Below are 72,089 nucleotides of genomic sequence, written 5' to 3' on the forward strand. Positions count from 1 at the left end.
CTTATTTTTTATTATTTTGAGGTGAGACCAAATGCATTGGAAATATTAAGATGTCTAACTTAAATGTTATGTTGTACAAAATTTCATAATCCTAAAAGAAATACATGTGATAATGCAAAAGATTATAGGTCATCTTGGACCTAATTCATTCAATTTGAAAAAGTACCCAACTTCAAATGCCCATAACTTTGTCATAGAAAATCCAAATGATGCAAAATTTGAGTCTGAATTGACCATATTGAAAGGATCTACAACTTTTATGTTGGAGGGTTTTTCATTTGAATCTTTTATCATGAGGACATAGGGGTTTGATTAAGCTTGTTTTGGTGAACTTTTTCAAAATGATTTGAACATGTTTTGTACTTGGATTTTCCCAGCCATTTTTCATCAATTTGCACATGTCAAATGATTTTTTTCCCAACATGACTTTTTTTCCTTCAAGGGATTTCCAACCATTACTCACATTAGTGTTTTGGATTCACCATTTGGGAGATTCTAAATTATTTTCATTTATGTGCATTTTTATGTTATAACTTGGTATGCAAGCTATTTCAGTCCAATGCACACGACCAATTGCCCTTCACTTGATCTCAACAAGCTTCTGCATTCATCATTGGGCCTTCCACACGCTTACACAGGCCCATGCAATTCAAATTCCATTTACCATGCACATGAACAAAGCATGATCAGTTGATGCATTCAGTTATAAATAGAGGTTTCCTCTCATTCATTTGCTAACCTTTTGGAGATCCCAAGTGCTGCAGAAGTAAAACCATAGCCATTACTAAAGGAATTAATCACTTTACTTTAAGTTTTCGAGCTTGAAATTCAGCATAATTAGCTGAGTTTTAAAGCCAAATTCCTTAGCCTATCACTTCCATTACATTCATAGATCAAAGAGGAGAAAGGATCTTGGAGGATTCGTGGCCAGAAGTTCATCAATTCAAAGGTTTATTCTCAAACTTTTTGGATCTAAATCTCTTAATTCAATGTAGTTTGCTTGTGTTTCTGTGGTTTTTTGAAGTCCTCATACTTGAGGCAAGCCATTGGTGCTTTCAATTCTTCATTTCATGAGCAATCAGTATGAACACCATGATTTTCTCCTTCACATTTTTCTCAATATAGGAAGAGTGAGGGAGATCCATTGGTACAGTGGTGATCTCCATCACACTAGCTTCATTTCCATGGCCTTGTTTTTAATTTTCATTAAGATTTTATTTTCTACAACTGGTGGCCAAAATTTGTTTCTTCGCCGGAGAAGATGGTGGTTTCCACCACCACTACCACGTGTGTCACTTCCTGGCCATTGGATCTCCTTGCCACGATCTAATCTCACACGTCCGTTTCAATTACTTCATTTAACGCATGTTGTTGCGCGTTTGACTCAAGCCCAACGTGTGTCCTCGGATATGGACCATCCATAAGCGCCACGTCAATTAATGAAACGCATCGTGTGGCTCTGGCTTTTTCGCTTATTTTTATTTTCTTTTATCTTTTGTTAATTCATTTCATTTTTAAAAATTCATTAAAAATTCATTTGAAGTCAGAAAAATATGAGACCAATTCCAAAAAATTTCTTGAAAAATATAGTTTCATATTATGATTTTTAATTATTTTTGTGACTTCATTTGATATTTTTCATGGATTATTTGATTTTTAATGGTTTTAATTCATTTAAAAATTCTTTCTGACTTTTAAAAAATCCAAAAATATTTTCATAGCATCTATGGATCATGAAAAGTCAATGAAAAATAGTCTCAACAATTTCTTATTTGTTTTGAGATGATTTGAGATTTTAATTCATATTATGCTATTTTTGATTGTTTTTTAATTGATTTTAATTACTTTCTGATTTCAAAAATTTGTGAGAAAATTAGTCAAAGCTTGTTTGACCATGTTGAACCTATGAGAATTTAATTGGACTTTTTGAAGTTGCTTTGAATTGAATTTGAGGTTCAACCTTATTTGTTTATTTTTATTTGTATTTTATTTTAATTCAAAAAATACCAAAAAAATATCATTGACTCTTTGACTTGTTACCTTCATTTCTCTTCTATATGGTGTTGATTAAGGTTGATTTGAATCGACTTTGATCAATTGAGATTGGTTGTTGTTTTCTTATCCCCCCCCCCTTCATCTTCATCCCTTTCTTTCCATCAATGACCAATGAGTTAAAGTCTTGTGGTTGGTCTTGACAAGTGAGAAGCTTAACCTTCTTTGATCCAAACCAAACTCAACTTGATCAATGATCAAGTGAGTTATTTTGTGTCCAAGATAGGTTGCTTCTTGGTCAAGCAAATAAGCTAAAGTCAATACAAGGTCCTTCCCCTTTTGTTTGGCATGGCAAGTTTATGGAGCTTGGCTTACTAGTCATGATCTCTAACTTATGTTCTTTGCCTATATTTTTATTGACCGGTCTCAGATAGGTGTGACTACTATATTAGTCCACTTACGATTGCTCAACATAGTGCTACATTGTCTTATGAGAAGCTAACATAACCTTACTAACTACTAACTTTAATTTGAGCTTTTAATTTCTTGCCATTTACTTTTAATGTCATTTATTTCTTGCTCATTATTCATATTGATTTTCATCTTTGCTCACTTGAGCACATACTTTATGTTTATGTCATTTTTATTTTGCTCATTTGAGCCCATTATTATATATAAATATATTGCTATTTTGTGTTGTTTATGTTTGTTTTGATGTGAACGAAATGCAAAAGGAGAAAGGACTTAGAATTAGGATTTACCTATGCTTAAAGGAGTTCAAGAGCAACTAGGCCTCATGCCTTTAGAATGCAAAATTTGTTGAAGAGCAACTAGGCCTCATGCCTTTAGAATGCAAAAATTCAAAGTTGACCTCAAAGGACTTCTCCTCAAACTTATTCTTTGTCCATTCCCTTTTTGTGTTGTGAACTTTTTGATGTTTGCTTTTGTGTGATAGGGATCCCATCTTAAGATTGTGAAAAGAGGACCATTGTCATGAGTAGCCAAGTTAAGAGCCAAACCAAATGGAGATCCTAGGAGCTTGAATTCTATATATTGATTGCTTGTTTGTGTTCTAAATCCAAAGGAAAGGAGCATCTTGAGTCATCTCTATGATTCCAAGAAAAGGAACTCCAAGGGTTTTCAATCCCCTCTTATCTTTGTATGCTTTAGGAATAGCCCCTCTCTTCTTCTCCCCACTCTAACCAAGCTAAAAATCATTTTCAAAACTTTGACTTTGTTTCAAATTAGAAACCTAGGCCTTAAGCCTTTGACTTTTCAAAACCATTTTCATAAATACTCATTGTGAATAAACTTTAATCCCACTTTGACTTCATTTTTGTAAATAGCTTTAACTTGTAAATATAACCCATTTCAAGTTTTTTTGTGGTTCCAATGGCCACTTGTTAAAACCTTTTCAAAACATTAGTCGTAGGTTTGAGTTATCATAGTGGTTGATGTAAATCTCACCTCATCCTTAGTGTTGGATTATAAGCCTTTCATGCTTATTATAGGGTTAACCCCTCACTAGCATGTTGAAGCCTTCCTCACATGGTGGATTGTTGGTTTAGGTTGAGCTTTCTCCCTTTGATAACAAAAGACCTTAAGGCTTTTGATTAAAATCAATTCACCAATCTTTTGAGATTTTTACCCCGAACTACGAGGTTTTGATCCTCCTTTGTGATGGTACGTAGGCAATGGGTTCATCCATTCAAACAACAAAATTTGTAAATATAATTATTTTCTCATCCCTCCAATCTTTTGCACAAATCTTTTCATAAATACCAACCTACAACACATATTTGCAAAAAGGGTTCCCTTAGAGTACTAAGGATGTTTTGGATGCATAAAACCTTCCCATTCCATAACCAACCCCCTTACCCAGATCTCTGACATTTTATTAGTTTTTTATTTGAAAAACTTCTTACTTGGCTTTTGCTCGCTTTTTAGCCTTTCCTTTGGACAAATAAAAGTGCGGTGGCGACTCGAATTGTATGTTGACTTTTGGTTTAGTCAATAAACCTAAAGGTAACGAAAACCCCACTACAGAAAGATTGTTCCTCAAAATTACACGAAGCCCTGTGGGCATATAGGACACCTTACAGGACCCCAATAGGAACCACACCTTTTAAGATAGTTTATGGAAAATCATGTCATTTGCTGATAGAATTAGAACATAAATCATAGTAGGCCATTAAGACCCTTAATCTCAATTATACTGTCGTAGGTGAAAAAAGAATATTAGATGTCCATGAACTAGAAGAACTTAGACTAGATGCATATGAGAATGCCCGGGTCTATAAAGAAAGAACTAAGAAATGGCACGACAATCGCATATCAAGGAAAGAGTTTAAGGAAGGTGACAAAGTACTTTTGTTTAACTCCCTCCTCAGACTCTTTCCCGGAAAACTTCATTCTAGGTTGTCCGGTCCCTTCGAAATTACCAACGTCTTTCCAAATGGAGCGATAGAGATAAAAGGAAAAAACGAGCGAACCATTTACAGTAAAAGGCCAGCGTTTGAAACATTACCACAACATTGACAACAATGATTTCATCGCGAATCTAAAGCTTGCAGAGTTGCCTGCTCATTCACAAGAATAACATCTATTTTATTTCTGTCGAGCTTACGACAATAAACAAAGCGCTTGGTGGGAGACAACCTACACTCTATTTTTAACTTTTAATTCAATTATCTAAATTTCTGATTATTACTACTGCTTATTTTTCATTCTTTCTTTCTTTCTTATTTTTCATAAAGTCAATCGGTATCTTTCTTTATTATTGACCATTACTAACTTAATGTTGTTATCTACTTGATTTTATGTTGCTACTGACCATCATAATGCAACAAGTAGATTACATGGATATAGTCTTCAGAGGCAGAGCTCAAAGAGACGTTTTGAGGCTCTAGCTCAAAGAGAAATGACACTAACCTTATACCCAGATGGATGCACTATGACCAAATTAGGTATAAGAGACAGTGTTATGTTCCTAATTAACCAACTAGGTTGGGACACCTTTGCTATCAAAAGAAAATTTAGTTCCTATAGTAGGTTGACTTTAGAATTCCTAAGCTCCCTAGTTTACCTGCAAAACCATGGTATGGGATTTAACTAAGGCCTTATCACCTTTAGGTTTTTCGATAATGACTACCGCTACACCCATAGAGAAATAGCTGAACTCCTAGGATGCCCTAATGGTCCTGATACATTTACCATTACCCAGGAAGACAGACTTATAGACCTTGAATTAGATCACTTTTGGGGTAGCATCACAGGAAACGACCATCCCGAGCCGGATCTTATGCATTCTTAGGACATCCATAACCCTACCATTTGTTACTTTCATAAGATCCTAGCTCATACCTTCTTTAGAAAGGAGCAGAACATAACCTTCATGTCCAAAGACAAACTCTTTATAATGTATTGTGCATCACAGACCCGACCTGTTAACGCCGCTACACTCATGATAGTTAATTTGGACCGTATAGCATAGGATAACCATGGACCAGTCTTAGTGGGAGGCTTAGTGACAATGATAGCAAATGCCATCGGACTTAGACAAACACTTATCAGGCTCAACCCTTTAGGTGGGATACGACCAATGAATATCGGATTTTGTTTCAACACCGGTATCATTAGGAACCTAGGTCTGGATGTGTTTGAATTTCTAATTAACCGCCAAGTAGTACACCTGTTTACCCTGCCAGACCATAGGACGAGTGTACATGATAGGAACAACTGGCTCTATGATTTAGATGGACCACCAGATGCACCACCTTCTCCTCCAGAGACACCCCAAATCTACAACCATTTTGACACTTTTCTCTCTGACACTGAATCACACGCCTCAGTTATACCTGTTGCATCTCTCACCGATCATGTTGCTGCCATCGTAGTTGTTTAGACAGACATCGCCAAACTGAGAGGCGAGCTGAGCACCCTGTGCGTGGAATTCCAAGGCTTTATGGATGTAGTGACAGAGAACCTGAATCACATTTACCAGCACTTCTACTCATTTGCCCCTCTTACCAGCAGCCGACGTAATGACTAATTTATTTGAATATTACCGATTTACTGACATTTATTTTATTTTCTTGTTTGGAATTTTATTGTTGTTTTAACACATTGGGAATTTATTTATCTACTTCATTTCTTTTTATTCCAGTATATGAATTATATCATCTTTTTCTGTTTACCTCATTCTTTTATTTTTCAATTTTGCGTTTTAATGTCATTTTACCATATCTTGTTTCTCATTCCTACCTATGTATTATGTTGGTTTTATTCTACCTAACTATACAACCACTATTTAATATCGGTCAATTAAAATTAAAATGGAAATTTGTGGTAAAAATCATAAAAAGGTCCACACATGGGAACAAACCACACTGCATGTGGCGCCTGCAACACACAGGTTGTGGTGCTCATGTGAAGACTGTGGAACCCCCCACAAGTCCCTAGTGGCGCCCACCACAAGCATAAAAAGTGGCTCCAGCCACTACATTACCGTTCACACACATTATGTTGTACTAATGTCACATGATCACTTTTCAATGCCATGTCCCTTGCATGCTGGACACTCCATAAAAGCTCTTCAACCACTCTCACATCCTTTGACCACGACATTGAAGACCTTAAATAAAATTTATTTCATTCATCAATTCCCAACCACAACCATCTCTATATAAACCACTGTTAATACCTTAGGATTGGCATTAATTTTGTAAAACAAATAATGTAATCATCTCTGTTGTTTTAATATGTTGGGTTGAAGAAGTTCAACATCTGGACCAACATGTCATGTACGATGTCACGACATCATGCCTGTGACATCGCACATGTGTAGAAAACTGAATTAATTAATTCAGTATATATTCTGGGATTAGTGAGGATATTTGGTGAATATCCCAACTCCCATGTGGAGGTCTTAAAGACTCAATCAGAAGATATATAGGCTCAAAATAAGGAGATATATATGGAGAGATTTTAGGATTGAAGACCTTGTTTGTAGCAGAAATTTTCTGCTGTATTTGTAACAGCAAAGAACAAGTTTGCTGCGATTTCTGAAGGCCCAAATCCAGTTGGGTGATTAGGTTATAAATAGCATATTGTAACCTAGTTTTTGTAAGCCTCTTAGAATGAATTTTTAGGGGTGTGTGTGAGGTAAACCTCCCAATCTGTGGGAAGGTTACCATGTGTTTCTCAATGGTCAAAGCTGAGAGTATTTGTAACTCAAAGCCTGTAGGCAAGAGTGATTTTGTTCTTGAATGAAGCTGTGAAGCAAGTTCAAGGTGTGTTAACATTACATTGTATTTGTAGTGATAGGAATGGAAACTGGAGGTTTCTATCTAGGTGTTCCTAGGTATAGATTGCATTGGGTAGGGATTAAGTGAACAGTTGTAAACGGGGGAGTTTAACTCTGAATTAATACTGCTGATAGTGGATCTTCTTCCTGGCTTGGTAGCCCCCAGATGTAGGTCATGTTGGACCGAACTGGGTAAACAATTCTCTTTGTTTGTTTTCCTTCTGCATGTTATAGTCCTGTCTGCCATAACTTAGGTTGTATTGCAGTCTGCTAACCAAGATGATAACATACCTGGTACATGTCCTTCTGTGTGAATGTCAATCAGAATGTTTTAACATTCATCACTGACCGCAGATACTGAACTTTAGGCATGGTGATCTCAGTTCAGTATTTAAGTAAGTCTGATCCTCAAAAGGATAACAGACCTGGCCAAAGGATCATAGTGAAACTGTCAAACTGGATGTCTTGACAGTTGTTCATGTAGGCTGATACTGGAGTAGAGACTGGTTAGTCTTGTACAGTATAGCAAAGTCAGCACAGTCAGGTTTCAAGAACATAACAGAATCAGCATGAGGAATATGTTCTAGATGTCAACCTGAATGTTGTAACATTCACACTTGACTGCTTGGGCTAAATTGTAGGATAATTAGTTTTTCTGTTTCAGTATTTTTCTCAGGCTAATTTAAGGAATCCAACAGCTGAGCTAAAATTCAGGAAAATAACAACTAACCTACAATTAATGAAACTAACGACTAGCACATTTGTCAGCTCCCTAATGTGTGGAAATTAGGTTACCTTGTTTGACTTGTAGGTTAGGATACACCAGTACTAAGCCAACAAATTGAAATACAGTAACAGGTGATGTGCAATTCAATATTGATATATCATGCTGATAACTGTCCAAACACAACAGGAGTAAGTATGGTGTTTGATCTCTGTTGTGTCTCTGTACTAGAAGGACAGAACTAAATGTTCTTTCATTCTAAGGTAATACAATAGCAGAAGTTGTGACTACTGTGAAAGCGTGCTTGAGTACAGGGTTTTAATTTGTATAACTGTCTTGCTGTATTAGTTACAATGTTGGATCAGATGTCATGACTTTGAGTAGAACATCTGAATTCTGACTACACCAGAATTTCAATTGGTATCAGAGCAGGCATCCTGTCTGTTTCTGGATGAGATCCATGGGTGATACTTTCTGGTATCTTGCAAGGAGTTATGTTAGTACTGATGCTGGAACCTGTGAAAGGGTCTGTATTTTCCCTGAATGGTCCCTTGAAGTAGGTGGATGGATTGTTCATGACGGGAATGGTGTGTACCTGTCTCTGGAGGTTGGCAATTGGCCTTTGTGTGGGACAGCTGTGCCAGTATTGAATCACATTCAAACTTGGTATGGTCTTGGAGGCTGATCTGGTGAAGTGCGTGTTCATAGGTTGAGTTGTATTATGATTTCCGCTGCATAATACCTGGCAAAACTCAAACTCTGATGTAGTTTCCCCCCCCCCCCCCCCATGTGGATGAAAGGCTGCTGTATTCAAGATTTCATCATATTCTACTGAAGATGTCAAAGATACTTGAGTCTCATCAAGTCCACTCTTCTTGGTAAGAATCACCTGATCACTGATTCTTGTACTCTCCTGGGTAGTGTATATGAAGACCTTGAACACTTTCAAGGAGGGTTTGCTTCAAGGAGGTTAAACTAATGTTCTATGTGATGTTAGAACATGTTGGCAGCTACTGGTTGAAGAGCAGATGTGTTTAGGTGTCAAACAAAGGGATACTTTGGTTTGAAACCTACTCCTGACCTGGAAGAGGAGACATCTGTGTGTGCTAAGTTGACAAGGGTAGGGTCAACTGTGTGTGTGCTCAAGAAGGTCACTTTTAGAAGTATGATCTCTAGAAGTGGAGCTGGTTGAGATGTGACATTGTGCAATCCCCGCTGTGTGCCTTATTCTTGTAGATTGATCAGGGTTGGATAGTTGTTTCCTGAAGTACTATGGTGTACTGGAAGACAAGTCCCCTGGATGATAGAAGTCAATAATGGGGTAACCTGACTGCTATTCCATTTAAGGGGATTGGGACCATGAATCTTGTTATTCAAACACCACGATCAGAAGTGGCAGTTCTTTGAAGGAGTGAGAATATGAAGATTCAGCGGTTAGTTGAGGTAGTATGCTCTGGCAATGCATATCTACTATGGACTGGTGTTGTTGTATTTCACTAGTACTTATGGTCAGCTGAAGTCTGATTGGTGTGATTGGAGTATGTATAGGTATAACTCATAGAGTTAGGTGCCACTGGTAGGGATGGTGTATGTCATGTTGAGACATGTCTGTACAATGCATGGATATTGGTGTGAAGTTTCCATGATTGTTAATTTGAGGGGGAGTTTTGGTTAACCTCCTCACATTTGATCAGCCTAGGGTATGGTTGACTGTTGACCTGTGTCACATGGGGTCTGGTGGTTGTGTGACACATTTGCAAGGAAGAATTCATCTCTCTCATTCCTAAGGGTGAATTTAATCTGGGAAGACTTTCAAAATTGTCAAGGTGCTTGCAAGCAGAAGATGTTGACACAAGAAGAGTACTTTCAAAGTATTCTTATGGTGGAAGTATCTGAAAGGATAATTGGGAAAGGATTTAAGATCAATGTCTACTTGTGCCAAGTACAAGTGTTTAATTGATTATCCTTGGAGCTCAAGATAACTGATGTTCTTAAAGATGTTGGAACATCACTTCTTCAAGACCCTGTGCAGAATCACAGGAAGGATAGTTCATTGGCTTATGATCTATCTCTTTGGTGGCAGCAAAAGCATATGATCTCTGAAAAGGTTTCCTGGCAAGAAACATGTTCAGCCTTGGTATGTACAAGAAGAAGAAGACATCATAGTCTTGATGGTGGTTACTTGGATCAGTTTATTTCTGATCTAGGTAAGGAAGTGCATTAGCTTATGCACACTATGAAGTTAAGAACAAGTGACAGCTTTCTTAACATCATGGAAACAGTCTTGCTTTAGGAAGAAGAATCCTTGGTATAGCTGAAGGGTTAGTTGCTAATTGGTCCTTCTGAAGACTCTTGCACCAGAGTGTCTGATGTCTTTGGAGAAGAAGCAGGAATTCATCAAGGTGTGAGCTTGGATGACTTAACTGCAAACCTGCAGGATGGAGGTTGTTTACTCAAACTTGGTTCCACAATCAAGTCTATGAGAACATTGAACTCTTGTTTTGTGAAGGGAGGAAGTTCTTTCAAGTGGCAGAAGAAGGAGCCGAATTCAACAGCTAGATGTCAAAACACAATGTTGTGACATTTGGTTCAACATCAGATTCTTAGTTGGTAAAGTGACACATCAACTTGAGATAGAAGGGTCTACAGGGTTGTAGATTGGATACTTCAAAAAGGTCGTTCTCGTTGCAGTTCTTGGAGTTGCTGGACATAAATGATGTTACATGTTCATGTCTTAGAAAATCTAAGTTTTGTTCAACATGTAGCTTGAAGTTCAAGTCTCACTTGGAAGGTCAGAATATCTTTGGGAGAGGTCTGATAAACGTGGAAAGGTCAAAGAATGGCATTTGACTTTTTCATATGAGGATTCATGAAGGAGGTAATCAACCAGTGGCATTTGGTCTATCTCAGAAGTGAGTTCGAAGAATCAAGATAATCCACATATGGCAGCTGATTATTCTTGAGAAAAGTCTGAGACAAATTACTTTTGAGCAGAAAAGTAGTAAGTTGAAGACAAAAGGAGGTGTTTTCTATTCATCTCTTGGAGCTTGTGGTAGGAGTTCTGAGCTATCTATGGAAGATTATCTCTTGTAATGGGATGAAAATGTATATGTCCCAATTTATGTCTGGGTTCTTCTTGATCAAGCTGGTGACTCAGTGATATCTGAAGACTATCAGATGGTGTTCCTTGTTATGTTGTGAAGGATGTCCCAGCTGATGTTAGAACATCTTGAGAAGGGGCCTTCTGTTCTGGTTAGAAGAGAGAGTGACACAGAGTGTGGATGTGGTCAGCCAAGAGGGTTGAACAGAGGGGGTACTCTTGAAGACATGAAGATGCGTCTTATGTTTTCCATTCATCAAGTGGTCTGGATTCTCTTTGAATCAGGTAGTATGTGAAGGTCCAACTTTGGGGTGTTGGATATGCTCATGTGTGACCTCCAAGTTTCAAGAGGAGAGCAGGTTGTCCATGACAGGGGGAGTTTTGTCATCAAGCTTGTGGTCTACGTATTCTCAGATAACTAGGTATGGCACCTTGTCAGTTATCAGGATGTTGTGATGTATGTCAAGGCTGAGTGAGCAGAAGAATGTCTGACCGGATGTCATGACATTGCCCTGGACAATGCTGCCAATTCCTTCTGAATCTTAAATTCATTAGGAATTATAAGGGTGATGTGTCCAATTCTGATAAATCAGAATAAGCCTGATGGCTACAGCTGTGTGGTACAGGGGGAGTAACCATCTGCTGAAGTGTGGGAATTTGGCTGTAGCAGTGCCAGATGTCAAGTCTCTACTGGAGGTATGACAGGGGTCTTGGGAAATGTTGAATACTGGCAGAATGCAGGAAAAAGCCGCGTGGAATGTTAAGACATCGCGTGCAACGTGTCTGACTGCATATATGGAATAGTGTCCATGCACTGGAACTGCTGTTTTGGAAAAGAAACAGTCAAGAGCTATAAAAGGTATTCAAAGATAGTCTGAGATTTTGTTGGTGATTCTCTGACTGTTTCTCAGCAAAAATTAATGAATCTTGACCAAGCATTTATTCCTACCGTTAATTCCTAAGCACGGGCTGGACTATTTAAAGGATGTAATAACCCTCTTCTTCTCACAAGAGAAACACTCCATTCCCTCAGAATCATGGGGTATGTTAAGGTTTGGGCAAGCTGCGCCTGGATCTGGTTTTGTGAGGGGTGCCTTTACAAATGTTTAGCTAAAAAGGGGGAGAGAAATACAGTCCTGGGGTTGAGAATGTACAGAAGCAAGCTAACTGTGGTAGCAAACAGAAGTTGGTGTCAGGCACAAAATCCACCAACTGGGTATATCACTTGTGTCTTGTGATCTGAGTTAAGAGGACAGTTGTGTCTTGTGATCTGAGTTACATTATCTATGTACTCAGCATTACATATTCTTCCGGAAGCTCTCCTGTGGAGGGGAAGGGTTCTGGTACAACTGATATGTGTACCTCTACTTCCTCATGTACACCAACTTTGGTGTTTGTGGTGGTGGAGTCAATGACAGAGATGAAGAGCATACCCATATTGGGATGTTTTGTCCAGTGTAATGGTTATTTGTTTTAGCTAAAATTTGCCAAAGGGGGAGATTGTTAATACCTTAGGATTGACATTAATTTTGTAAAACAAATAATGTAATCATCTCTGTTGTTTTAATATGTTGGGTTGAAGAAGTTCAACATCTGGACCAGCATGTCATGTACGATGTCACGACATCATGCCTGTGACATCGCACATGTGTAGAAAACTGAATTAATTAATTCAGTATATATTCTGGGATTAGTGAGGATATTTGGTGAATATCCCAACTCCCATGTGGAGGTCTTAAAGACTCAATCAGAAGATATATAGGCTCAAAATAAGGAGATATATATGGAGAGATTTTAGGATTGAAGACCTTGTTTGTAGCAGAAATTTTCTGCTGTATTTGTAACAGCAAAGAACAAGTTTGCTGCGATTTCTGAAGGCCCAAATCCAGTTGGGTGATTAGGTTATAAATAGCATATTGTAACCTAGTTTTTGTAAGCCTCTTAGAATGAATTTTTAGGGGTGTGTGTGAGGTAAACCTCCCAATCTGTGGGAAGGTTACCATGTGTTTCTCAATGGTCAAAGCTGAGAGTATTTGTAACTCAAAGCCTGTAGGCAAGAGTGATTTTGTTCTTGAATGAAGCTGTGAAGAAAGTTCAAGGTGTGTTAACATTACATTGTATTTGTAGTGATAGGAATGGAAACTGGAGGTTTCTATCTAGGAGTTCCTAGGTATAGATTGCATTGGGTAGGGATTAAGTGAAGAGTTGTAAACGGGGGAGTTTAACTCTGAATTAATACTGCTGATAGTGGATCTTCTTCCTGGCTTGGTAGCCCCCAGATGTAAGTCATGTTGGACCGAACTGGGTAAACAATTCTCTGTGTTTGTTTTCCTTCTGCATGTTATAATCCTATCTTCCATAACTCAGGTTGTATTGCAGTCTGCTAACCAAGATGATAACAGACCTGGTACATGTCCTTCTGTGTGAATGTCAATCAGAATGTTTTAACATTCATCACTGACCGTAGATACTGAACTTTAGGCATGGTGATCTCAGTTCAGTATTTAAGTAAGTCTGATCCTCAAAAGGATAACAGACCTGGCCAAAGGATCATAGTGAAACTGTCAAACTGGATGTCTTGACAGTTGTTCATGTAGGCTGATACTGGAGTAGAGACTGGTTAGTCTTGTACAGTATAGCAAAGTCAGCACAGTCAGGTTTCAAGAACATAATAGAATCAGCATGAGGAATATGTTCTGGATGTCAACCTGAATGTTGTAACATTCACACTTGACTGCTTGGGCTAAATTGTAGGATAATTAGTTTTTCTGTTTCAGTATTTTTCTCAGGCTAATTTAAGGAATCCAACAGCTGAGCTAAAATTCAGGAAAATAACAACTAACCTACAATTAATGAAACTAACAACTAGCACATTTGTCAGCTCCCTAATGTGTGGAAATTAGGTTACATTGTTTGACTTGTAGGTTAGGATACACCAGTACTAAGCCAACAAATTGAAATACAGTAACAGGTGATGTGCAATTCAATATTGATATATCATGCTGATAACTGTCCAAACACAACAGGAGTAAGTATGGTGTTTGATCTTTGTTGTGTCTCTGTACTAGAAGGACAGAACTAAATGTTCTTTCATTCTAAGGTAATACGGTAGCAGAAGTTGTGACTACTGTGAAAGCGTGCTTGAGTACAGGGTTTTAATTTGTATAACTGTCTTGCTGTATTAGTTACAATGTTGGATCAGATGTCATGACTTTGAGTAGAACATCTGAATTCTGACTACACCAGAATTTCAACCACCAACATAATCTCATAAAGCATAATTCTCCCCTCTCTTGCTATATTCTCACTACATTACACAAGAAGTGTGAAATTCATCATGGCACAAATGAGAGAATACGAAATAGTGTTCAGAAACGGCGAGCCAGGTGAATTACAGGAAGAGACTTACACGACTCTAAGCGTAAGAAAAATCGAATCAACAAGGTATGCCGATGAACCCTGCTTATTTGCCTTAGGAATTTTAGATAGTGTTAACTATATGCTAGACACTTTAAATTTAAACTATTTCCTATCTCTTAAGGACCCTGTCTATGCTCAATTAACACTAGAATTTCTAAGTTCGTAAATTTTTAGTCCCACACCCAACACAAACTGTTCCAGTGGGACTGTCCAGTTTCGTTTGTTCAACATCGAATATGCCTTCATATTTTCCCAAATAGCGGACCTGCTACAATTTCCCCATGGGGACGGCGTACTAAGTGAGGTCCCAGATACTGAGGGTCGGAAACGCGCCTTTCAACCATTTTGGAGGGTAATAACGGGTATAGTAACCCATAGTTTTGAGGGAAATATAGCCACTCTAATTCACAACCCGACTATTGGATATTTCCGCCAAATATTGGCGTCCACCATTTTCGGCCGAGCAAACTCTACCAAGGTGAACGAAAAAGAACTCTTTTATTTGTTCACCACTTTTCTGGCATAAAAGGTGAATATCGTCCCTTTTATGTTCACTCACATGCAGGTCATTGTCAATGCGAAGAGAGGGCTGATTATTTTTAGAGGTTTAATAACCTCCATAGCCAGAGTCCTAGGACTTGAAGAAAAATTCTCCAGGCTAACCCCGCTCCCGCATCATGACATTGACATGACGAGGAGCATCAAATTGGTAAAACGAATGAGAGACGGTAAGTTTAATCTTATAATTGCAAATAATGTGTTACACAATTTCATCCTTCCAAATCCAACTCGCACAGATGTGCGTAACCAGGATATTTTTTGTTATATTAATGATCCGGTCCCCGCGCACATTCCTGAGAATGTAGCTACTGGCGGGGACACCGACGAGGATTATATTCCAGAGCAAGCTACTCCCGCTACTGACCCACACACCACACACATGCCATCTGAAAATGTTGCAGGTACATCCTTCAGCCAAAGACCCATAAGAAGAAATGTGGCCCCAGCCACTCTTGATGAGATCTATGTTGAATTGTTGCGGCGTAGCGAATTAGACGCTCAGTGCGACCTACAAATCTAAAACATGGAAGCTCAACAAACAGAAATGATGCAAATCCTTCGCCAGATAGAGCATGATCAGCACGACTACACTTTCAGAATCGAACAGAACATGTCTGGCTTGATCGATGAAATGGCAACATTGACAATGCGTGTGGAAGATCTACAAGACTATACGCCACCTCACCAACTAGGAAACAGTGGACGTGCATGTACACGTGGCAGTAGGCGCCAGTAGCAGGCTACCCAGGTTCTACTTTTCCTTCCTATCTTATGTCGTTGCATTGGGGAAAATGCAAGGTTTAAGTATGGGGGAGGAAGCTTTACTGCTTTTATCTATCGCTTTCTAGGTAGATTTAAATTATCGTTATTTCCTTTTGCTATTTTATTTTTGTTAAGTGTCAGTCGACTCATATGCATTGCTTTTTACTTGATTAACGCTTATTATTATGCAATATTTTATGTTTATTGTAGGTATTTATCGAATGAAAGGTGTACAAGCAAGACAAGTGGAAAATAGCAAAAGGAAAGAAAAATAGAAGAAAATGGAGAAAAATAGAGAGTATGGGGCCCACCACACCAAATGGGCATGTGGAGTCCATCACTTGGATGTGTGGCGCCCACCACATGACCTAAAGGGAGTGGTGGCGCCCACCACAAAGCAAGGAAGTGGTGGCGCCCATCCCTCAAAAGGTGGAGCTTGCTACAAAGATTAAACTAGGGTTGTGGCAACCGCCACAACCCGGTCTTCCCTACTTTCTCTCCATAATTTTTGCCACGATTCCACTCACCTTTTCGCTACAATCTAGGGAAGTGGAAAATATATAAAGGAGGGTCGTTTCTCCATTGAAGGGATGTTTTTTTAGTCATATTCTTTTTGGTTATTTTTCTTAGGCAGTTTTCTTACTTTGTAAAAGCAATAGATTTTCCACATCGGGGACTATTGCAACTTATTGTTTACACATTTGAATTCGATTGTAATGTTGTACGCGATTGCCAAAGCTTGTCGATATTATTTAATTTGAAGAATCAGGATTCCGTTCAAGTTCTCAATTTATATTCCAGGTTTTTTTAGTTGCCATTTTATTTATTTATGCCTTATTGTATGTTTGATTTTCTGAATACCATGTCTGTTACCGGATCCATGTCCAGCTAAACCCCTAGGTATCGGTATGTAAAGACCGTCGAAACGACGAGATTCGTAAAGAATTGGTGTTGGCTTTTATAAAAATTATTTTTTCGGTTTTAGTTTCTTATTTCAGTCAAAAACTGTTTTTCGTACGAGAGTACAAAACAAACAAAGGTTACGGTCAACAAGAACGAGAGTTTGAGATTTTAACCATATAGCTAAAACTAGGCATTAATCCTAAGCACATCGAAAGCGCTTTATGATTAATTAGACTTTATTCTTATTCAAAAATTACTTTTAAATTCAAAATGAGACCGCGAGAGCCAAGCATTCTGGTTTAAGAGTATGGTCAGAGTCAATAAAACGAGAGTGTGAGACTAAGTCCTTTTTATAAATAATTTCTACTGAAGAATATTTTGACCAATAAGATTACACCAACTATCTATCAAATCCCCAAAGTTTGATATGTTACATACCGATATCCCTTTATCAAATATCTTTATTAACCTTCTATTTACGTTATAGTTTTTTCTCTTCATCCCTCCAATCTTAAAACGATCATCAGCCTTATATTTACATAGTAACATTAGATAACGATACATTAGATTATTTGTCCTTGTGGGTTCGATAATCTTTAAAACCACGTGATACGACGGTGCACTTGCAGTCACAATTCCCATAGATTTACTAAGTCGCGATCAATATCATGAATTATGGGTTGTATTATATGAATTTTGGGTATTGATTTACCATGGAAATTATGGTTCTTGTTAGGGAAGATGGTATGAGTTGGTTTTTACATGTGTGTTGTTATTTTGATGAACAAATAATATAGAAACCATGATTAATCGAAGAAAATGCATATTAATTGATATATATATATATATATATATATATATATATATATATATATATATATTAATTGATATATTAATGTTAGATATTGTTTTCCCTGATGTTGTTGATCGATTTGAGGGCTTGGAAGGGAAAATCGAAGTTCTGAATTGAACTCTATGGCAAAAAAGCAGTATTTGTCTTCTAGTTAAAGGTGACGGTCGTCACCCGCATGATGATAAGGTCATCATTGCCTTTGAAGGCGCTGATGGGCGTCAGCTGCTTGACGGGAAGATTGTCATGGTCCCCAGGCCTTGTTTTGTGGTACGTTTTGTGGGAAGAGCGTCATAGGAATTATGGTTGAGTTAGTATGGGCGGATAACGAACGTCACTCTGGTGACAAGCAGTCTGTCATGCTGCCAGAATGAGCATCGTTTGCTCAGTTGCATGGAATCGAGTTGTCAGATTCGATTTTAAGGTGTGTTATGATTATATTATTATTTGGCCATTATTTTGAGGTATTTTGGTGTTGTTTATTATTTATTGTATAATTAATCAATTATTATGTATTGAGGGTGATGTTGTGAGTAATCGTGGTAAATATATGGTGAAAATTTTGGTGATATTGCATGTTATTGAAAATCATGCATCATGGTGTATGAACTTCGGTCCTGTTTTGGTGTGCTCCGGTCCAATGGTCTGGATTCATGAGCGAGTAACTGGTTCCAAATGAGAAATGGTGAAGAATTATTAAAGGTGCTAGTAGCGAATTGGTGTGCTATGGTCCCAATGAAGGAATTCAGGAGCGAAACAGACTTGTGTTGTCCATAACAGTACCACATGTATGTAGAGTCATAGTGTTGAGTACATTATGTCATACCATACTCGTAGGTGGAGCCCAATTCCTATGACATACAGTCAACTTCTGCCAGATCTGATTCAAATCTCGCTAGTGGATCCCAAATCTCTCAAGTCGTTGCCACAACCATACCCACCTGGGTATGATCCCGATGTGCAATGTGGTATCATGTTGGATCGATAGGGAACTCGACTGAAGACTGCAAAGCTTTCAAAGACAAAGTATAACAATTGATCGACAAAAAATATTCCAGAAGGAAACCTTGTAGTGCACGTCAACCTCTCGCCTGTATGAGTTTAAAGAATTAAGGGAGTGCCTCATGAAGCTAGTGGTTAAGATAGCAAGACATCCTCAACGCTAGAAATCATAGGGCATTGTTTTATCATTCGTGTATTACTTATTTTTCTGTTAAATGGTACTTGTTTTTAAACATTGTTGTTTTTAATGATAATATTAATGAAGTGACCATGCATTTTCTGAATCAATCATTTTGTATTCACTAATTTTGCTTCTCTTATATCAAAAACAAAAATACATCCATATTTATCTCATTCACCTTTCTTTATCAAGATGTTGCTTTAGCAAAGATCAGAGGGAAGATGACAAAAACAAAATACCCATAGTTGACCATGGTATGCATTTAGATAAAATCCTACTGGTGATGTACAAGCATTGTTTCAATATCCCTAAACACTGGAGAGATAAGGAGTTAATCCCTATTTAATCACTTTGAGCCTAGTAGTAGGTGTTTCTTTTGGATCTAAAAACCCTTACGCTGAACCCGGGGAAAGGTAGTCTCTAGTTAACCTGACTATGCATTTGAATTGCAAGAGGAAAATATCCCATCTAGGGATCAACCACATGTTATTCTTTACATGTCAAAGGAATCAGGAAAAGTCCCAAAGTTATATCGGTTGTTCTTCAATAACCAATAAAATGGCAGTCACAAGCCTTTCCTAGCCAAAAAGGAAAAATCAAAAGAAAAGAAATCCCGCTAAGTTGAACACCTAAAGAGGCGACTTAGGCAAAAATTAGGGAAATCTTGGTGGACCGAAAGATTAAAAGAAGCGGTCCAGGCAAAAACTAGGGATTAAAAATAAAATAAAAAAATCAAAAGCAAAATAGGTCGCTAAATCCTCAAACAAAGCAAAACAAGATTCAGTAACCACCATATCTAAATCAAAGGGTCACCGAAATCCATGACAAAAGAAAAACAAGGTGATTGTTGTAATGGTAAATTCATGACCATCAAGCTATGGATAAGCTTAACATCAATAAAACCAGAGTCGCCACCGCACTTTTATTGTTTCCAAAGGAAAAGGGAAAAGTACGAACAAAACCCAAAGATAAGAAGTTTTCAAATCAAAACTAATAAAATGCCAGAGATTACAGGTAAGGGGGTTGGTTATACAGAGGGAAGGTGTTAGCATCCAAAGTGTCCTAGGTACTCCTAGGGAGCCCTTTTTTTTATGTGTGTATGTGTTTTTGGTATAAAAGATGTTTGAAACAAATAGAGTGTGAGGATGAGAAAAGAATTCATTGATTATATTTTTGTGTTTGACAAGACCTTCAGACTTGTGCCTACGTACCAACATAAAAATGAGGGATCAAAACCTCGTAGTTCGTGGTATCAATTTCAAAATGTGTGGATTGCTTTTAATCCAAAATTTTAAGTTAAAAGAGGCACAAAGGGCCCAAAATTTTGTATGGGTGTTAGTTCTTTTTGTCTTTTGAAACTTTAAGTCAATATTGTTAAGTTTATTTACACGTTTTGATTAAGAAAAGAGTTTAAAAATTCAATGGCATAAGGCCAGAGTTTCTAATTTGCATTAAAGTCTAAGTTTTGAAATCACAAGCAAAGAAAGTTTTTGAAAAGGGGAGAGATTTTGAAATTTAAGAAGCGGGAGGAGATGAAGAGACTATCCTAAGTATAAAATTAAAAGTTAAGAGTTGAAAAGATCTGACTAATGGGATGCAATCCAACAGACAAGAATGTCATATAGAAAACCCATTTTCCCTTTGGACTTTTAATCAAGCAATAATCAACAAGCAATTAGCATTATGAAGAGCAAGACATCAAATAAGATGGCCACATCCAAGCAAGCAAATCCATAGCTAACAGTCTTCTTTGTCTTCTCATGTATCAGATGAAATACTCCTTAATTTTTGCTCAGAATAAGGTATTAGGTATGAGATCAAAATAACAGTTGCATTAAGACCATGTAGCAGATGAACTCAAGTGGATCCAAATACTTGCATCAAATGAAAACCCAAATCACAATAACCTGGTCTAAGAAATGTAGGCATTAGCCAAATCCCTTTTACATATGAAATGTTGCCTAATTCTAAGTCCAAAAGCTCGGATTAAACCCAACAGTCCACCAAACATTTTTTAGGGTTCTTGTTGTTTATTTGGTATTTTTAGGGTCCTAAGACCACAAGCACAAGCAAAATATACAAACAAATATATACAAACACAATATAAGGCTCAAATGAGCAAAGTGAAAATGACATAAACATAAACAAGTCAAATGATATGTAAATGGCAATGAATGGTAAATGGCTTGTAATTAAATTTCATAAAGATAAATGACTTGAAAGTAAAGCAGTATTAATATAAGTTAGTCAAATGTTAGTTGATTAGATGTTAGTGATGTTTTGCTTTTCAATTGATAGAGTCATTCTTTGGAGAACACTCAACCATCTACTCACAAACATGGATCCTTGAACCAAGACATCTTCCAAAGGAAGGAAAAAAGCCAAGTTTCCACACAATACCATGAAAGATGGGAGACTTACAATCTCACTTACTAGAATGTTATGCCTTTAGGGTCAAATTTAGCTCTATGTTAAGCAATCGTAATTGGACTTATGTAGAAGTCACAACTATCTGAGGCCGGGCAATAAAAATTTAGGTGCTAATCTATGTTAGAGATTTGGTATAATAAACCAAACTCCTAAAACATACCACATACTGAAAAAAAGATCAAAGGACGAACCTATCTCATCCATACTTGTATTGGTTCATCTAACATAAGGTTATTGATGAACCAATTAGCCTTAGGATATTGAGATTTCATTGGTCAATGAAAGGGATGGGAAAGAATTGGATTAAAGATGAAGAGGGAAGGGAGATGAGAGAAACACAAATTGGTCATGGGAGGAATTTTATCAAATTAAAATCATTCATTCATTTTGGGAGATGAAATGCACATTTCATCAATCCCCTAAATCCAATGATTTTAACTCAACAAAAGTCAAATCAACCTTGACCAAAACCCAAACACATAATCAAACATCACAAGTCAATAAAAATGGCTCAACATATTTTCTATACAATTAATCAATTAAAAATCAAATTAAAAATGTATTTAAATTCAATTTAGTTTGGTCAAAACCTAAAATCTCTTCAAAACACCAAATAAATGGCTAAGAGATTTATTCTAGGTCAAACAAGGTCAAAAGACCTTAGACAAAAAATTTCATGATTTTTGAAAAGTCAAAAGTATTTTTGAACAATTAAAAATATGCATAAAAACAATTAATTCATGAAAAACATCAAAATTAATCCAAAAAATATTTTAATTCAGAAAATGAAAGAGGAAAATATTTAAAGATTTTTGGTGAAAGTCTCATTTTTTTGGATTAAAAATAAAATTAATATGAATTAAACAAAATAAATGGATTAAACATAAAAATAGAAAAAACAAGAGCCATCAGATCTCCCTCATTAATTGAGGTCGCAGATCTGATGGTTACGGGCGTGTCTTCCATGGTACACCCTAGTCAATGCGCTGCAACAATGGTATTTGAAACTTAAGGCTAAGATTAAAACAATTTGAATAGATCGGATGGCTGAGAGGTGTGACAACACACCACCGGAGCTCGAACTCCGGTCTTCTTCTCCGGTGGACCTCACCGGACAGGTCTACCACCAATCATCACCAAAATGAAAAACAAAGACATAGATTTAAAGAAAAAATGCTCAGGAGCTCGAATCTGGCCTCAATTTTCTCCAATTCCAAGTATATAAAAAGATATAGGGATATGAATTTTGAGGATCATGAACTGAGTTTCTTCGATTTGACCTCAAAGCAACTCAATCTTCTTGCCTATATTGGTAGGACTTCAGCCAACCGCAAATCACAAAGAATAGTGAATAATTGAGGGAGAATCGAAGAGATGAAAATTCTGGAAAATTACCTTTGAGGGAGCTTCAACCTTGCTTGATATTGATTCCAATTGTGCTTGGCTTTGTTTCAAAAGCTTGTAGGAAGTGATTAAGATCATAAAAATGGCTTGGACTCTTGGAGTTTCAATCTCTAAACAGAATAATATTTGAAGCTCGATTTTCAAATGGAAACCTTCAAGATTATCCTTTAATGGTGAGGGTTTGGATTGCAGGTTCAAAGCTTGGGCATAGGTCCAAATTCTGAGCAATGAGGGTCTTATTTATAGGCCATGAGATTCATTTCTACACACTTCCAAAAATTGCCAATTTTAGCAATTCACCTTGCATGCTTGCATGGGCATGTGATAGGCTCATCAAGTGATGTATTCAGGTCCAAAAATGAGTGAGAATCATGCTGAAATCATGTCATGTGACCATGCACTTGTGTTTGAAATGTGGAAGTGAAAATCATCCAAATGGTACCTCACATTGCACCTATGCTCAAGTCTTTCATTATTTGGCCAAATGATGTGATATTGGACTTTTTGGAAAGGTGAGATCAAGGGGAACAACTTTTATGTTGAACATATTTTGATTTGAAGCTTGAATCATGGTGAATTTTGAGGTGGAAGTTTGGAAAATCAAGCATGCTTGAAGAGTTTCTAAGTACCAAGTCAAATGTTCACTTCTTCCACCTTGAATAACTTTTTCTATGGACTTCAAATGGAAAATGTTCCTTCATTAAAGTTGTATCTCTTTCAAACCTCTTAAAGTTTGTCACCAATTTGACCTCATTTGGTTTTGTCATGAAGGAGTTATGCATTTTAGAAATTGAGGAAAATCACTTATTCAATGGTAATGGTCCAAAGTGACCTATATGTTTCCTCTTGGAACATGCATTTTCAAGTTGAATTTGAACTTCCTACAAACATCAAAGTTGAAGTAGACATATTGAATATGATCATGGGATTTGAGTGGCTTTCATATCATAAAAATTGAGCAAGTTATGGGCTTGGTAAGTTAACCTCCTAACTAGGGTTCAGACAAAATGACCTATAATCTTTCACCATAAAAAATGACTTTCCAAGCAAAACTAGCTCTTAACTTAAACATGAAAGTTGTTTGAATGTCATTTTGAGTAACCTTTCTCTTGGAATCATTTTCATATGACAAAAATTATAGGAGATCGGGTCTAGGGAACCCTAGTTTTGACTAGTTGACTTTCTCTACTCATGGAGGATCATATATGTGTAAGATGATGTAATATGAAGCATCCCTTGAATTATTTGATAAAATGTTGAAGAAAATTATTGAGGAATTCATGCAAGATACCCAAATGAATTAGGGTTTCCAAGGCTAACAAACTTCAAACTCTTGATGAATTCTTGATCAAAATGAAATGTGAAGATCATGGGGATCCATATATGATGCCTAGAGCCAATGTGAACCATTTCTTGATTGAAATCCTTGCATTGAGGGTCTTAAAACCTAGATGCGAGCTTGATATAGCATGGGTGAGCACACACACTACGTACAAAATTAACAAACCATGCATTGACATATTTTTGGATTTTGGTTAGCAAATAATGAAAAAAAAACAAAGTATGATATAATCAAAAGTGCTTGGTGATCTCTCCCAATGCAAACCCTATGAATGGGGGGGTAAGGAAAATTCCAAGGTGTGATCCCAATGCTAATGCATATGATGAGATAGCATGAGGGATCTTAGGGTCAAAATTGGGGTCTTACCATTGTCATTTCAAGAAAACCTTGAATCTTCATCTTCTTCTCTTAAAGGTTTTATCAATATCTTCCCTTTCCTCTTTTGGAATAAATAAAGTTTTATGGTGACTCTGTTTGAACTAATTTTTCCATGACCTCGCGAAGGATTGTATTTTCCAAGATGCGACAACTGTCGGCTCTGCTGTAGAATTTTCCCATGCAAGAGAGAGAGAGTCAAGCCTAATTTAGATCGATTTGCGATGAACATTAGCTTTGTTTATTTGTTTTCTTCTATCTTTTTTATATAATTGTTTTATTGATATCTGTTATCTGTTATTTGTTCTCATGATACTATTGAGGGCTCTCTGATTATTGGCACTTTGTAAGATAGACTCCCTACCCGAGTCTGAGAAAAACCATAAGATTAAGATGGTGGTTTTGTAGTATTTATGGCTCTCTGATTATTGGCACTTTATTATGATGATACGAAGACCCCACCTAGAGTAGATTCTATTGGATATATTATCGTCCGATGAGCCTTCGTCACGATGATAATGTTTTAAAGTAGGATAGATGACTCTAGGGACCTCTTTAGAATCTCGGAGTCGATGGTTGTGTATTATTGGCCTGTGAGGTATCTTCTTTGTTGGGACGATATGAAGACCTCACCTATAAGAGATCATCTTGAGGGTATTACTGTCCGATGAGACTTTGTCACACCAATGACGTTCTCAAGAAGGACCCGTGACTCTAGGAACCTTTCTACCGCAGAGCCTACCCATGGGGTTCCGTTAATCAGAGATAGGTATTGTTATAACTGACTTGAGAACACGATGAACTTGTGATCCTGAGAATTGCATCGCACTCCTTTCATATCATAAGAATGATAAAAATTCCACGCATTCACATTTCATTTGCATTGCATATCATTTCCTAGAACAAAAAACTTATCCCACCTTTCGCCCATTACCAACTGGATGACATCACAAACCTGTATCTAAATCCTTGATAGTTTCTAAAGAACAATGGAACGCTTGGAATAAAACTAAGTTGAGTTGAGAAAAGATATGAACGACATGAAAGGAAAGATGGACCAGATGTTGGAAGCTATGCTAGCTCAGTCAAAGAATAATCTCAAGCACACGATTACAGAGAATTTCGGTTCCACATCATGATTTTCCATGATGACTAACCTAATATACGGTCTTCTGCTTGACTATGCTCCTCCACAAGTGAACATTCCTACTCAGCCTCAATCTGTGCATCTCACGGTATCTAATGAAGTCCCCACTATGCAAGAAAATCCCATTATTCATATTGCTGAGGAAGACCCTTGGTATGAATTCTCCATGCCAAATTATTAGGGTGTGCCCCAGATGATGCCACTGACTGCTAGTGAAAGGCTTCATGCCCTTGAGGATAAATTCAGAGCTATATAGGTGCATGACACTCCTGGGCTCGATGCCATTGATATGTACTAAGTTTCGGGCCTAGTGATCCCGCCAAAATTCAAATTACCCAACTTCAAGAAGTACATAGGTCTTAGTTGCCCAAAGCATTATTTAGTGATTTTATGTCAAAAAGTGGCCTCCTATACCTACAACGATAAGTTGATGATTCACTATTTTCAGGACAGTTTGAGTTGGGCATCATTGAGTTGATACATGGATTTAGAAAGAAGTTGTATCCAATCATGGAAGGACCTAGCCAATGCCTTTTTGAAATAGTACTAATACAATTTGGACATGGCACCCAGTCACACGCAGTTGTAAGATTTATCTCAAAAGAGCGGCGAATCCTTCAAGGAGTATGCACATTGATGGAGAGAATTAGCAGTGTGAGGGCAACTACCAGTCTTAGACAAAGAATTGATTAACATGTTCATAGATACTCTGCATGTCTTTTATCTTAAAAGAATGGTAGGCAGTGTGTTATTGATCTTCTCTGACCTTATGATAGCGAGAGAACACATCAAAGCTACCTCTAAAGTAAAAAAATTCAAGATGCCTCGAGAAGCCAAGCTAGCAAGAATGAATCCCTCAACAGTTCCCAAAAGGAAGAAGATGATGAAATTAATGCAACCATTATAGGTGTTGGGTATTCTCATGGTGCTCCAGCAAGACCATATGGTCCTCTATATTTTCAGCAGTCACCATTTCCAGTGCCACGCTATCCTTATGGCAACCAGCAACGCTTAGAGCGCCATACCAACAACCATGGACCGCTCGTGATTCAAATCAGCAAACCCATGGACGGGGATATCAAAATTAACATCAGAACCATTATAGGCCTTACAATAATTTTTAAAGAAGTAACGCTCCCCTTGATCGAATTCCTATAGCATATAGTTAACTTCTGCCATATCTGATTTAAAGCTCGCTGGTGGAGCCCAAATCTCTCAAGTTGTTGCCACAACCATACCCATATGGGTATGATATCGATGTGCAATGTGGATATCATGCTAGATCGATAGGGCATTCGACTGAAGACTATAAAGCTTTCAAAGCCAAAGTATAATAATTGATCGACAAAAGTACATATCCTTTCCAGAATGAAACCTAGTGGTGCACTTCAACCTCACACCTGAATAAGTTCGAAGACTTTAGGGAGAGCCTCATAAATCCAATGGTTCACACAAGAATACACCCTCAATGCTGGAAATCGTGGGGCATTATTTTATCATTCACATTTGTATTTCTTTCTCTATTAAACGCTACATGTTTTTAAAATTATTGTTTTTAATGGGAATATTAATGAAGTGACCATGCATTTTCTGAATCAGTCATTTCGTATTTACTCATTTCGCTTCTCTTATATTAAAAACAAAAATAAATCCATATTTCTCCCATTCACCTTTCTTTATCAAGCTGGTGTTTTAGCAAAGATCGAAGAGAGGATGATGAAAATGATATACCCTTAATTTCTAGCGGTGTGCTTTCGAATAAAATCATGTTGATGATGTATATGCATTGTTTCAAAATCCCCAAACACTGGGGAGATAAGGAGTTAATCCCTAGTTAACTACTTCAAGCATATAAGTAAGTGTTTCTTTCGGATCTAAGAACCCTTACGCTTAACCTAAGATAGGGTAGTGTTCAGTTAACCTAACTACGCATTCAAATTGCAAGAGAATAACATCCCATATGGGGATCAACCACGTGTTATTTTTTGCATGTCGAAGGAATCAGGAAAAAACCTGAAATTATATCGGTTGTTCTTCAATAACCAATAAAATGGAAGTCACAAGCCTTTCCAAGCCAAAAAGAAAAAATAAAAAGAAAAGAAAGCCCGCTAAGTTGAACACCCAAAAAGGAGACTTAGGCAAAAATTATGGCAATCCTAGTGGACCGAAAGCTTCAAAGAAGCGGTCCAGACAAAATTAGGGGTAAAAAACAAAAAAAAAATCAAAAGCAAAAGAGGAGGTCGTTAAATCCTCAAATAAATCAAAACAAGATTTGGTGACCACCATATCAAAATCAAGGGGTCATCGACATCCATGACAAAAGACAAAGAAGGTGACTACCATTTCAAGAAAATATTGAATCTTCACTTCACTCTTACGCTGTCGAACTCTCTTAGAAGATAAGTGTGAATGTTGAATTAACTGAACATAGGACTGGAGATCATCACTAGAAGGGGTGGGTAAAATATAATTTTAATTCTTATATTCTTGGTTTCAATAACCGCGAACCAATCCATGTTACAACCCTTAAAGGACCTAAATGAGGCAGGTTGCATAATCTGACTCCTAGAGATTTGCTAATCTTCTATATTGATATCATATTATCATTGTATCTTTCACACACAAGCTATATCAGCATTGCATTTGGACTAATGGTTACTTTTCACACACTACATCATTCCAATAAATGTTTTTTCAAAACTGCATGAGCATCGCATTAAAATTACCATTTTTGAGTGAACAATTTTAATTGCAAGTCGTACTTGACATCAAGGAAATTAAAATAAGAAATCAGAGAGGAACTTGAGTATTCGTTGGTACTGGTTCGAATCAAGACCACCTCATAACCCTATGGATCAAGGGTATGGCATCCAATGATTATGTTGACCCAAGAATTGGTCATTCTGAAGCAAGTCTCCAAACATCATTTAATTAAGGGGTAAATCATTTCAAGAATTGGTTGATCAAGGGCGAACCATCTCATGACTCTATCAACCAGGGGCATATCACCTAAAGGTTTTGTTGATAAATGGAAAATCCCTCTAAAACTCAGTCAATATGACTTAAGTCTCTTCAATTCTCATACACGGGCAAGCCACCTCAAAAGCATATCAAAGTTATCCACTCTAAGAGTTGGTTAATCAAGGACAAATTCTTTCATGACTCAAAACTCGGGGGCATGTCATCTCCAAGAAAAATTATGGAAATTTTCTTCCAAACCCTTTTGAGGAAAATTTCTTCAAATACCTAACAGACCAGGGCAAGATGAGCCACAAAGGGGCAAGTCTTATCCATGCTTTCAAGTTGCTCAAGCATACTCTATTGTTCCTTAACAACCTTCGAGTTCGAGACAAGTGTTGAGGAATCATGATATCACCCCCATCAAATAACCTTTTGCCTTTCAACAAAGGCCTTGTTGTAAAAGAACATCTCCATCCATTACCCACATAGAGGAATATTTGGAAACCTTCAAATCATTTCATAAATCATCCTCATATATATGTCATGTCGCTTCGCTCTAGCATAAAGCCATTCATAATATATCATTCATCGAGCATAACCCCACAATATGAATTTGACATTAAATAGCCTTGTAACACAAAATGATTTCAAAGTCAAGTTTCCATATGGAAAATCATTTCAAAGTCCACTTATCGTCTGGAAAATCATTTAAAAAGTCCAGTTCCTAATAGATCACTTCAAAGTCCAGTTCCCGTATGGAAAATCGGTTACAAATACCAGTTCTCGTCTGATAGACAATATTTAAACCGGTTCTCATCTGGTAGCATATTTGAAAGTCAGTTCTCATCTGATGGTAAACCATAAACCAATTCCCTTCTGGTAGTCATTTAAAAAAAGTCAGTTCCTGTCTGACAAACCAAAAACAATACCAGTTCCCATGTAGTAGACAATCATTAGTAACCAGTTCCCGTCTAGTAGTCATTTTAAAAAGTCAGTTCTCATCTGACAGTTTTTATAACTAGTTCCCGTCTAGTCACCTATTGTTTTTAACCAGTTCTCTTATGGTAGATTATCCTTAAAGTCAGTTCCCGTATGACGACTTACTCTTTTACACAAGTTCCCATTTGGTAGACCATCTGAAAGTTTGTTCTCGTCTAATAACCATTTTTACCAATTCCCGTATGATAGCCTATTTTAACACCATTTCTCGTCTGGAAATTTAATCTTTTTCACCAGTTCTCGCCTGGTAGCCTATTTACAAACAAAAACAAAGTCAGTTCCCTTTGGACAACTTAATCTTTTTCACCAGTTCTCGTCTGGTAATTTATCCTTCAAACCCAATTATCGTATGGCAGTTCACCTTAAAAGGAATAAATCCATTTGTGTGCATGCACCGAATTATGCTATAGGGAGATTCTAAACCCTCTAAGAACACCAAAGAAGGATAAAACCTATAATGAGTGATGTAGTCAAGAAAGAAGTATTACAACTTCTAGATGCAAGAATCATCTACGAAATATCTAATAGTACATGGGTCAGGCATGTGCATGTAGTACCAAAGAAAGGAGGTGTCACAATCGTACAAAATGAGAAAGGAGAATTGGTAGCAAAACGCATAGAAAGCGGATGGCGCATGCTGGAACGTTTAGCTAGACACTCTTACTTCTGTTACTTAGACAAATACTTTGGATTTTTCCAAATCCCCATTCACCCGGATGACCAAGAAAAGACATCCTTTACATGTCCATATGGCACTTTTGCTTATCGACGAATGTCATTCAGACTATGTAACGCTCCAGCTGTAACACCCTTCTAAATACCCCAAATATTTAATTAAAACAACAGCATATAAATCAATATCAGAGTAATCATGCACCAAGGGTGTCACATAATACTTCACATAATTCACCGTAAAAATCAGTCATGCTCATTATTTAATCCAACATAAACACTTCTTTAAAAATTCGCAGCGGATAGAAACATTCAACATCTGTACTATCTTAAAATTAACATTTATTCAACAAATAAAACATCCCGTCCCGATGTTACATCTATCAGAGCATGACCCACTAAAACCACTCTAGACTTCAAGCATTAGCTTCTACTCAACTCACTGCTCGTTACCTAAAAAATATAACTGTAAGGGTGAGTTCCTCAATCGATATAACAAATATTATAAATCATCATGTTATGTTAAGTAACTTTACACGTTAATCACCCACATCATATCATGCATTCGGTAGCAGCATATTCAACTCAACATCATATTCAAACACAACGTAAATGCAACTCAAATGAGACTCGACTCTTCATGCATGTGGTACCATTTGGAGTAAAACTCCCAACTTAAAATCATTGCCAGTTTAGTGGGCATCAAGGCATAAGCCTTCAACTTTCAACTTAAAATTTTTGCCAATCCAGGCCAACGTGGTGTGAGCAAAAGCCCCATAATTTTGCCAATCCAGGCCAACGTGGTGTGAGCAAAAGCCCCGACTTAATGCATATGAATGTATATGGCATGTACGACTTGAAAGTTCAACAACATAATAACAACGACAACATAACAGCTTTTTCAGCAACAACAACTTAAAAATCAACTTTGGCTCATCAGCCTACAACTCAGCATTTTCAACAAAACAACTTATATTCAACTTTGGCTCATCAGCCTACAACTTAATATTTTCCACAAAAACAACTTATCAACATATTTGCATCAACATTTCGCAACATAGACTCCACGAATTTATTTATCACAATTGGATACAATAGGCCAATCACCAATTACACTTACATCATAAAAATCAACCATTTTTACATACTGCAACAGTGTTAACCGGTTAACGCTATAGGTTAACCGGTTAACGCAGGAAATTTACACTTCCAGGCAAAACGCAACAGTGTTAACCGGTTAACGCTATAGGTTAACCGGTTAACGCAGGCAAAACTCAACATTTTTCATAATTTATACAGTGTTAACCGGTTAACACCCTGGGTTAACCGGTTAACGCAGGCGAAACAGCAGTTCCTGCGCTAACACAAGGCAGAATGCAGAGTTTCCGCATTTTCCGCCGTTGGGGGACTTCCGGACCTCCGATTCAACTTCCGTAAAAAGCTATACGCTCAGAAATTCACAATACACTCAAACACAAATTCAATTTCAGCTTTAATACAACTTATTCAACATAATTTCTCAGCATTCTAAATCCCAATTAGGGTCAATCGACGGCTTATCACTACCCATTACATGTTAATCGATAATACCCATTAAACGACGATAAACCCCCCTTACCTTAACAATCCGGCAACTCTTCGAGCTTCAAGCTTTTCCGTTCTCCAACCTTTGCTCTACAGCTCTTTGCCCTTTTCCTCTTCTCTGCAGCTTCTCAGTTTTCACGTAAAAAACCTTTTCCAAAAATGAAAACCTTTTCTCTTATTCCACTTATATATTTTTCCAATAATAATTATTATTCCAAAATAATAATAATAATCCAATAATTCAATTTATTTAATTAAATTATTAAATATATTATTAACTTAATTAAATAATTCTTTTACTTTATTTGGGGTGTTACAACTCTCCCCCACTAAAAGAGTTTTGGTCCTCGAAAACATACCTCAAACAAATAACTCTGGATAGGACTCCTTCATCTGACGCTCCAGTTCCCAAGTCACATTGCCACCTGCTGGTCCTCCCCAAGCTACCTTCACTAAGGCAATCTCTTTACCCCGCAACTGCTTCAACTCCCGATCCTCGATCCTCATAGGCGATGTTTCAACAGTCAGGTTATCTCTCACCTGTACATCATCCACTTGGACTACATGCGACGGATCATGAATGTACCTCCTCAACTGAGACACATGAAAAACCTCATGCAAATTCGCAAGTGACGGCGGTAAAGCGATACGATAGGCTACCTCTCCTATCCTCTCTAAAATCTGATAAGGACCAATAAATCGAGGTGTCAACTTCTTCGACTTCAAAGCCCGACCAACACCTGTTATCGGAGTAACACGAAGAAACACATGATCTCCCTCTTGAAACTCAAGTGACTTCCTCCTCTTGTCATGATAACTCTTCTGACGACTCTGAGCCATCCTCATCTTCTCCTGAATCATCTTAATCTTTTCTGTAGTCTGTTGAACAATTTCCGGTCCGACCACAGCACTCTCACCGGACTCACACCAACATAACGGTGTCCGACATCTCCTACCATACAAAGCTTCAAACGGCGCCATACCAATGCTCGAATGAAAACTATTGTTGTAGGTAAACTCAATCAACGGTAAATAACAATCCCAACCACCTCCTTTTTCCAAAACACAAGCTCTCAAAAGATCTTCTAATGACTGAATCGTCCTCTCAGTCTGACCGTCAGTCTGCGGATGATATGCAGAACTCAATCTCAGCTTAGTTCCCAAAGCTTTCTGCAAACCTTCCCAGAACTTCGATGTAAATCTAGGATCTCTGTCCGAAACAATACTCGACGGAATACCATGCAAACTTACAATCTTCTCAATATACAACTCAGCCAATTTTTCTAACGGATAATCCATTCTAATCGGAATGAAATGAGCCGACTTTGTTAATCTGTCAACAATCACCCAAATAGCTTCAAAATTCTTACTTGTCCTCGGTAAACCAGAAATAAAATCCATACTGATACTATCCCACTTCCACTCTGGAATAGCCAACGGTTGCATTAGCCCAGACGGCTTCTGATGCTCAATCTTTGACTTCTGACAAGTCAAACAAGAATAGACAAAACTCGCAATTTCTCTTTTCATTCCCGGCCACCAAAATAACTTCTTCAAATCATGATACATCTTCGTAGCTCCAGGATGAATACTCAGACCACTACGATGTCCTTCCTCAAGAATACTCTTCTTAAGCTCGGTAACATCCGGAATACACACCCGACTACCAAACTTCAAAATACCATTCTCATCAACTCTGAATTCGCCACCTTGACCTTGATTCACTAGAGTCAACTTATCAACCAAAAGCATATCAGATTTCTGACCCTCTCTGATCTCATCCAGAATACCACTTGTCAACTTCAACATTCCCAATTTAACACTATTGTGAGTACTCTCACACACCAAACTCAAGTCTCTAAACTGTTCAATTAAATCCAATTCCTTAACCATTAACATAGACATATGTAATGATTTCCGACTCAATGCATCAGCCACTACGTTTGCTTTACCCGGATGGTAATTCAACCCAAAGTCATAATCCTTCAGGAACTCTAACCATCTTCTCTGTCTCATATTCAGCTCTTTCTGATCAAACAAATACTTTAAACTTTTGTGGTCAATGAAAACCTCAAATCTTGACCCGTACAAGTAATGTCTCCATAACTTCAGAACAAACACCACAGCTGCCAACTCTAAATCGTGCGTCGGATAGTTCCTCTCATGAACCCTCAGCTGTCTTGAAGCATAAGCTATAACCTGCTTATTCTGCATCAACACGCCACCCAAACCCAACAATGAAGCATCGCAATAAACTTCAAATGATTCCGACGATCTCGGTAATATCAGAATAGGAGCAGTAGTCAACCTTCTCTTTAGCTCTTGGAAACCTTCTTCACATTTTGAGTCCCAAACAAACGCTTGCCCCTTTCTAGTCAACATCGTCAACGGTAACGCCAACTTAGAAAATCCCTCAATGAACTTCCTATAATAACCAGCCAAACCAAGAAAACTTCGAATCTCAGCAACAGACTTTGGAGCTTCCCACTTAGATACCGCTTCTATCTTAGAAGGATCAACAGCCACACCACCTCTTGAAATCACATGACCAAGAAAACTTACCTCTCCTAACCAAAATTCGCACTTGGACAATTTAGCAAATAACTTCTTTTCTCGTAGGACTTCTAAAACCACTCTCAAATGTTCAGCATGCTCTTCTTCGGATTTCGAATACACCAAAATATCATCAATAAACACCACAACAAACTTGTCTAGGTACGGATGGAAAATCCTATTCATATACTCCATAAATACTCCAGGTGCATTAGTCACACCAAAAGGCATTACAGAATACTCATAATGTCCATACCTTGTTCTGAAAGCAGTCTTCTGAATATCCTCTGTTTTCACACGGATCTGATGATACCCAGATCTCAAATCTATTTTACTGAACACACTTGCACCAACCAACTGATCCATCAAATCATCAATCCTCGGCAAAGGATACCGATTCTTGATCGTCACTTTATTCAGTTGCCTGTAGTCCACACACAACCTCATAGTACCTTCTTTCTTCTTAACCAATAGCACTGGTGCACCCCACGGTGACACACTCGGACGAATAAATTTCTTATCCAATAGATCTTCCAACTGACTCTTCAATTCAGTTAACTCAACAGCAGACATACGGTACGGAGCCATCGATATCGGCCTAGTACCAGGTACCAAGTCAATAGAGAACTCCACTTCACGCTCTGGCGGCAATTCATTCACTTCTTCCGGAAACACATCAGGAAAATCACACACCACAGCTAGATCGCAAATCATCAGTTTATCTTTAGCCTCCAAAGTCGCTAACAGCATAAACAACTCTGCCCCATCAGCTACTTCCTCATCCACTTGTCTCGCTGATAGAAACAAACTCTTTCCTTCCACTACGCCAAAACAGGTTTTTGGCAGCGCCCCTTAGACAGCGCTTTTCTCCAAAAGCGCTGCTACACGTTAAAAAAAAATAAAAATAAGGAAACTGAATACGTAGATGGCTTAAAGCGCTGCTAAATGGATGGTCTTAGACAGCGCTTTTTAAAAGCGCTGCTAAATGGCCTACCTTAGACAGCGCTTTTGAGAAGGTCCACCTTATACAGCGCTTCTCCCAAAAGCGCTGTCTAAGGCCTTAAAATTATTTAAATTAATCACAACAAAAGCGCTGTCTAAGGCCTACCTTATACAGCGCTTTTTAGAAGGTCACCTTAGACAGCGCTTTTGGGAGAAGCGCTGTATAAGGCCTTAAAATTATTTAAATTAATCACAACAAAAGCGCTGTATAAGGCCTACCTTATACAGCGCTTTTGACAAGGTCACCTTATACAGCGCTTCTCCCAAAAGCGCTGTCTAAGGCCTTTTAAATTTTTAAAAAAAGCGCTGTATAAGGCCTACCTTATACAGCGCTTTTAGAAGCGCTGCTATTGACCCCTCCTGTGCCAGCGCTTTCCTTCAAAGCGCTGTCTAAGGCCATTTTAATTTGTGAGCTTAGCCAGCGCTTTTCATAAAAGCGCTGTCTAAGGCCTTATTTACCAAATTTTTTTTTTAGTAAATTATAATATATGAATTCATTCAGTACGTTAAGACCCATTTTGTTTCCTTCGCTCCCACAACCTTCTTCTCACTGCGTTCATACTCGTTGCGTTCATCATCACTGCTTCTCCCAAAACCTCCATTCTTGATTCCTGCGTTCATCACTCACTTCGTTCATCACCGTTTACACTTTTGTAAGTGCATTTTCTGTTCGTTTCATCTTTCTTTATTTAGGGCAGTTTATTAGTGATAAAGGTTTGCTTCTGGGTTGATTCTTTTGTGGTTCATGTGTTAGGGCAGTTGATTCTCTTGTGTTAGGGCAGTTGATTCTTTTGTGTGTTAGGGCAGTTGATTCTTTTGTGGTATGTTAACAAATGTATATATTTTTGATATTAATCACCATGTCAAAGGGAGATGGTTTGTGTTTGCTTCCATTAGGTTTCTATTATACTGATGATGAATTGTAGCAAGTGTTAAATGTGATTGTTAGCATTGGCGTGTAAGTTGGATAGGATTAGATAGAACTGTTAAAGGGAGATGGTGTTAGTGTTAATGAAATAGTTAATTAGTGTGGTTAGTGTTAGAATGAAAAACTGAAATGCAAGTTTAGAAAATGCAGGTCAGCTGTTAGACAGTTAAAGAAAGGCTAGCTTGTTAGAATGGGAATGATGTGAGTCAAAGTTAATTGAATGGAACTGCATTGACTTGGCTTGTGATTTTACCTTGTTGAATTGTTTTTTTTCTGATGCCATGAAACTGAACTGATTAAACTTGAATTATGTTGGACTGCTGAACTATATTGCACATTTGAACTACACTTGTTATTTGCTTGAATGTGTTGGACTGGTTTGGAAAATATTTTGCTAAGTTGGATTGGTATTAAATTGGTTTTTGACAATGTTGAACTAGTTTTGGATTGACATATTACCCTACTTGAATTGCTTGTACTTTAGTTGATTACTTTACTGACTGATTGATACATTGCTTGATCTGTTTAATGTCTAATAAGTTGTTGTTTATTTTATAGGGTGTTCATTTCCTTAGGACTCAATTGAGGACTATTGCTAACAAGCTTTGTTGACATCCACAATTAAAAGGTAGTAACTTATTGCCTCTTCTTCTTTTTTTCATAGAAATGACTTATAATATAAGCAATTATATGATAAACGCGGAAATAAGTTGTTTATTCATATAGGGTGTTAGTCCTCTAAATTATTTCCAATCATTTGACATTCAATCATAATAAATATCCAAATTGTCATGATTTTAATAGCATAACTACAACATAGTTATAGTTACTTCACTTCATAGTTAGTAGAAGAATAGATATATATATATATATATATATATATATATATATATATATATATATATATATATAATTTATTAGTTTGTAATAATCTTCTTTTTGTGACGCGAAAGTGTTTATCTTAGGAAATTCTTCTTTTATGTTGTTTTGAAATAGTTGCGTGAATAATTTAGGAAAACCATGGATAAAAAATGGATGTCTGCCGATCGATTGTCGAAAGAGTACGAGAATGGGGTATTGGAATTCGTTAAGTTTGCTGTTGAACATGTCAAAGACCCCAGTCGAATGAAATGTCCTTGCTTGGGTTGTTGTTATATGGGTCGGGTTGACGCAGATGGATTGAAATCGCATTTACTGATGCGTGGAATTGATCGAAGTTATACGTGTTGGATATTTCATGGTGAGAAAATTAACGAGAATGTTGAACAGAGGGAGAAAAGTAATACGACCTATGCTTCATACGACAAAGACACGGAAACATACGATTGTGATCGAGTTGAAGAGATTGTAGAAGCACTGGATGAAGATCTTCATGATTGTCCTGAAATGTTTGAGAGGATGGTAAGCGATGCAGAGAAACCGTTGTACAAAGGTTGCACTAAATTCTCAAGACTTTCTGCGGTATTAAAGTTGTACAACTTAAAGGCGGGCAATGGATGGTCGGATAAAAGTTTCACAGAGTTGTTGGCCCTTATGAGAGAAATGCTACCGGATGATAATGTTCTTCCTAATCGAACCTATGAGGCAAAAAAAATGTTGTGCTCTATTGGCATGAGCTATGATAAGATACATGCTTGTCCTAACGATTGCATTTTGTTTCGTAACGAATATGCAATGTTAACTGAGTGCCCTAAATGCGGTTTGTCTCGATATAAGAAAAGATTATCTCCCGCAAAAGTCTTATGGTATTTTCCGATAATTCCGAGATTTAGGCGCATGTTTCGTAGTGAAACCGATGCAAGACATCTTACTTGGCATGCAGATGAAAGAATTATTGATGGAAAGTATCGGCATCCGGCTGATTCACCACAGTGGTCGAAGATTGATAATGATTATCCTGAGTTTGGATCAGAAGCAAGAAACCTTCGATTGGCATTATCTACTGATGGAATGAACCCACATGGTCTTCAAAGTATCTCACATACCACATGGCCTGTGATTCTTATGATTTATAACCTACCTCCGTGGCTATGTATGAAGCGTAAGTACATGATGTTATCTATGTTAATCTCTGGGCCTAAACAACCAGGGAATGACATAGACGTATACTTGACACCTCTGATCGAAGATTTAAAGATTTTGTGGGAGAACGGTGTGGAGGTTTATGATGGATATAGGAAAGAAAGTTTCAATTTGAGGGCGATGTTGTTTGGCACAATTAATGATTTTCCAGCATACGGGAATCTATCTGGGTATAGCATTAAAGGTCAACGTGCGTGTCCTGTTTGTGAAGACGGAACCGATACGATTCGATTGGAACTTTGCCAGAAGAATGTATTTCTCGGTCATCGTAGATTCTTACATTCTAAACATCACTACCGTGGGTGGAGAAAAGCATTCAATGGAGACACCGAACATCGTAGAGCTCCACCCGCATTGTCAGGTGAACAAGTTTTTGAAAAGGTGAAAGATGTGCGTACTGAGTTTGGCAAGCCTTTTGCACATAAGATTGTGAAAGGTGGGTGGAAGAAAAGGTCGATATTTTTTGAATTGCCATATTGGAAGTCTTTGTACGTGAGACATTTTCTCGATGTTATGCATATTGAAAAAAACGTATTTGAAAGTGTTATCGGTACATTACTCAATATAAAAGGCAAGTCTAAGGATGGCCTTAAAGCAAGGCAGGACATGTTAAAAATGGGAATGAGAACTGAATTAGCACCCGTGAAGAAAGGAAGACGAACATATCTACCACCTGCCGCTTTTACTTTATCTAGAAAGGAGAAAAAAATTTTGTGTAAGTCTCTGAGTGAAGTTAAGGTTCCAGAAGGTTACTCATCTGATATCAGAAGACTTGTTTCTATGAAAGACCTCAAGTTGAAGAATTTGAAGACACATGATTGCCATGTTATAATGGAACATTTTCTACCGATAGGTATACGTTCTATTTTGCCAGAAAAAGTAAGAAGTGCCATAACTAAATTGTGTTTTTTCTTTAGGTCAATTTGTAGTAAGGTGATCGATCCCGAGATCTTACCAACACTACAAAAAGAGATTGTAATTACCTTGTGTGAGCTTGAAATGTATTTTCCTCCGTCTTTTTTTGACATAATGGTTCATTTAGTTGTTCATCTTGTGAAAGAGACACAGTTGTGTGGATCAGCTTATATGAGATGGATGTACCCTGCTGAACGGTATATGAAAATATTAAAAGGGTACGTGAAATCCCGAAGTCGACCAGAGGGTTGTATTGTTGAACGATACATTGTTGAAGAAGCTGTTGAGTTTTGTACTGAATATTTGTCTAACGTTCAATCGATTGGACTCCCCAGAGCTCAGATTTTCGACAAAATGGAAGGTAAAAAATTAATTGGGAATAAAATTGTGACAATATCAAGGGATGAACGGGATCAAGTTCATTTGTATGTTCTGCACAATAATAATGAGGTTGAGCCATATGTTGAAATGCACAAGGATGTACTCCGAAGGTTAAATCCGAACAGAAATGAAAATTGGATAGTTATAGAGCACAATCAAAGTTTCATACAATGGTTGAAGGATCATATTTATTTGAAGCGCTCTTCAGATCCTTCTTCGGTAACAGAAAGGTTGAGATGTTTGGCATATGGTCCAAGTTTGCATGTGTTTTCTCATAGCGCATATTCAATTAATGGATACACATTTTATACCAAAGAACAAGATGATAAGAGTACTATGCAAAATAGTGGTGTCACCGTGCTAGCTGAAGCAATGCATATATCAAGTATGAAGGACTTAAACCCCAAATATGCAAATTTGTCATATTTTGGAGTTATTGAGCACATTTGGGTGTTTGATTACGAGAAGTTTCAGATTCCCATCTTTGGTTGCAAGTGGGTGAATAGTAGTGGCATACGAATGGATAAGTCTGGATTTTTGCAAGTTGATCTTACTAGGGTGGGGTACAAAGATGAACCTTTTATTCTAGCATCTCAAGCTAAACAAGTGTTCTATGTGAATGACCCGAAGAGTACAAAATGGTCTATAGTGCTTTTCTCTAACAAAGTCACTGATGATAGCGGTGTCGATCAATGTGATATTGATGTTGAGAATGAGTCATGCATTAGACGGAATGAGTTGAATAGAAATGATGAAGTTGATGATCTTATACCGGATGAGTCATATATAAGAAACGATCATAATGAGGGAATTTGGATCAATTCATCCGTACGCATTGCTAAGAAACAAGTGATTAATATTCCAACAAAGAAAAGAAAGAGATGTTAGTGACTTAGGTAAATTATCCATGGTTTCTTTATTCTTTTGTTTTCAATTGCTTTGATTATAAGTTATATCTGATAATGCATGATTTCATTATATTTTTGTTTTCAATTGCTTTGATTATAAGTTATATCTGATAATGCATGATTTCTTTATATTTTTGAATCGTGATGAGTTTTAATGCATGTGATTAATGAAAATAGACTTTCTCCACGATTCCGGAGCCAATGGTATACTTTGTTTTTCGATTCGGACAACTTTTTCCCTGATTTTACTGTTGCTGTACTGTTACAAAAAACATGCTTCCACTCGGAATTTGGACGAATCGAGTTCATTTTTGAGTCCTTTGGCCCGTTTGTAGGCTACCATGTAATTTTCGTCCAATTCAATACACTTTGACTTTGACACTTACTTGATTTGTATTCATATTTGCTTAATATTGTGTTTATGTTTTTCTTTATTACAGATGGCTAGTAACGAGGATCACCCACATGGTGATGAGACCGTTGGTGGTGCGGAAAGGGAAATTAAACGTGGAATAACGGTTATGAAGAAAGTTATTCGAGATAGAGATCGAGGCGTTTTAATAAAAGTGCATTGGAACGAAGGTGGACAACTAATTGAGCCTAACGGTTCAACATTGACAAGTTTTATTGGTGCATTGGTAAGGAATGAAGTTCCAATTACTTGTGATAATTGGAGAAATAAACAATTGAACGAAGCTAAAGACAAAATATGGAGTGAGATAAAGGTACCATATGTGATGTTATTTGTTTTTAATGACGATTATGTCTTTAAATTAATTGTACTAACGCAATGTGTGTATGTTTTTCGTAGAGGTGTTTCGACATCGAAGAAAACAGAAGAGATCATTGTCTCAAATTGGCCGGAAAGTTACTAAGAGGGTTTAGAACCTTTTTATCAACCACCTTTCTTAGGGATACGGAAGGTACTTTTGTTGATGCAGAGCTTCCATCTAAATATGCAAGTTTGATTTCACCTAAAGAATGGGAAACGTTTAAATCCAAACGAAAAACCCAAGAATTTAAGAGTGTAAGTGAAACAAACCGGCAAAGAGCATCAAGTCCGGCGTATCCCTATAGAAAAGGGCGTGTTGGATATGGACGCTTAGAGCAGTCTATAGTAAGTATCTATAAATTGCATTGATATACTTGTTATATTTGATCATATTTTGTCATGAGTTATATTTGATCATATTATGCTTAATGTGTAGTTAACAAAGGAGAATAGTTCTGAAACATCTCTTCCGGCACATGTTTTGTGGAAGGAAGCCCGTGTCGGTAAGGATGGAAAGATTAAAGAAGACGTTCAACAAATATTTGAGAAATGTGTAAGTATAGCATTATTTAAGACAATAACACTTTGACTTTGACACTTTTGAATCGTCCAATTTCGAACACTTTGACTTTGACACTTACTTAAGACAATAACATTACTATTGTGTGTATGTTCATATGATTTTCAGGAGACTCTATCTCAATCTATAGTTCCATATGAAGACACTGATTGCAGGAGCATACTGAGTCGAGCATTAGATGTTCCCGAGTATTCTGGTCGGGTGAGGGGCAAGGGATTTGGGATCACTCAAAAATCCTTGAATATTAAAAAACAAAAGACTCCTAGCAATAAAGAACTGCAGCAAACTTTGGAAGCATTAAAAGCTGAAGTTCTTGAATTAAGAAAGGAAAGAGAAAGAGATCGAGCAGCGGGTTTTAAAGATACTAGTGACAAAGATAGTATCAATTGTAATTTTCAACCGACTATTCCAGAGGTAATTATATATCTTATTATGAAATTAAATTAGCTTAATTTATTTAATTGTCATATATACACATTAAAAATGTCATATTTATTATTGGTTTTAGGGCATTTCACCTTGTCACCTCTACTTAGCGAGACCGACTTATCGGATGGTTGGCAAGGGGAAAGTTCATAACAATTTGGGTGAATTACTTCACACTAAACCGCTCCCTACTGGATCTTTGAAAGTCTCGGTTGATATTGCTTTGGAGAAGGATGCGTTATTACCACATCCTGACGATGTTTCGGATGCAACTTTATTGGGAGATGCCATAGGTTCATTTGTTGCATGGCCGACAGACCTCATTATCGTAGGATATGAGGTATGCTTAAAACCATTATGAACCTTTAGGTATTCAAATTTTTTACGCGCATTTTACGTACACATTTTTTACATGTTAATGTTAATTAGACTCCCACAAAATCCAAAGCAAAAGATAAGGGGATTGCGCGGGAAATCGAGTCAGTTGCATCGCAAAAAGAGGTACATCACAATTATATGCTATTTAGATTCCTGTTAATTCGTCATCTTACACTTCACCTTACTAATTATATGATATTTAGATTCCTGTTGCTAAGAAGACTGAAATTTCCAAGAGGACCGGGGCTAAAAAGAAAAATCCTTCCAAGTATAGAGCGTGCCTCCATACATATTTAGAAACGACAGATATTTCGGATGGATGTGTTCGTTTAATACCTATGGATGGAGCTATTTTTGGTTTTGAGTATGCCGAGCCATTGGGTAAAGAGGATTTTGATCAAATTTTGTATCATACGCAATTAAGCGTTGGTGTTATCAACACATACATGAGGTATATCCGATCTACTTTGTTTAAATTCTTGAACAAGTTATTTACTCGTTTCATATGAATAGTCTAAATGTTAATGATGTTTTTATATAAGGTATTTATATGACAAATTGATGGGTCCGCGTGGGTTGGAGCAAAGATTCTCATTCTTAAATCCCATGAAAACGAACTTAACCGAAATGATAAGAAAACCAGATGAAGTCAGGACGTATGTAGTCGAGCGCTTTATGGCCGACACAGATAGAGAAAAGTTGTTCTTTTTACCGTTTAATACCGGCGACGGGTTAGTTCTTCAATCTAAATTCATCTGTTATAATTTTTCATATTTTGACGTCGTGTAGAAAGTTTCCATCTAACATTTGTTTTATTACAGTGGACATTGGTTGTTGGTCGCGATAAATCCTTTTAAAGAAATTGTGTATTATTTGGATTCTTTACACAATGATTGGACAACATACCCTGCTATGAAGACGATAGTTGACACGTAAGTGCAAATAACCCAATATTCGTGTGTATACTTATTTATTTATGTGAATTGTTCTAAATATTCGTTTATATTTCATTATAGCATTATACAAACTGTTCGAGCACAAAGAAAAATTCAAGTACCAAAGAGAAAAGCCAATAACATTACATGGAATAGAGTGGAGGTATATTAATTATCACAATTTTGATTATATTAGTGATGACACATGATAAAACTTAGGATATTTATCCATATTGTTTTTCCATGTGTAGTGTCCTCGACAGCGTAATAATATAGATTGTGGATATTACACGTTGAGGTTTATGAAAGAAACTCTTCTTATGGATCGAACAGATATTCCATCTGATGTATGGATTTCTAACTTATGAGTTATTTTCATATTTAACACATATTTCTCATAATTAAATAGATTTAACTAAATCATACTATGTTATATTATTATGTAGTACTTTGATGAATATAGATGTGCTTATTACTCAAAAGATCAGTTGGATGAAATTAAAGAGGAATTGTGTCAATTCATTATCGAGCTACAGGTTTTGTGAGGTATTGAACTCTTACTTTAATTTTGAATGTGATCTGAATAACTTTGAGTGAATTCCATTTGCTTACTACAATCTTTATTTGGTGTTGTTTCAGGTTATATAGCATATTTAGAAGATAGAACTAGAATGTGTTGAAATACATTTTGATTAGCATTTTTGGAGGTTATTAGAAATGTGTAGATTTTTTGTAAAGGCAAACATTTTCAAGTATATATATAAATACTCAAAAAACTGCTGAAATTAGAAGTATATTGTGTTGAACTATAATGTGTTTATAATGCATATAGATTTTCAAGTATATGTGCATATTCAGAAGATAGAACTACAATGTGTTGAACTATAAGGTGCATATAGATTGGATTCAAGCTCCAATTTATGAAAATCTGCTGAAATTTGCAATTTACAGGTGCTAAATAATGTGGTGAAAACGTATAAAAAGATCCTCCAAAATTTGGAGTCTTAGACAGCGCTTTTAGGCAAAAAGCGCTGGTAAAGGCATTTTAATTTTGACCTTAGACAGCGCTTTTATCAAAAAAGCGCTGGCATAGGTGGTTAATTCAACAAAATATAGTGTAAAAAAGCGCTGGCATAGGGTGGGCTATACCAGCGCTTTTTCTGTAAAAGCGCTGGTATAGCCCACCCTATGCCAGCGCTTTTTTACACTATATTTTGTTGAATTAACCACCTATGCCAGCGCTTTTTTAATAAAAGCGCTGGCATAGGGGGGGTTTAGACAGCGCTTTTTCAGTAAAAGCGCTGTCTAAACCCCCCCTATGCCAGCGCTTTTTTAGTTAATTTCAACATGAAATTAACTAAAAAAGCGCTGGCATAGGGGGGTTTTAGACAGCGCTTTTACTGAAAAAGCGCTGTCTAAACCCCCCCTATGCCAGCGCTTTTTTAGTAAATTAAGCGCTGTCTAAGACCTATACCAGCGCCAGTATAGCCAGCGCTTTTAAGCGCTGTCTAATGTCAAAAAAAGCGCTGTCTAATCCCTTGTTTGGCATAGTGTTCCTCACTCTCAGGAAATATCACAGTCTTATCAAAACAATTGATAGAAACTCGGTTAAACACCAACCAGTTCATACCCAGAATAACATCAATCTGCACTAGTGGAAGACACACTAGGTCCATCCCAAAGTCCCTACCAAAAATACTCAAAGGACAATTTAAACAAACCGAAGTAGTAGTCACTGAACCCTTCGCAGGAGTATCAATTACCATACTACCAAACATCTCAGATATCTCTAACTTAAGTTTCACAGCACAATCCAAAGATATAAAGGAATGAGTCGCACCTGTGTCAATAATAGCTACAAGAGGAAAGCCATTAATATAACACGTACCTCGGATCAAACGATCATCTGCAGAAGTCTCAGAACCCGATAAAGCAAAGACCTTGCCTCCTGACTGATTCCCTTTCTTCGGCTTCTGACACTGACTTCCAATATGCCCTTCTTCTCCGCAATTAAAACAAATCACTTCTTTGTGCTTGCAATCAGCTATTGCATGGCCAATCTTACCACAGCGAAAACACCTCTTTACTTCAGCAGTGCATACATTACTCTTATGACCAGCTTGACCACATTTGAAGCAAACTATACCAGCAGGAGCACCTCCCCCACTAGCTCTCTGAGCCGGAGCAGCTCTTTGTCTCCCCTTTCCAGCTGGAACATCATACGGCTTGCCACGGTTTTGATGTTGCTTGCCTCTGCGGTCACTGACAATCTTGTAATGAGCATTATTGTCTTCTTCAAATATCCTGCAGCTATCAACCAAATCAGTAAAAATGCGTATCTTCTGATACCCAACAGCCTTCTTAATTTCAGAGCGCAATCCGTTCTCAAACTTGATGCACTTCGAAAATTCAGCACCACCACCAGTGTAATGAGGATAAAATTTGGACAACTCCACAAATTTCGCAGCATAATCAGTGACAGACATGTTTCCTTGCTTCAGCTCAAGGAATTCAATTTCCTTCTTACCACGGACATCTTCCGGATAATACTTCCTCAGAAATTCCCTACGGAATACATCCCAAGTAATGACTTCACCTGCCCCGGTCAACCTCTCGTGAGTCTCTAGCCACCAGTCATCAGCTTCGACTGCTAGCATGTGAGTACCATACCGAACCTTCTGAGCTGGAGTGCAATCCATAACACGGAAGATTCTCTCAATCTCTTTCAACCATCCCAAGGCTGCATCTGGATCATGCTTCCCTTTAAACACCGGCGGATTCTCTCTCTGAAAAGTCGCCAAGCTACGTGACCCAGCATCACCACCAGCATTTGGCAAGTTCTGCACCGCTTGTGCCATTGCTTGCATTGCGGCAGCCATTGCAGCGTCATTCCTTCCAGCCATTTCAACTTATCAATACAACACAACTTAACGTTAGATTAATAACAATTACACAATTGTTAGACAGTAACGACACGACAACTGGCCGGACAGACCGACCTGCTATGATACCACTAATGTAACACCCTTCTAAATACCCCAAATATTTAATTAAAACAACAGCATATAAATCAATATCAGAGTAATCATGCACCAAGGGTGTCACATAATACTTCACATAATTCACCGTAAAAATCAGTCATGCTCATTATTTAATCCAACATAAACACTTCTTTAAAAATTCGCAGCGGATAGAAACATTCAACATCTGTACTATCTTAAAATTAACATTTATTCAACAAATAAAACATCCCGTCCCGATGTTACATCTATCAGAGCATGACCCACTAAAACCACTCTAGACTTCAAGCATTAGCTTCTACTCAACTCACTGCTCGTTACCTGAAAAATATAACTGTAAGGGTGAGTTCCTCAATCGATATAACAAATATTATAAATCATCATGTTATGTTAAGTAACTTTACACGTTAATCACCCACATCATATCATGCATTCGGTAGCAGCATATTCAACTCAACATCATATTCAAACACAACGTAAATGCAACTCAAATGAGTCTCGACTCTTCATGCATGTGGTACCATTTGGAGTAAAACTCCCAACTTAAAATCATTGCCAGTTTAGTGGGCATCAAGGCATAAGCCTTCAACTTTCAACTTAAAATTTTTGCCAATCCAGGCCAACGTGGTGTGAGCAAAAGCCCCATAATTTTGCCAATCCAGGCCAACGTGGTGTGAGCAAAAGCCCCGACTTAATGCATATGAATGTATATGGCATGTACAACTTGAAAGTTCAACAACATAATAACAACGACAACATAACAGCTTTTTCAGCAACAACAACTTAAAAATCAACTTTGGCTCATCAGCCTACAACTCAGCATTTTCAACAAAACAACTTATATTCAACTTTGGCTCATCAGCCTACAACTTAATATTTTCCACAAAAACAACTTATCAACATATTTGCATCAACATTTCGCAACATAGACTCCACGAATTTATTTATCACAATTGGATACAATAGGCCAATCACCAATTACACTTACATCATAAAAATCAACCATTTTTACATACTGCAACAGTGTTAACCGGTTAACGCTATAGGTTAACCGGTTAACGCAGGAAATTTACACTTCCAGGCAAAACGCAACAGTGTTAACCGGTTAACGCTATAGGTTAACCGGTTAACGCAGGCAAAACTCAACATTTTTCACAATTTATACAGTGTTAACCGGTTAACACCCTGGGTTAACCGGTTAACGCAGGCGAAACAGCAGTTCCTGCGCTAACACAAGGCAGAATGCAGAGTTTCCGCATTTTCCGCCATTGGGGGACTTCCGGACCTCCGATTCAACTTCCGTAAAAAGCTATACGCTCAGAAATTCACAATACACTCAAACACAAATTCAATTTCAGCTTTAATACAACTTATTCAACATAATTTCTCAGCATTCTAAATCCCAATTAGGGTCAATCGACGGCTTATCACTACCCATTACATGTTAATCGATAATACCCATTAAACGACGATAAACCCCCCTTACCTTAACAATCCGGCAACTCTTCGAGCTTCAAGCTTTTCCGTTCTCCAACCTTTGCTCTACAGCTCTTTGCCCTTTTCCTCTTCTCTGCAGCTTCTCAGTTTTCACGTAAAAAACCTTTTCCAAAAATGAAAACCTTTTCTCTTATTCCACTTATATATTTTTCCAATAATAATTATTATTCCAAAATAATAATAATAATCCAATAATTCAATTTATTTAATTAAATTATTAAATATATTATTAACTTAATTAAATAATTCTTTTACTTTATTTGGGGTGTTACACCAGCAACCTTCCAACGATACATGATGTCCATATTCACATATTTACGGGATGAAATCATGGAAGTTTTCATGGATGACTTCTCAGTATGCGGATCCAGTTTTAAAAACTGCCTGGATAACTTAGAGAGAATTCTGGAAAGATGCGTATAAGTTAATATGGTGCTAAACTAGGAGAAATGACATTTCATGGTGACATAATGAATAGTCCTAGGACACATAGTATCAAAAGGGTAATTAAGGTCGATAAAGCTAAGATAGATATAATAGAGAACCTTCAACCACCCAAAACAATTAGAGAAATCCAAAGTTTCCTTGGACATGCCATTTTTTACTGACACTTCATTAAAGATTTCTCCAAGATTACTAAACCTTTAACCGGTACTCCTAATGAAATACGTCGAATTCAAATTTGATGAAAAATGTCTAGAGGCGTTTAATCTTCTTAAGAAAACACTAATCTCTGCACCTATTATGCAATCACCCGATTGGAACCAACCTTTCGAGATTACGTGTGATGCTAGTGACTTCGCTGTAGGCGCTGTCTTAGGACAATGAAAGGATAAGAGATTACATGTGATCTACTATGCTAGCATAACCTTAGGTGCATCCCAACTAAACTAAGCAACTACAAAAAAAGAACTCCTAGTTGTGGTATTTGCAATAGACAAATTTTGATCCTATTTAGTTGGAGCTAAAATCATTGTATATACAGACCATGCTGCCATACGATACTTATTGAGCAAAAAGGATGCCAAACCTAGACTATTTCACTGGATCGTTTTATTATAGGGGTTTAATTTAGAGATTCGCGATAAGAAAGGGACCGAGAACATGGTAGTTGACCATCTCTCCAGATTAGAGTACCTGAAACCCGGCCATATCCCCATCAATGATGACTTCACATATAATAGGCTGATAACATCGGTCAATAATTGGATAAGTCACGATGAAGCCTCAGATGAGATAGCGCTGAACATTGAATATGCTCGTGTAGTGACCAGTGTACCTTGGTACGCTGACTTCATCAATTTTCTTACGGATAATATACTACCTCAGGGATTGACCTACCAACAGAGGAAAAAGTTTTTCCATGACGTAAAACATTTTTACTGGGATGAACCACTTCTCTTTAAGAGAGGAGTAGATGGAATTTTTTATCGTTGTGTTCCTGAAGAGTAAGCACCAAATATCATAACTCATTGTCACTCTGCTCCTTATGGTAGGTATGCCGGCATATCTAAAACATGAGCTAAAATCCTCCAAGCAGGCCTTTACTTGCCAACTTTATGGTGTGATGTGCATGCCTTCATAATCAAATACGATCGGTGCCAACGCACTGGAAACATATCAAGGTGAGATGAGATTCCCCTAAAGAATATTCAGGAAGTAGAAATCTTTGACGTCTAGGGTATCAATTTTACGGGCCCTTTCCCTTCATCTATGGGAAACAAGTACATATTCATTGTTGTCCACTACGTGTCAAAATGGATCGAGGCCACTGCCTCACCTACCAATGATGCATGAGTAGTAATTAGGATGTTTAAGAACTACATATTCCCTAGGTTCGGAACACCTCGCCTAGTTATAAGCGACGGTGGATCTCATTTTATTTCAAGAATTTTTGAAAAACTCTTAAATAAATATGGCGTGAGACATAGAGTAGCCACACCCTATCATCCACAAACCAATGGACAAGTGGAAATATCAAACAGAGAAATAAACCAAATTCTAGAGAAAAAAAACTGTCTCAATTTCTAGGAAAGATTGGTCCTCTAGATTTCAAGACACACTGTGGGCTTATAGGACTTCCTATATAACCCCTATAGGGCAACACCCTTCAATTTAGTCTATGGGAAGTCATGTCACTTACCTTTCGAACTAGAACATAAAGCCTATTGGGCCATTAGGTCCCTAAACATGGACTATTTAGAAGTTGGTAACAAACGAATGTTAGATATCCAGGAATTAGAGGAACTCTAACGTGATGCCTATGAAAATGCTATAATCTATAAAGAACGAACAAAAGCGTGGCATGACAAGCGTATCACAAGAAAAGAGTTTCGTGTAGGTAACATATTACTTTTATTCAAATATAGATTACACCTATTTCCTAGTAAATTACGTTCCAGATGGACCGGACAGTTCGAAGTCACAAGGGTCATGCCATCTGGTGCAATTGAGATTAAAAGCTAATCAACTGACCCATTCATGGTAAACGGACAAAGACTGAAACATTACATCAACGGTGATGTACCTACCTAATATTCTTGCCATGAATTAATCGAACCACCATTTTCTACACAAATAACCTGATTTACACCTATGTCGAGCTATCGATATTAAACAAAGTGTTGCATGGGAGGCAACCCACGGTTTAATTGTTAAATTTTTATTTTTGCACTTTTCTTTTCTTTAAATAACAATGATTTATTTTACTCCTACTAACTTTTGATAGATTACGTTATAGGCCTAACTCAAACTAATTTTTCCTACTAACCATTTAGAGATGGAGAGTACATATAACATACAAGTTATTTTCATAGACGAAGCTCAAAGAAGACGTTATGAAGTCTTGGCTGCAAGAACCATTTCACCAACTCGATACCCTGACTTCCCTAGATTAATAGCTTTAGGTCTCTATGACAGTGTGAAGTACATGTTTAACCAACTCAGTTGGGACCATTTATCTGTGGACAAACACCCAACCTATAAGAACCTGACATTGGAATTCCTAAGCTCCTACCGATATAACCCTAGTGTTGGAATAGACCGAGTCTATGGCTTTTCTACCTTCCGACTCTTTGGGAAGGAATACCGACTCATACATAATGAGTTAGCCAGACTTTTAGCTTTTCGGTGTGAACCCCAAGCCTACACCGAAGTACCAGTAGGTGATGATATGCAATGGGAACTAGATTTTTTCTGGGGTAGCATTACTGAAGATTACCCACCTGATTATGAAAGAATGAACCCCCCTCTAATCTATAACCCTGCTATAAGGTATTTCCAGATAGTTGCAGCCCAAACCTTTTTGGAAAAACTGAAAATATCATACTAGTCAGTAAAGAAGAAGTATTTCTCATTTTCAGTATTTTTCAGTCCCGCTCACCATACTCTGCTTCCTTCTTGATGGCGGGTTTAGCCAAAGTAACCACCCAGGTTATTGAAATATCTATGTCGGCGGTATGGTCACCCATATCGCCATAGCTTTATGCCTTCGCAATCGATTCGCACATCTAGAACCTTTATGTGGTTATAACCTGATCAACATTGAACATTGCCTAAATAGAGGATTAGTGAGGCAAGAAGGACCCGATACCTATAAGATTCTAGTCCTTCGTGACCCAGTACACCAATTCACTATCCCAAACCCGGAAAGGACTAACGTACATAATTGTGACAACTGGCGATACCTTTTGGGAAATCAAGAAGAGTATCACTCATCTTCTACTGAAGAAGCCCCCTCATCACCTCTGGCTGAACCCATTAATCCTGACCCATTTATCGCTGAACTGACTACCATCCAAATTGATATCTCAACTCTCAGTAACATTCTCCACCACTTCATGGATTCTATACAGGAACAGATGAACCACATTTATCAAGAACTCTACTCGATCCGCAATTTTTTAGGAACTGAGGACAATGCTTAGTTCTTGTGTGGGGGAGGAACTTATTTTCACCGTTATTAGATTTACTCTAGATTTATTTCTTTGCAATTATTTTACTCATTTCCATTATGCACCTTTGGATTCTTGCTCATTTCTTTTCGAATATTTAATGCATATTTTGATTATTTCCTTTGCTTTATTTTCCTTGTTTTCTAGATAGATTTACTATTTTTAGTATAATTACTTAGGTTTTCTTTTCTAGTTTTAACTTGTTCACCGAGTCATTGCATGTTTTGTCGGGTCTTTATGCGTGATTTTTGTTGTTTATTAATTCTTCCATTTCATGAGCCCATACAAAAAAAACCGTTAAGAAGAAAAGTGTTATTTGAAATTTCAAGGCTATTAGACAAGCTACAAATGGGTTATAGAGACTTGGGAAAGCCTACAAAAGATCAGTATCGTCTTAACATCGTAAGTCTCCTAATTATAGAGATCGGTTTGGATACTTGTTATAGAGACTTACGGTCTTAACACCTTAAGTCTCCTAATTATAGAGATTGATTTGGATACTAGTTTATCCTAGCAGTCAACACCATCTGAATTACCATCGAGTAAGCAGACTGATGCAAATAAGTGAATGATCCCACGGTAAAGAGAAAGAAAACAAAAACAAAAATCTGAAAAAGTAAGAAATAGAAAAAGGAATCCGCCTTCTAAGTTAGGTTACCCTCACCCGGTCATTTAGCCTAATGGATGTGAAACCTCTAAGAATATTTCATAGTCATTAGAATTTTTGACATAATGTGGATCATGGTCACTAACATGTTCGTTTGCCATGTGTGAACAGATAACGGGCTTAATGTGATTGCGCCTGAATGAAAAAGGACGAAAAATGGGATGAGTAAGTTAGGCTTGGGAATAATGACATGATGCAAATTGGTTTGTATAAGAAGGAGATTTATGACCGCAAACGCGAAATGTGTTGTTACGATACCCTTAGTTTGTGAGTTAGTACCTATCAATATGACCTTAAGTGATTAGAGTCTTTAGCCTAGAATAGTTACAAAAGCACCACTATTTTTCTTCATAAAATGTTTGCTTGAGGACAAGCAAATGTTCAAGTATGGGGGAGTTTGATAACACCAAATTACACCGTTATTTTGACTCGTTTTATACATGATTTATTATCGTTTTACTTCCATTTCCAGTGTTATATGGGTATTTTGTTTGTATTTCTAGTATTTGACCATATATGAGCCATGTACGAAGAAACAGAGCAATTTGGATGTAAAACGAAGAAAAAATGGGAAATTACACACAAGGCGACCTACATGGCGTTCGCCGTGGAGAATGTCATATGAAGAATGACGTGTCTCACTCACCAACGGGCGGATTGGCCCACTCTTCCACACGTTGGGAAGGTGGCTTTCGCCATCCTTTGTGAAGGCCAAGCAGTTGGAAAATGGATTTGCTTGGTCTCCCACTCATTCCATGCACTCTTACATTCTCTCCAACGAATGAAGAAGCTTCCCACTTGATATTTTTGACCTTAGAACATTATAAATAGGCGATGAGCTTCATTTTTTGAGGCATCCAAGCTTAGAACAATCTTAAGCACTAGAATTATCGATGAAAGTTATAACTCGTCACATCGAGGGGTTATAGCACCAGAGAACATTGAATTTGTACAAAGTTTGGAGCACTTTATTTTATCGCACTTTAATCTTACCGCCATTTATATTTCTTTACAAGTCTTCAACAATTTATTATGTACCAGATTCAAGCCTCTGTTTGGAGCAAATTTTTATTATATTACGCATTTTATTATCATTTTGTTTATTTACTCGCACTTTACTTTCCTCGTCGCACACTACTTCTTTTATTTCCAAGTCTTATTTCTCGCACCGTATCGCTTTCAATTACCTTTCCGAAATGTTTGCTTCTAAGTTTTAAATCTATGTTTTCATACTTGTCATAAGCATGTTGATCAGTGCATTTTGATGCACGTTCTTCCATGTTTGTACTTAAGCATTTCTTCGATTTGCTTTGATTATTTTTATGTTTTAATGTATTTTCATAATTTATTTTATTTTTGCACTTATTTAATTTTCGTATTTAATTTTCAGCATTAGCAGCTTTCGCGAGAAAAATAATATCTTGAGCTAGGAGTATCGGATCGAGACGTGCTACCAGTCGATGGAAAGCTAAGAAAAAGATCTACAATTTTTGTTCAAAAGTCGAGAGCTGAATCAGATTGTAGTAGGGCCAGAAATTTCGTTGAAGCTGCTGCATTATTTTTTTTATTTTGTTTGGGTTAGTTGTATTGGGCCTGGATCGTACATTTAACCCGGTTGAGTTGTGAAACGGGTTTGGATGTTTTTACCTAGGTTAGGCAGCCAAAAGCAGGGTTACGTTTTTTCTGTTCAGGTACGATTCTTTGAGATCTAGCAAGATGACTATGGAGAACTAATCCCTTTTGAATCAACCTGTTGTAATTCAGAATCCGCTTTGAGGTTTTTATTAATTCTAATTTGTTTCCTTTGAATTCTTCTTATAATTCCAATTATTTACTTAATCTAATTGTTGCTATAGGATAGAATCCTTAAATTCGATTGATGAATGATGATCCCGAATCAATTTCGTGTTAACATAGCTTTTATTTTATCACAAACGATCAAGTTGTGTCTGCTTAATTCGCAATAGTTTTTAATCCGTTTGCTTAATTCAGAATTTGGGAATATTACTCGCATAATTTCCTTTACGCTTGTTAATGGTAATTGTAATGGAATAGGAGCAGACCCGTTAGGAATTTGGAATTTTATAAGAATCAATGATAAGTCGGAAGATGATGCAGTAGGTTGATTCGTGTCAGCTTCTTTTATAATCACTTTTAAAAATCACTTTTTCGAATCTAAACCAACCAAACCCCCCCCCTTTTGTTCTATCGGTAGATTAATTAAACAAGAATCCTTGAGAACGATATTTGAGTCAAGTTGTCGTTAAACTACATTTTTGAAAAACTACTCGTTTTGATCCGCGTGCGACAGGGGATCGAATTGGCGCCGTTGTCGGGGATTCTTGTTTCTTTTAATCTTTTTTAGAGTCATAGGTGTTGTTTTTTTTTTAGCATTTTTTGCCTTAACTTTCTTGTGTTCGGGTCTTTTTGCGGTTTAGGAAAAAAAAATCTGTTTTTAAGAAAATCGTCTCAGATTATTCCGATTTTTTATCGATTTATTAGGAAAAAATCAAGGATCAAAAGCCTCTATTTAGAGACTAAATAGTGGACAACACCCTAAAAAATCGAAATTCCTTGTTTTTCTATTTTTTATGATTTATTTTATGTTTTGGTAATTTCAGAAAATTCCGCAAATATTTCCAAAATTCTTAATTGACGTTATTAGATTAATTTTTGTATTTTTGTATTTTTTATATTTTATTTTAATTGTTTTTTTCGTATTTCAATTGTTTTTACTTAATAGGGACATTGTCGGTATTTTCCTATTTGTTGATGCATTGCTGAGTTAGTTGTGTTTTCTCATTATTTGTTGATTTTTTTCTTTTCTATTAAGTTTAACATGGCCGACCAAAGAACTCTGAGAGAACTTGTTGTCCCTGATGTTGATTATAATGCTTTGTGTATTGAATATCCTATTATTGTCAATTCCTTGATTGGGAACATGTCACTTAACTCCCGACAGTTCATAGCAAGGGATAATTTTGTGGTCCAAGCAAAAGGTGTGAATGAGATTCAGGTTTCTTCTTCCAACAAGGCTCTAGAAACCAGAATTGATGAACTTACCTCTTTAGTGAAACAATTGATGCTACCCATTCCACCATCACAACCATATAACCATCCACAAGTAATCACCTTTTCACCTTCTGAACCTTCACTAGAGGAACTTGTCAAAGAAATAGCCGCCAATAATCTCCAATTCCAACAAAGGACCGATTCTAGCATTCAAACCTTGAACACGCAAATGAGACAACTTGCTACTCAAATAAATAACATGCAAGCCCAAGGGTCGAACCAGCTTCCATTCCAAACAGTTGTCAATCCAAAGGAGTCTAATGCTAATGTGAGTGCAATTTTGTTAAGATCTGGAAAGGTCACAGAAACAGCCCCAGAAAAAAATAAAAACATTGTTAGTGTAAGTTTGAAAATAAACCTGAACCTTCTATTGTTGTTGAGGTTGAAAAAAAGTATGTATCATCAATCTCTTTCCCACAAGGAGTACTGAAAAATAAGAAGATTGACGAGGAAGAGCATTCTGTTTTTCAAATAGAGTTGATTTCTGAAGTTGTTGATGAAGTTTATTCTAATTTGTTTTCAGCTGATTTTCCAACTTTATCTGGTTTTGATGATATTTACTCATGTGATGATTGTACTAACACTAACCTTTGTGTTGTTTCTGCTGAGATTGATGATGCCTTGCAGGGTGACAGTGTAAATGAAGTTGTTTATATAGCTAAAGCTCTTGACGTTCCGGCTGCTCCAAACATACCATCCATTGAACAACCACATTCTTTAGAGCCTAAACCACTTCCTGAGGATTTATATTATTCATCAAAGCTTCAACTTAAGCAGAAACATAAGAAGGGAATTAGATGGACCTTGGATGACACTCGTGATATTAGGCCATCCATATGTATGTATAAGATCTCACTTAAAGATGAAACAAAAGTAGTGAGGCAACCCCGTAATCCTTTAATTCTTGATGTTATGAAAAAGGAGATCACTTTCACGCGCTCATTCAACACTTTTACTTATCAAAGATTCTTCTTTGATCCTGGAATACAAGGCGAATGCACTAATCAAAATTTCAAGGTCAATGGACACTATCCAAAGCTATTACATGAAAACCCGACTTTGGAAGAAGAGACTGTAGAAGAACTCTCTTTGAGAAAGTTTGCTTATGCAATCACTTATCCGCCTTGACTCCTCGGGTGTGTTCTTTCCTTTCTCTCACTCTTATTTTATATTTAGGCTCTTTCACTGAGGGCAATGCTTATTTTAAGTGTGGCGGAGGGAAATCATTTGTTTCGTTTGTTTTCCTTGTTTTTGTTAGTGTTTTGTTTGTTTTCAGTCATAAAAAAAATGCATCTTCTTGAAAGTTTTAGGCTATAGACTGACTAATTTGAGATTAGTTTGCGGAGACTTGGGAAAAATTCACAAGATCAATATCGTCTTAACACCGTAAGTCTCCTGCATATGGAAATTGAGTTGAATTTTTATTATGTTTTAGCCTTACATTCTCATCCTCTGATAGCTTTTGAGTAGTTTATTTCAGCAGTCAGCACCATCTCACACACACACTCTATGCAGGGAAGCCGATGAATATAAGTGAGTGTTCCGAAAAGAAAAGAAAAGAGAAAAAAAAAATAAAGGAATGAACCTTCTAAGTTTGGTGACCCTCACCCGGTCACTTAACCCAACGGTTGTAGAACCTTCAAAAAAAGTTGAAAATAAGACTCTTTTGTAGTTGGTTCAGCGGGTTCTGGTGCTGAACTTGGTAGGGCGGATTACGGTCCGATCCCTCGCAACTACAATTGAGTAAGCAAAGGGTTATGCCACTTAAGTACCAGAACCCCGTGTAGAAAAGAATCAGAGTCACTAACCGGTTGCCTTGCTATGAGTGTGTGGAGATAACGGGCTTAATGTGATTGCGCCTGAATGAAAAAGAGCCAAAGAAGGATGAGTAAGTTAGGCTTTAATATAATAACATGATTCAAGTTGATTTGTGCATTCAGGAGGTTTATGTCTGCATAACTGTGGATTAGTGTTCTTACAATGTCCTTAGTATGCAAGATTAGTACCTATCGAAACAAACTTAACCGAAGATGACTTGTAGCCTAGAATGAGTAACCGTTGATGTGTCTGTGTTTTGTTTTGTTTTTCATTTTGCTCGGAGTGCAAAAGTTCAAGTGTGGGGGAATTTGATCAGTGCATTTTGATGCATGTTCTTCCATGTTTGTACTTAAGCATTTCTTCCGTTTGCTTTGATTATTTTTATATTTTAATTTGTTTTCATAATTTATTTTATTTTTGCACTTATTTAATTTTCGTATTTAATTTTCAGCATTAACAACTTTCGTGAGAAAAATCATATCTTGAGCTAGGAGTATCGGATTAAGACGTGCTACCAGTCGATGGAAAGCTAAGAAAAAGATCTACAACTTTTGTTCAGAAGTCGAGAGCTGAATCAGACTATAGCAGGGCCAGAAATTTCGTTGAAGCTGCTGCATTATTTTTTTTTTTGTTTGGGTTAGTTGTATTGGGCCTGAATCATACATTTGACCCGGTTGAGTTGTGAAACGGGTTTGGGTGTTTTTACCTAGGTTAGGCAGCCAAAAATAGGGTTACATTTTTTCTGTTCAGGTACGATTCTTTGAGAGCTAGCAAGATGACTATGGAGAACTAATCCCTTTTGAATTAACTTGTTGTAATTCAGAATCCGCTTTGAGGTTTTTATTAATTCCAATTTGTTTCCTTTGAATTCTTCTTATAATTCCAATTATTTGCTTAATCTAATTGTTGCTATAGGATAGAATCCTTAAATTCGATTGATGAATGATGATCCCGAATCAATTTCGTGTTAACATAGCTTTTATTTTATCACGAACGATCAAGTTGCGTCTGCTTAATTCGCAATAGTTTTTGATCCGTTTGCATAATTTGGAATTTGGGAATATTACTCGCATAATTTCATTTATGCTTGTTGATGGTAATTGTAATCGAATAGGAGCAGACCCGTTAGGGATTTGGAATTTTATAAGAATCAATGATAAGTCGGAAGATGATGCAGTAGGTTGGTTCGTGTCAGCTTATTTTATAATCACTTTTAAAAATCACTTTTTCGAATCTAAACCAACCACCCCCCCTTTTGTTCTATCGGTAGATTAATTAAACAAGAATCCTTGAGAACGATATTTGAGTCAAGTTGTCGTTAAACTACATTTTTGAAAAACTACTCGTTTTGATCCGCGTGCGACAACGGATCACATGTCCAGCTAATTTATTGATGTTGGGATGTGAGGATCGTCATTTGGCGGTACTCTAACGGTTGTTTCTTTAGGATTTTAATTATGGACTGTTTTGGTTTTAATACAATTTTTCTGAACTCAATTTAATCGGTCACTATGAAATTAAAGCCGTGAAAACGTCGGGTAAGATCGAAAGTCGTATGACATTAAAGAATAAGATTGATTTGTTTTTTATTAATGAATACCGTGAAAGCACTTTGTTAATTAACTAGGAAAGTCTAATATTTTTAAAAGGAGGTTTTAAAACTATTTGCGGATGCTTTTATAGGTTTAAGATTCGGTTACTAGAGTGAAAGCTTGGTACCCTTTTAAGTTAAATTTTTCAATAAAAATTAATTTTCAACTGAGAAAGAGTCTGATTTCTTAAAATAGGATTTACTACTTTAACGTAATAAGCGCCGGTCACAGGTGGCAGTGGACGACATAAATTGGAGAGTCAAATCTAGTTCTGAATATGCGAAAGTGACAGTTCCTGTTAAATCACATCCTTTTCAAAGTAGAAAATATTGCCCCGTACAACGATCCTATTTAGAAACAATCACGAGTGTTGTTGTTTGATGAGAGCCACGTCCCAGTATTATTTACCTGAATTTATTAAAGTTATTTCTTTCATCTCTCCCTTTCTTAATTAATTCATCTTATATAAACACTATAGCAACTAGAAATGATAGATTGACAATTAGGTCTCTGTGGGATCGATATCTTTTAAAACTACACAATAGACTGCATACTTGCAATTAGTTAATCTGATAGACTCATAATCTTGCAATCAGGTGTACGGACTTCTGTCCAGTTTTGCTGTGTGCTAGTCTGATGGTGTGGATTCAAGAGAGATATTTAGATTATGTTGCTCTGATCTGTAACATTGGGCGGGTGAACGTTATGTTTTTTTTTAGGTTTTTTATTTGAGCATTGAACTTGTAACTCGTCATGTTTTGTGTTGGTGATATTGAGGGCATTCTTTTATAACCAAGTTTTATGTTTAAAATAAAATGGTATGAGACTTAATCGTTTATTGAGTTACTTCATTTGATTTATTTTCCGCTGCGACGAGCCTATGTAAAGGTGGGCGTGTGATGTCAGATGTTTAAGTTATTACATATTTTATCTAACCCGTGTTATGGAGCAAGTTTATGTTGTGTTTGTGTGACGCCCTATGTATATAGTTATTTTTAATTCGTATTATTTTGGTTTGGGGTTTTTAGGGTGTTGCATATCTCCCCGCCAAACCTCATGCTTGGAGGGTTGTATACATCCTAAAAAATTACTAGGGCCACATTAAGGCCATGACCGAGAGAAAAATAACCCTATTATGGAGATTTCGTGAGTCAAAGGTTGCCTTAGGAGAGTTGTCAGTAGATAACCATTTATGGATTATTATCACATGATATCAATTCACTCAAACATGTCCCCTGAGTTCAGTAGTTGTCGTTTATGGACCAGATAAATGACAATCACTACAACGAAAAAACACCTTTAACCTCGGTTGGTTATGAGATGTTACCTCGATTTTAGATGCGAGGTAACGAAGGGCTTCCTTAAAAGTGTGTCATTTTACTTCTCGGTAGGAATTCCACTGACCTAAATGTATAATGATCATGGGTTCGATCACCAAGGATAATTTTTTGGAATTTTTAAATGGAGAAAAACACTTTTACCTTCAGTTTTGTCATTTAACCGACGAGTAACATGCAATTGAGTTTATTATTATATCTATTTTTGATTGCTTATTTCACCAATATTTAACTGAACATATAACCTTTCAAATTGGTTTTAAAAATATTTATATGAATAATTGTTATATTTGAAGAGCAACTTACACTAATCAATGATTTTCGAGTATCCCGTAACTCATTATTCATCTTTCGTTCTTTAATTGTTAGAATTTTGTTCAATGTTTCAAGTTCTTAACTCAACATTTCATTCTCTACTAATTAATTCTTAAAAACAAAAGAAATTGATGCTTTAAAAAATGAACAAGTATAGAAGAAATTTGAAAAAAAACTAGAAGCATTTAGATAAATTTTAACCATTAAAGAATGTGAGATGAATAATGAGTTACAAAATGCTCAAAAAACATTTACTAGTGTAAAATGTTTTTCAAATACAACATAATTTTTTATAGTATTATTTTCAAAATCAATTTAACAAGTTACACGTTCAAAGAGGGGTTAGTATAACAAACAATCAACATTAGACATAATAAACTCAACTGTATTTTTTGTCACTCTAATGTTCCCTTGACATGTTCGATAGAACAAGATGAGATTTGCATAAAGAATCACAAAAATAATATCTTAATCTCAATATAAATCTAAATCTCAAACTCAATTACAACAACTAAACAACAACATATAACTTTCAAAACTTTTCTAAGTAGAACAAATAAACAACATTAACAACAACAACATATAGAATTCAATCTCAGTTTAAACAACAATGATATTAAACAACTACAATCTCAATAGAACTACACAAATATAAAAAATAAACCTTTTACATACTTATCTCAATAAAAAACAATAACATATATTATTCAATCACAGTCTAAACAATAACAAGAAGAAGAAGAAGAAGAAGAAGAAGAAGAAGAAGAAGAAGAAGAAGAAGAAGAAGAAGATTAAACCTCTAGGGTTTAGAGTCTCAATAACAGCAATAACAACAAGATTAAATCTCTAGGGTTTAGAGTCTCAACAACAACAATAACAACATTAATGTAACATGTATTACTACAGAACTATATTTAACCTCGGGCATGAAGGAGATTTAACCTCAGTACCCAAGCGAGGTAACCAAGGGCATCATAAAAAGTGTCACTTTATCTCTCAGTTTTTACTAAACCGGGGGGTAATGTCTAAAGGTCATGGATTCAATTCCTGTGAGATCCTTCTTGAAATTTTAAATGGTGAAAACACCTTTGACCTCAGTTTTGACATTCAACCAACGAGTAAAACACAATTGAATTTATTAAATTTAATATGGATTGCTTATTTCACTAAATTCTAATTGAACATATAACTTCTCAAAGTTAGTTAGGAAAATAATTATATGAACTATTGTGTTATATTTGAATAATAACTTACACTAATCAATAAATTTCAAGCATCCTGTAACTCATCATTCATCTCAGACTCTTTAATTGTTAAAATCTCTTCAACGTTTCAAGTTCTTTATTCAACATTTCCTTTTCTACTAATTCATTCTTAAAATTATAAAATTTGATACTTTGAAAAATGAAAAATTATGTAAGAAAGTTGAACGAAAGCTATAAGTTATTAGTTGCGAAATGCTTGAATATCATTAATCAATGTAAGATAAAAATCAATTTAATTTCAAAAACAACATAAATTTTTATATGATTATTTCTAAAATCAATTTAATAGGTTATATGTTCAAAGAGGGGTTAGTGAAACAAACAATCGACATTAGATAAAATAAACTCAACTCGACGAAACAAGATGAGACATACACAAAGAATCACAAAAACATAATCTCAATATCAATATCAATCTCAAACTCAATGACAACAACTAAACTACAAGATATCGATTTTCATAACTTTGGGTAGTATAACAACTAAATAACAACAACAGCAACAACAACAACAATAACATCAACAACTCAAAAACAACAATCTATCAACTAAACTACAACAACATCATCAAGAAACCTATAACATAAATCTATTTAAACAACAACAACAACTACAAGATTAAACTTCTAGGATTTTGGGACTCAACAACAACAACAACAATAACAACAAAGAACAACACAACAACAATAACAAACAACAACAACGATGACAACAACAACAACAACAACAACAACAACAATGTAACATGAGTAGTGATGTTTGACGTACCAGATCTATGAAGAAGAAGTGAAAAAAAATATTTCCGATCTTACATTCGAGTAAGAATTGAACGAGAGCCTTAAACACATATTATCTTCGTATTGAGGATGATGTGTGTTTAGGACTTTCCTGTTTGCTCTCTTGTTAAGGCCTCTTCGTTAGGATGATACGTGACTTATTTATAGATTATTAATAAAATATTCAGTCATGAACCATTTTTAATGAAATAAAAACATAATCTGGAGTTGTTGGGATTCAAAGCATGTATCCTGAATTAGTTTACCCGTCGATTTTCAAATAAACTGACGAAATAATTTATAGATTTAAAAAAACATGGCGCGTCCAGAAACTACACCTCAGTTTTTCGATATGTGAGGTGGAATCATTGTCATAAAATATTGTTTTTCTAGTAGTGATGAGTAGTGATGTTTTACATATCGGACATGTGAAAAAGAAGTAAAAAAAATGACGTTGGTCTCTTTTTATGGCAAGTATCAAATGAAAGCCCTATACACATGTCATCTTCGTATTTCCTTACTTTTTTACAAGTTTGAAGATGATATGTATTTTTGAACTCTAGTTTAATGAAGATGATAAACTTTATTAGGGTTATGAATGTGTTGTTTTAGGCAAGTGAAATTGAAGAAAACTATGCTAAGCTATATATAAGTATATAAGAGTGAATTATTTCACCTCGGTTGGAATTCAAAATCGAGGTGAAAAGTAACACTTCACGTGGTGAAACCTGCTTATTTTTTAATTAAAAATAAAAATATGAAGGAAGACACCAACATAAAATGAAATAAATGATTATAAAAAAACATAAATTATAATTGTTATGATCAAAAGTGTGTCACTTGTTTAGTTTTTCCCATGGTTTTATTAAACAAGTGAGGGAATAGATTGCATAATTCTAAAAAAATTAAAATGTCACGTGTTAAAAATTAGACATCAGATATTCATTGGTTGAGGTAAGAATTTTATCTTAAAATATATTATTTATATAGGTGAATGATATTTATTATGGTAAATCTTGTGTCTGTGATCCGGTCATCAAGAAACAAAAATAAAAGAGGGTTCAAGAAAAGAAGAAAGAATACGAAATGTTTTAGAGGGAAGTTATCCACTATAACTCTTTGAGGAGTTATTAATTATTGTTCTTGCGTAAGTCCTTCTCCTTGACAATTGATAAAATCCATCAAACTTCTGTCCTTGGCGTGTATAGATAGATCTGTATGTGTATGTCGTGCTTGGAAATGTGATAGGCACATATGTGCTTCAATACGCACCTTTGAAAAAAAAAAGTAAACTTTTGCATGTATTTTCATAACCAGTAATAGTAGATAAATTGTAGCCTAAATGTAGTCATTTTTGTCTCATCCATTTGTCAATTTCTTTGGAAGAATCTGTTTGTTTAACTAATCATCAATAATTATAAATTGTACTATACTACTTTTCTACTATCATTTTTTGGAATGCTTTTGTGTAATGTAAGCAAAGGGGATATGTTGTATATATACTGTCAGAACTACCTCATATATAATTATTATGCACCCCATAACTTACTTATACTAGAATACGTACGATACATTCAAGCTTTTATGTTGTTTTCACTTAATTTGATTTGGCATGGCATATATGTTAACGTAGTTATCAAACGAAAATCATTACCGTTCATGTTTGTTTTTCACAAATCGAACAACTAGGAAGTTGTAACAATCACATTGGAAGAAAGTGTCACGCGCATGGATCGTTGAAAACAAAGTGTTTTCTGAAATTTCCACTTTCGGTTAAAAAAGAGCTATGTCGTACATATATTGCTTAGTTTGCCTGCATAAAAAATGAAAAGAAACAAACACGAGAAAAATATGTTTTTGTTGTATTGTTTATTAATTAGTTTGCCTGTAGAGAGGTGTGCATCGGGATTGTCTATCACAAAACCTATTTGAGGTCTTTCATAATTACTCATACTCTTTTTATTCAACATATTGATAATATTTTGTTTATTATGAAAACTTTTAGTTGTTTTTCTTCCTTGAGGTTTTGATAAGGTTTTGATAGAGGGTTTTAAAGTGGAACACTACTATTATCTTGAGGATATGATAGAGATTACATAAAAGAGTGTTATTGTTGAACTTGAAGTGTTGTCAATAATCAAAGAAATGTAGCTTATAATATCATTGTTAGTATTTTATGACTTGGAATAACAACTTATCCCTAGAAATGTTACATATTTCATCTATCTTAATTCACATGTTTGAACGAAAGCAAATGTCTCTACTTTTGTTACAGTTTATAAAAATGTGAATTATGATCTCGTTTTTTTTTAGAGAAATAGGATAGAAAATAGAATATTTTATACCTCTATTTATGAATGTATCTCTCACAAGAATAACCTTCTTTAGAAATCTCAAAATTAAAACTCTTTAACTAAAAGGAATATTTAGTTTCAACAACTTCTTCCAAATAGGTTTTGTTTAGAACCGGGTCAAACGCCCAATAGGCCAAGGCCGAATTCATCTCAAATCCACTCAACTTGACTTAAAGTATAAAAGCAGTTCACATGCTAAGAGCAAGGATAATCTGTGATCTCTAACTTTCATTATACTCATCTTGAATCTTGAATTGACCTGTGAGTTGAAGTGCTAACCATGCAGGTCGACCCCATGCCATCGTAAAGGAGATCGGAGCCACCGTTCAAGATAATCAGTTGTCCAACTATCTCTATTTGTGGTTTATAAGCGGAGCTAGAGCATCAATTTATGGTTCCCAAACGGAGCAATAACGCCGTTTTTGGGAATCGAATTCCGACCCCTACGACGTTTCTATGAAGATCATGTTCGCTTTGAAAACACCATCAAACTAACTCAGAAGTTCTAGATATAGATTCTTGTGGTTCATATTCAAATATCAGATTTACCAGTTCGTAATCTCTTTAGGTCAACGAAACAAGAGCGTTCAAAATTGAACGTGAGGATATATCACATTCAATTTAGACGATTATTGTATAATCAACGATTTTCCAAGTCTTCAAATCTTTGATATCCCTTGGAAACTCTGCGAAGAAGGAAAAGAAAGGATCTTAGATCCGAATTCAGATCTACGTCAGAAGCATTAAAAAGTGTAAGTGAATTCCTAAAATATAATGCTAAATATTCGTGTTCTGTCATCCGAACCAACACTGCTGGTACCTCCACCGCCTTCGAGGTGTTTCCCGAGGCGGTGTCGTTAAGATACAACAAGTTCATAGTTAATGTCGAGCATGGATCCATAACAAAAACACCTTCTAATGGTACCATAAGATCTCCGACCTACGGACAAGCCTTCTTATAAACAACAGCAGGGTTTCCCATATTGCTTGATTAGATCCAATCCAAGAGGGTTGGCTCAGAGATGTCATATAGGGAATATGAGTGTCCAGGCTCAAATATCGATCCCCAAGTGAGCGTAGAAATTCCACCAAAGTTGGGGTACATACGGGGATGCTCGTAAACAACATTCCACGAACGAAACTTCCTAGCTTGGATAAGCTGACTATTGATTATTTAGAGTCGGGATAACAAAAGCATAAGGATATGACCGACTATGCAATCAAAGAGAAGGAACCCCATATTCTACCGCAAAGGGATCGATTGAATGTAGTCCTAGACTCCCGACCGACATCATTGTCCCAAAGAAAATGCCATAGGAAATGCAATTTGAAGATGGCACTTTGATCTCTCTCCATATAGGTCTAAGAGGCAGGCTTCCCAAGGGAAGTCATCCGCATCCAAATATCGCACCAGAGTCAAGGGAAGCCAACCATCAGGGAGACCCCGACCTCATATGTAAGAAGCTGAAGAGTTTCAACCATGACGATAAAAAAGCATTCAGCCGAAGAATTCAACAAAAGAAGTTGATATGTTAGTGTTTTTATCTTGTTTTCATTCCCTTTTTGTAGTGTGATTTCCTTTTTTTCTTCTTATTTTATGACTTTGGTGTGTTAATTATCTTTCAGGCAATAAGGAATACTCATGGCCAAGTCAAAGTGAAAAGGGTCGAAAAATGCACGAAAAAGAAGTCCTTTGGTACAAATTTCTCGCAGCCAATACGGTTAGGTCGTGCAGACTTGCACGTGCCTTGTTGGTTTGCACTACAACACCCCTCGTGAAAATATGCACATCGTACTATGCCCAAATTTTGTTGTGAACTTTTGATGTTTTATAATGTTTTCTAACCTTTGGTGGTTCCAGATTGTTCCAATACAAGGCTTAATGATATTTAAGGATATATATGTGAATTTAGGGATATTGATTGAAAAAAGTGTGTATAAATAGGTTATTTTATGCACTAGTTTGCATTACAAACTCTTATTTTCTGCAAGGTTTATTTTCATTCAAAGTTGTTGTATTTTTCATTGAAGCTTTTCTTTTCTTTAATTCAAGTCTTGTTTATCTCTAATTCATGTTTTATTAAGGCTTTGTTATTGTTATTTTATTTTATTGATCATGTATGCTAAATCCATTAATGCTTTATTTGTTTATCCTATTGTTATGTACAGGTAGTCGATTAAGGGTTTAGGGTGATGAAAAATGCCTTATCATAACCCTCATGTAGATTCCTAAATAATTTGTTACAAGAAATTAGGAAAATTCTTTTTGATGTTTTTGCTCTTAAATATGTTCAATTCATTGTGAAAGTAGGAATACCATAAATATCATAAATATGCTGAAAGGGTGTAGCACGATATCGAAATTAGAAACACATAATTGTTGGATTGAGGTGACGAAAGTGTATCAAAATTCCAACAGAGAAAATAATTTTATTTTTGGTTGTTGTGAAAACTGACTCTGAAAAATACTCTACACTGATGAAAGTGGGTATGATATTTGATCAGAGCAAGACAACACACCGACGAAAGTGATGTGGTCTACCTTTTTCCATTTCATACAAAAATTACTTTATTCTCGTAAAATATTACAATTTTCAAGGGGGTTAGAAGCATGAATTAGAGTCCTAAAATATGCTTGTTTTAAATTATTTTATTTGCAAAAGTAAAAATCAATCACATCCCAATATCGATAGCCTTAGATTTACACTGATAGGATAAAAATTGGTATTTAAATAATTGGTCTTTGAGGTTTGACAACCTATTTTACTACTTCGCTATTGTCGCGCACTTGCAACGTGCCAGTGGTCTCAGGGTCCCTAAGGATCCTGCGGCCGTCTTCAAGTTAGATCCCTGAAGCAGCCGACCACCCAAACATACATAAGCAATCAAGTGCAAGATGGGACAACTCGGAACCCTGTCCAATCAAAGAAGACGTTTTAAATCAGAAGTTCACTTAACCTGAAACCCCGAGAAAAGATAATAGCGAAAGACCCTGGATACTGTTCATCCACGCCGGAGTCACCGCTGAAGGCCATCTTCCTCGCTGTTATATATATATATATATATATATATATATATATATATATATATATATATATATATATATATATATATATATATATATATATATATATATATATATATATATATATATATATATATATTACACACACCTCTTTCTTTTCTTTGTTGTACGCTTCATTCTCCTTTTTTCTGCTAGAGCACTTGAGACAAACAAATAAAAACAAAATGCTTGAGTGTGTATTCGATACAAATTTAACGCATCTATGTGGTTCTGATATAGCTCAAGCACACTTCACGCTTGATTGCGTATCTAATATAGACTTAACACATCTACGCAATTCTTATACGACTTAAACGCATCGTCCACATGAATGACTATTCGATATATACTTAACACATCTATGCATTTCTGATAGGGTTTAAGCATATTCCATGCCCTATTGCATATTCGATACAGACTTACCACACTTTTTCAATTTTGATACAGCTAAAATGCACACCTCACTTGAATGTGCATCCAAGGCATATTAAACACATTTCTCTGTAGCTGGAACACACCCTCGGATCTAGCCAATCTAACAACATAGTGGTGAAGTTCGAAGACATCCACATCGATACTTGCCAAGCCTTATGGGCAGGGACGAGAACCCTATCCTTGTTCGGGTTACGGTCCTCTGTGACGGGGGGCACATGAAAAAGCACGACCACATAATTTCAACTTTGCCGATCACAAGCCTCATCCTAGGGACGCAAGTAATTCTTTAAATGCGATATACAAATCAATACTCTACTATAGAAAACACTAAATACAGTGATCAAGTATAGAAATCGAAAGTGGTAAATACCATCATTCAATGCACAAAGTTGCAAAAAGCAGGAAAATTCCAAAGGCACATTCGCCACTTCGTATAATCAAATGTGTTGTTTCTTTTGCACGGTAGGGAATTGAGGATCTTACGTCCAAAACATGAATTTCTCCATAGCTGATGAGTGTCAGCGGCCTAACATAAACTCAAAAGTGAATAAAGACTTCACAGGGTAAAAGAGAGGGCCCTAGAGTTACAACAATTCATAAAAAAAACGATAATGATAAATCAAAGACAAGCAAAAAGATCTAAGCTGAATGACATTTGCGACACCAATGTAAAATATTTCCATTAAACAATAAATATTGTTACACCCAAGGCACATAAGCCTAGGAAGTATTACAGGAAATAAGAAGCAGTACAAAGTGTAAGACCCCAATTTTGACCCTAAGATCCCTCATGCAATTTCATCATAAGCATTAACATTGGGATCATACATTGGCATCCTCCTTACCCCTCTTCCATTGGGTTTGTTTTGGGAGAGAGCACCAAGAACCATGTGATTGTATCATACTTGTATATTATCATTTTACTAACCAAAATACCAAAAATATATCTTTGCATTTGCCTAACTCTTTTGTAGGTAAGGCATGATCACATTGATTTATCAAGTTCATATCTAGGGTTTGAGGCTCTCATGACAAAGAGAATAACCATGAATTTGATCCAAGAATGGTTATAAGCATCATATATGAGTTCCATTGATTCTTATATGTTATTTTGATCAAGCATTCTTCAAGAGTTTGGAATTGATTTGCCTTGGAAACCCTAGTTTGACTGGGTATCTTGAGTAACTTCTCCAACAAGCCATCTCACCAATTGATCAAATTTTTAAAGGGACACTTCAAAATTAATCATCTTATGCATATATGATCTACCATGAGCCTAGAAAGTCAATAGAATTGAAGGTTAGCAAGTTGGTTGATGGTGGTTGGCCAGATGAATTCATCTGATCAAAACTGGGTCTCCCTAGACCCTATCTCCTACAATTTTCACCATATGAAAATGATTCCAAGAGAAACATTACTCTAAATGACACTCCAAACAACTTTCATGTTGATACCTAGAGCTAGTTTTGCTTGGAAAATCATTTTCTATGTTGAAACATTATAGGTCATTTTGTCTAAACCCTAATTTGAAAGTCAACTTCCCAAGGCCATAACTTGCTCAATTTTTATGAGATGAAATATTTCCAAGTTTAAAAATTAAATTCAATATGTCTACTTAAACTTTGATTTTTGGAGTTAGAGTTAATTCAACTTTTATGAGCATGTGATATGAGGATACATTATAGGTCATTTTTGACCTATACCATTGAACAAGTGATTTTTCCAAACTTCAAAAATGCATAAATCCAAATGACATGAAATTGGTGACCATTTTTAATGTCTTCAAAAGAGCTATAACTTTGATGAAGACACTTTTCTCATTTGAAGCTCACATAAAAAGTTAAGCAAGGTGGAATATTGAGATATATGGCTTGACACTTAGAAAAAATTTCAACATGTTGAAATTTCCAAACTTCCACCTCCAAATTCACCATGGTCCAAGTTCCAAATGAAAAAGTGTTCAACATCAAACTTGTTCCCCTTGATCCAAGCTTTCCAAAGAACTCAAGTTCATGCATTTTAGATGAAGTTTGCTAGGGTTGCGCATGGCTTTAACAGAGCTGCACCATTGGAGGAAATCAAAAGTCCAAAATCCATTTCACATTGCCTTGCCAATCAAGCATCATTTGAACTTCAGTACAGTTGCAATTGGATCAAAATTGGATTGCTTCATGGGCCTGTACACGCCCATGCAAGCTTGTGCATCACATTGCCAAATTTAGCAAATTTTCAAGTGTGCAATTATCAATCCCAAATGCTATAAATACAAGCCCTTGGAGCTCAATTCAAACACACCTTGCGCATCAACTTTGCCCCTCAATTAAAACCCTCTCATTCTAAAGGAAAACCTGATAATTTTCAATCTGAAAATTGAGTTTGAATCTCAACTGTTTGGAGATTCAAGAACTTCAGGATCCAAAGCCTTGCACCATTGCTAACCACTCCCTGCAAGCTTCTCAAGTGTGATCAGATCGTGTTTGAAGCAAGCAACCTCAAGTTCTGCACAGCATTGAAGGTAATTTTCAGAAAACTTCATCTCTTTGATTCTCACTCAATTCTCATCAACTCTCTTGGATATTTGGTTGTCTGAAGTCCTACCAATGTAGGCAAGAAGATTGAGTTGCTTAGAGGTCAAATCGAAGCAACTCAGTTAACACACCTCAAAATTCAACTCCTCATATCTTTCTATATATGTGGAGTTAGTTAAAGTTGAGGTCAGATTCGTGCTCTACACCATTTTTTCTTTTAGATCATGTCCTCCTTTTTCATTTTGGTGATGGTTGAGGCTGGACCAGTCCGGTGAGGTCCACCGGAGAAGAAGATCGGAGTTACAGCTCCGGCGGTGCGTTGGCACGTCTCCCAGCCACATGATCCATTCAATTTGTTTTAATCTTAGGCGTTGGTTTTGATTACCACGCGTGTGGCGCGCTGACTAGGTTCCATCATGGAACGCGCGTTTGTGTCCACTTGATCTGCCACCTCAATTAATGAGGGAGATCAAGTGGTCCACGTTTTTTTGATTTTCTGATTTTAATTTTTATTCCTTTGATTTTCATTAATTCATATTAATTTTAATATTGATCCAAAAAATATGAGAGTTTCCCCTAAAGTTTTCAAATAATTTCCTCTTTCATATTTTGAATTAAAATTATTTTTTTTATCATTATTAATATTTTTCATGATTTAATTGATTTTATATTTATTTTTAATTGTTTAAAAATACTTTTAAGTCTTTAAAAATTCTGAAATTTTTTCTCCAAGGTCCTTTGACCTTGTTTGACCTATGATAAATCCCATGGCCATTTCTTTGGTGATTTGATGAGGTTCTAGGAATTTGGCAAACCATATTT

General features: G+C 36.4%; 1 protein-coding gene across 3 annotated transcripts; it reads left to right on the top strand.

Annotated features, from left to right (window-relative positions):
* Positions 1–36,740: 36,740 nt before the first annotated feature.
* On the top strand, positions 36,741–44,436 carry LOC127120146 (uncharacterized). 3 transcript variants are annotated; one of them, XM_051050543.1, is made up of 14 exons: positions 36,741–36,825; positions 40,924–41,208; positions 41,295–41,600; positions 41,692–41,808; positions 41,944–42,249; positions 42,344–42,601; positions 42,691–42,762; positions 42,843–43,090; positions 43,182–43,370; positions 43,461–43,571; positions 43,656–43,737; positions 43,826–43,921; positions 44,021–44,120; positions 44,214–44,436. In XM_051050543.1, exons 2-13 carry the CDS (start codon positions 40,924–40,926, stop codon positions 44,117–44,119), a joined length of 2,169 nt encoding a protein of 722 aa, XP_050906500.1. In that variant the 5' UTR covers positions 36,741–36,825; the 3' UTR covers position 44,120; positions 44,214–44,436. The 3 variants fall into 3 exon arrangements, with proteins under 3 accessions (XP_050906500.1, XP_050906501.1, XP_050906499.1); XM_051050544.1 differs by lacking the exon at positions 36,741–36,825 and adding an exon at positions 40,109–40,471; XM_051050542.1 differs by lacking the exon at positions 36,741–36,825 and adding an exon at positions 40,623–40,826.
* Positions 44,437–72,089: the final 27,653 nt, after the last annotated feature.

The sequence above is a fragment of the Lathyrus oleraceus genome, chromosome 2 (assembly GCF_024323335.1).
Source record: "Lathyrus oleraceus cultivar Zhongwan6 chromosome 2, CAAS_Psat_ZW6_1.0, whole genome shotgun sequence".
Lineage (NCBI taxonomy): Eukaryota > Viridiplantae > Streptophyta > Magnoliopsida > Fabales > Fabaceae > Lathyrus > Lathyrus oleraceus.

What these genes read in the sequence shown, in the direction of transcription:
- LOC127120146 (XM_051050542.1), top strand. Translation starts at nt 40,638, where the DNA reads ATGCATGTGATTAATGAAAATAGACTTTCTCCACGATTCCGGAGCCAA. An exon ending in TTCAACCGACTATTCCAGAG is followed by an intron (nt 42,250 to 42,343) that starts GTAATTATATAT and finishes TATTGGTTTTAG; the next exon opens with GGCATTTCACCTTGTCACCT. An exon ending in ATGAAGACGATAGTTGACAC is followed by an intron (nt 43,572 to 43,655) that starts GTAAGTGCAAAT and finishes ATTTCATTATAG; the next exon opens with CATTATACAAACTGTTCGAG.